Source organism: Budorcas taxicolor, chromosome 11 (assembly GCF_023091745.1).
Source record: "Budorcas taxicolor isolate Tak-1 chromosome 11, Takin1.1, whole genome shotgun sequence".
Lineage (NCBI taxonomy): Eukaryota > Metazoa > Chordata > Mammalia > Artiodactyla > Bovidae > Budorcas > Budorcas taxicolor.
Window position 1 is genome coordinate 116,950,251 of NC_068920.1, and position 72,089 is coordinate 117,022,339.

The window sequence follows — 72,089 nt, forward strand, 5'->3', positions numbered from 1 at the left end:
CTCCATAAAACATTTTGCAAAGTATGAGCTAAATCTTTTGAAACTGCTTAACTTCTGTTTCCAGTTGGGATCTTGAGAATACTTACTTTACATATGATGCAAAATTAAAACAATTATGATGTAGCAAAAGTGATTGTCAGAATAGAAACTATAGAAAGTATTTAAAAAAAAACTCAAAAATTTAAGACAAGTTGGAAATATTTTTTCAAGAAATCCTGTGACAAAAATGCAAAAAAAAAAAAAAAAAATGCACTGAAAATTTAACCTGAGAACAAGCAAATGTAAAACTGGGGCTAGAGGAGGAAACAGAACTACAGGTTCAGATGCTCATATTTGGATATAAAAATTTTAAATTAACATGTGAAGACTGAGAAGACAAGTAGATGATTAAGATCAAAACTGTAAGAGGAAAATACTGACCTTGAACTAATACGTGAAGTATGGGTAAAGGAAAAAAGAAAAGATTTTTATGTTCATACGCTTACACAAAAAATATATTGCACACTTAGACACATACTGATAAAATCTTAAATGTTCTTGCATGGGATAAGGAGTAAGATTAACAGTAAGGAAGATTATATGAAAATAAATGAAGCAGATTATCTAACCCCTTTCTTCTTATACTTCAACATCCCCCAAATTAAAGTCTGTGGGCAGCAGAATTTCTGCATTTCTAAACATTTTATAATTCATTTAGCCCATTTAGGTTACCACAGACAGGTTCTGATCCAAGACAGTGACATAGGAGTAATGGAACTCACCTCCTTTCATGGATACATCAAATCCAAACCTACACATAGAGCAATTCTCTTTGAAAGAAATCAAGGAACTAGCTGAAAAACTCCTACACATCAGGTAAACAAGTAAATATCCACATCAGCCATTTGAAATAGTGGAAAAGGCTGAGACACACTCTTGATATTAACCCCACTCCCAGCATTGTCTCAAAGAATCTGGAAGGAATTAAAAAATCTCAACCTCTCCCTGAGTAATGAAGTGTTTGAATTCAACAACTAGTGACCCAATGTTAAAGACGTCCCCCTAAACAATGGGATATTAAAACATCTGGATTTAAAAGTCAACAAGAACCATAAGACTATAGAAAACACGGAAGCATTTTAAGGGCTTCTGAGGGCTATCCTTGCAGGGTTTGACAAGGGAGGAGCAAGAAGAAAATGCCTACCTCTCAGTTTTACCCTGAAAGAGGCTTGTTTTTATTCTTTAAAAGCTGCCACCTGAGGGCTACGCTGATTTAGCAGGCATAAAGGGACTGACTCTGATTGACTGGAGAGTGAGGAAGCCAGCTGATAACCATGTTTATCTTCTCACAGGAGCCCTATAAAAATTGCCTAAAAGGAATTATTTATACGTATGGCAATCAATGCAAAGAAATAGAGGAAAAAACAGAATGGGAAAGACTAGAGATCTCTTCAAGAAAATTAGAGATACCGAGGGAATATTTCATGCAAAGATAGGCTTGATAAAGGACAGAAATGGTATGGACTTAAGAGAAGCAGAAGATATTAAGAAGAGGTGGCAAGAATACACAGAAGAACTGTACAAAAAAGATCTTCATGACCAAGATAATCACGATGGTGTGATCACTCATCTAGAGCCAGACATCCTGGAATGTGAAGTCAAGTGGGCCTTAGGAAGCATCGCTACAAACAAAGCTAGTGGCGGTGATGGAATTCCAGTTGAGCTATTTCAAACCCTGAAAGATGATGCTGTAAAAGTGCTACACTCAATATGCCATCAAATTTGGAAACGTCAGCAGTGGCCACAGGACTGGAAAAGGTCAGTTTTCATTCCAATCCCAAAGAAAGGCAATTCCAAAAAATGCTCAAACTACCGCACAGTGGCACTTCTCTCACACCCTAGTAAAATAATGCTCAAAATTCTCCAAGCCAGGCTTCAGCAATACATGAACCATGAACTTTCAGATGTTCAAGCTGGTTTTAGAAAAGGCAGAGGAACCAGAGATCAAATTGCCAACATCTGCTGGATCATCAGAAAAGCAAAAGAGTTTCAGAAAAACATCTATTTCTGCTTTATTGACTATGCCAAAGCCTTTGACTGGGTGGATCACAATAAACTATGGAGAATTCTGAAAGAGATGGGAATACCAGACCACCTGACTGCCTCTTGAGAAATCTGTATGCAGGACAGGAAGCAACAGTTAGAACTGGACATGGAACAACAGACTGGTTCCAAATAGGAAAAGGAGTATGTCAAGGCTGTATATTGTCACCCTGCTTATTAAACTTCTATGCAGAGTACATCATGAGAAACGCTGGACTGGAAGAAACACAAGCTGGAATCAAGATTACCAGGAGAAATATTAATAACCTCAGATATGCAGATGACACTACCCTTATGGCAGAGTACATCATGAGAAATGCTGGGCTGGAAGAAGCACAAGCTGGAATCAAGATTGACAGCAGAAATATCAATAACCTCAGATTTACAGATGATACCACCCTTATGGCAGAAAGTGAAGAAGAACTAAAGAGCCTCTTGATGAAAGTGAAAGAGGAGAGTGAAAAAATTGACTTAAAGCTCAACATTCAGAAAACTAAGATCATGGCATCTGGCCCCATCACTTCATGGGAAATAGATGTGGAAACTGTGGAAACAGTGTCAGACTTTATTTTTTGGGCTCCAAAATCACTGCAGATGGTGATTGCAGCTATGAAATTAAAAGACACTTACTGCTTGGAAGGAAAGTTATAACCAACCTAGATAGCATATTCAAAAGTAGAGACATTCCTTTGCCAACAAAGATCCGTCTAGTCAAGGCTGTTTTTTTTTTTTTTTTTTTTTTTTCCTGTAGTCATGTATGGCTGTGAGAGTTGGACTGTGAAGAAAGCTGAGTGCTGGAGAATTGATGCTTTTGAGCTGTGGTGTTGGAGAAGCCTCTTCAGAGTCCCTTGGACTGCAAGGAGATCCAACCAGTCCATCCTAAAAGAGATCAGTCCTGGGTGTTCTTTGAAAGGAATGATGTTAAGTTGAAACTCTAGTACTTTGGCCACCTCATAGGAAGAGTTGACTCATTGGAAAAGACTTTGATGCTGGGAGGGATTGGGGGCAGGAGGAGGGGGGGACGACAGAGGATGAGATGGCTAGATGGCATCACCGACTCCATGGACATGAGTTTGAGTGAACTCCTGGTGTTGGTGATGAAAAGAGAGGCCTGGCATGCTGCAATTGATAGGGTCACAAGGAGTCGGACACGACTGAGTGACTGAATGGAACTGAACTGATACCTGTGGCACTACACCATTTATGACTGGCAACCAAGGAGTGAGCCCCTGAATTGTTTGGCTATGATAGCTGAAGGGCCTTGTATTTATGATTCCCACAAGACTGTAACAGAAAAACAAACAGTTATTACTGAGTGCAGGAAGGCTGCTACACATCCAGCTGAAGCTATAGACATAGGCTCAGTACTTACTAAACTTATTAAAAATGAGCAGAACAAATTTCTTCTCTCAGTTTTCCTTGGATGAGCCCAAACCACATATTTTGACACCCAAGCAGCTGAAGCTGATCCTCCCTTTGGGGATATAGATAGGTCTTTGTACATCTTCTACTACTAGAAGTCACTGAGAACATAGAGGACAGGTTGGACAAATCCAAAGATTTGAAAGACAACCAAGAGTTTCAATAATGCTGGAAAATAAGTCTTATTGCCAACATGAAGCAATTTTATCAAGACTAGGAAACTTGGATCTTTTATCTAATGCATAGAAAAAGGAAGAGGCGTGGAAAATGAAGAAATAGAAGGGTATGTTCCAAACAAAAAAAAACAAGATAATACTCCAAAAACAAATTTTAGTGAAATGTAAGTGACTTACCTGTTTAACAACTTAAAATAATGGTGACAAAGATGCTCACTGAAGCCAAGAGAACAGTGCGTGAACCATGTAAAATCTTCAACAAAGAGAAAATATAAAAAAGTACCAAACAAATTATAGAGCTGAAGAATATAATAAGTGAAAGTAAAAATTCAATAGAGAGCATCAACAGACTAAATCAAGTGGAAGAAAGGATCAGCAAACTGAAGATCAAGAAAGTGGAATTCATTCACTTAGAGGAGCAAAAATAAAGAAAAAAAGAAAACAATGCAAGCAAGTGAAATTGTGGGATACACCAAGTCAGCCAACGTATATGTAAGTCATCTCTAGGAAGAGGAGAGAGAGAGAAAGGGATAGAAAGCTTATTCATAGAGATAGTGGTTGAAAGCTTCCCTGATGTGGAGAAAGATACAGACATTCAGACCCTGGAAACCCAGAATGTTCCAAAAAAGATCAATCCAAAGTGATCTACAACATGATACATTATGATTAAATTGTCAAAATTAAGACAAGAGATAATCTTAAGAAAATCATAAGTTGTAAGGAAAAAAAAAAAATTGTCATGTACAAGGGCCCCCTCTCCATAATATTAGTAGTGGATTTTTCAGAAGAAATTCTGCAGACCAGAAGGGAGTGACAATATATTCAAATACTGAAGGAAAACAAAGTAGTAACTAAAATACTCTATGGGGCAAAGCTGCCTTTCAGAATTGAATAAAAAATAGTTTTCCAGACAAGTAAAAGTAATGGAGTTCACCACCACTAGACAATTATTACATGTTAAAAGAAATTCTTCAAACTGAAATAAAAGGGCTCTAGTTAGTAACTGAAAAATATACAAAAGTAAAGATATATGCACAAAATTCAGAATGAAGCTACAATGATGGAAAGTAATTCAATTATAAATCCAGTATGAAGATTGAAAGATGAAAGTATTAAATATAATAATGATAATTTGCTAATTGATGCACAAGGTAAAAACAAATGTAAATTGTGAAATCAAAGACATTAAATGTGCAGAGAGAATACAAAAGTATTGCTTAGTATGTGTTAAAAGTATTTATTTAAAATAGACATAAATATAAGATTTTTTGTAAACTTCATGATAAAATAAAGCAAAAATTTATTATATATACACAAAGAATAAAGAAAAAGACATCTAAGAATACCACAACAACAAAAAAAATCATCTCATAAGAGAAAGAAAAAAAGAAAAGCATGAAAGAATTACAAAACACCCATAAACAGTTAACAAAACAGCAATAAAAGTCCATATCCATTCAGTTCAGTTCAGTTCAGTCACTCAGTTGTGTCTGACTCTTTGCGACTCCATGAATCACACCACGCCAGGCCTACCTATCCATCACCAACTCCCAGAGTTCAGTCAGACTCACGTCCATCGAGTCGGTGATGCCATCCAGCCATCTCATCCTCGATCGTCCCCTTCTCCTCCTGCCCTCAATCCCTCCCAGCATCAGAGTCTTTTCCAATGAGTCAACGCTTCACATGAGGTGGCCAAAGTACTGGAATTTCAGCTTTAGCATCATTCCTTCCAAAAAAATCCCAGGGTTGATCTCCTTCATAATGGACTGGTTGTATCTCCTTGCAGCCCAAGGGACTCTCAAGAGTCTTCTCCAACACCACAGTTCAAATGCGTCAATTCTTCGGTGCTCAGCCTTCTTCACAGTTCAACTCTCACATCCATACATGACTTCTGGAAAAACAATAGCCTTGACTAGACGGACCTTAGTTGGCAAAGAAATGTCTCTGCTTTTGAATATGTTATCTAGGTTGGTCATAACTTTTCTTCCAAGGAGTAATGTAAATGGACTATGTTCTCCAATCAAAAGACTTAGAATGGTTGAATGGATTAAAAAAAAAAAAAAATTAGGCCCAATTCTGTGCTGCCAAAGAAACTCACTTCAGCTTTAAGGACATACATAGACGGAAAGTGAATGTATGTAAAAAGATAGTGAAAATGGAAACCAAAAGAATGAAAGAGTAGTATACTTATATCTGCAAAAATTGAATTAAAACCAGTCACTAGGATAAGAGTTGAAGGTCATTACAAAATGATAAATGGGTCAGTCCAACAACAGGACATACCATTTGTAAGCATAAATAAACTTAAGCTGCTGCTGCTGCTGCTACTATGTTGCTTCAGTCATGTCCGACTCTGTGTGACCCCATAGACGGCAGCCCACCAGGCTCCCCTGTCCCTGGGATTCTCCAGGCAAGAACACTGGAGTGGGTTGCCATTTCCTTCCCCAAAACTTAAGCTAGGAGCACCAAAGTATACAAAGCACATATTGAACTATTTGAAGGGATAGAGATAGCAGTATAAAAACAGTTGGTGACTTCAATATCTCACTTTCAATAATGCATAGACTATTGAAAGACAAACTGAGTAAAGACGAATTGAGCTTAAACTTTATATCAAATCAGTTGCATATAACAGACATTTATAGAAAATTTCATCCAATAGCAGCAGAATATGCATTCTTCTGAAGTACACATGGATCATTCTCTGAGACAGATCAAATGCCAGGCCACAAAACAAGTATTAATAAATGTAAGAAGATTTGAATCTTGTCAAGCATATCCCCTGACCACAACCACATGGAACTAGAAATCAATTATAAGAAGAAAACTGGAAAATTGATAATTATGCAAATTAAACAACATGCACCTGAGCAAGAAAATGGTCATCAAAGAAATCAAAATGGAAATAAAAATGTATTTGAAATAAGAAAAATAGAAACACAACATACCAATTGTATGGAAGGCAGCAAATGCAACTGTAAAGCTGAAGATTATACTGACAATTGCATTAAAAAAAGACCTCAAATAACCTAACTTTACACCTCCATAGCAGAGAAGGCAATGGCACCCCACTCCAGTACTCTTGCCTGGAAAATCCCATGGTTGGACAAGCCTGGTAGTCTGCAGTCCATGAAGTCGCTGAGGGTCAGACACAACTGAGCAACTTCACTTTCACTTTTCACTTTCACTTATTGCAGAAGGAAATGGCAACGCACTCCAGTGTTCTTGCCTGGAGAATCCCAGGGATGGGGTAGCCTGGTGGGCTGCCGTCTATGGGGTCTCACAGAGTCAGACACAACTAAAGTGACTTAGCAGCAGTAGCACACCTCCATAAACTAGAAAAAAAAACAACAAAAAAACCAAAAAACAACTAAGCCTAAATTTAGAAGAAGGAAGAAAATAACAAAGGCCAGAGTAAAACTAGGTGAAATAGAGACTAAAGAAACAATAGAAAAAAAATGAATGAATCTAAGAACTGGTATTTTGAAAAAGAAAAATAAATAAACTTGACAAACATAACCAAGAGAAAAAGAGGATTCCAGTAAACAAAATTAAAAGTGAAAGGAGAGATATTACATCTGATAATACACAAATACAAAGGATCATAGGTGACTGCTACGAAGAATTATGTGCCAAAAAATTTAAAAACCTAGAAAAATGTGTAAATTGCTAAAACTAAAGCCGACCAAGACTGAACCTTGAAGAAATAGAAAATCTGAACAGATAAACTACAATTAAGGACATTGAATCATTGATTAAAACCTCCCAACAAATATGTTCAGGACCCAATGGCTTTGTTGGTAAATTGTATTAAACATTTAAGGAATTAATAGCAACTCTTTCAACTCTCCAAATAAAAGGAGAAGTAAACATGTCCAAAATTAATTTACAAGGTTAGCATGACTCTAATATAAAAAATGGACAGGGACACTACAAGAAAAGAAAATGCATGCTAATATATCTGTGAATATAGATGTAAATACATCAAAAATTGTAAAATATTTAGGAATGAATATGTTCAAGGAGGCTGAATATTTTACACTGAAAAGCTATAAGACACAGATGAAAGAAATTGAAAAAACACATAAATACATGAAAAAATATTTCATATTCATCAATCAGAATAATTAATATTGTTTTAATAAAATTCCAACCAAAGGTAACATATAGATTCAATGCAATCCCTATCAAAATGCCAATGACATGTTTTGCAGATATAGAAAGTAATCCTAAAATTTGTATGAAACCACAAAATACCCAGAATAGCCCAAACAATATTGAGGAAGAAAAACAAAACAGGAGGAATCACACTTTCTAATTTTCAATTGTATTACAATTCTATAGTAATCAGAATACCATGGTATTGACATAAAACAAACATATATGTTACTAGAACATAACAGAAAGTCCAGAAATAAAATCAATGCATATATGTTCAATTAATTCATGACAAGCCAAGAATATGCAACAGGAAAAGGACAGTCTCTTTGACAAATGGTATTCAGAAAATTGGACAGCCACATGCAAAATAAAAAAATGGGATTCCCCATCTTACACCACCCACAAAAGTTAACTGGAAAGAGATAACAGGCATCAGGTTAAGACTCAAAACAATAAAACTCCTGAAAGAAATCATAGGAAGCAAATTCCTAGACAATTATTTTTTGGACTTGACACCAAAAGCAAAGGCGAAAAAATAAACAAGTTGGACAACATCAAACTTAAAAGCTCCTGTGCAAGAAAGGAAACTAACAAAATGAAAAGACAACACACAGAGTGGAAGAAAGTATTTTCAAATTATATATCTGATAATGGACTAGTATCCAAAATATGAAAACATTCACAATTTAAGATAAGAAACAATCTGATATACAGGCAGAATAAATGAATATATATATATTTTCAAAGACATACAAATGGCTCACAGGCACATGAAAAGACACTCAACATCACTAATCATTAGGGAAATGCCAATCAATACCACAATCACTTCATGCCTATTACAATGACTATCATCAAAAATATATATATATATTGCAAGTATTGACATGGGTATGAACAAAAAGGAATTCTTGTGTATTGTTGTTACAAAGGTATATTTGTAGTGCTGCTATTGAAAACAATATGGAGTTATCTCAAAAATATTAAAAGCAGAACTACCATATGATCCAGGGATTCCACTCTGGGTATTCATATCCGAAGGAAATGAAAACAATATATCAAAGAGATATTTCTTCCATGTTCACTGCATTATTATTCACAAAAGCCGACTTATTGGAATGACTTAAGTGTCCACCGACCAATGAATGGATAAAGAAGGTATAGTATATCTATACAGTGGACTATTATCCAATCCTGCCATGTTCAGCAACATTGATGTTCTTTGACAGCATTATATTAAGTGAAATAATATAGAAAGGGAAATACAAATATTGATGGTATCATTTATAAGTGGAATCTAAAAAGAAAAGGTCACACTCATAGAAACAGAGAGTAAAATAGTGGTTTCTGGGGGCTGAGGTTTGGGAAAATAGAGGGATTTTGGAGACAGAGTACAAACTTCCAGCTGTAAGATAAATAAATTCTGAGTATCTAATGTATAATATGTTGACTATATTTGACAACACCATTTGTATAACTGAAATTGGCTGAAAGTCAAACCTAACATTTCATATACACAGAAAAAGAGATAAATATATGAGGTGATGGAGGTGCTAATAGACCAGTTGGGAGAAAACTTTTTACAATTAAGTAATCATATAAAAGTGAAAGTGAAAGTGAAAGTTGCTCAGTTGTTTCCAGCTCTTTGCAATCCCACAGACTATAGAGCCTATGGAATTCTCTAGGACAGAATACTGGAGTGGGTAGCCTTTCCCTTCTCCAGGGGATCTTCCCAGCCCAGGAACTGAACCCAAACATAGCCTATGCTTAAAAACATACAACTGTATTTATAATTATACCTCAGCAAAGTTGGAAAAAATAAATACCATAAGCTTAGTGGTTTATTAAAACCAGTTATAAAGTCTGGAAGTCCAGTTCAGGATACCAGTGTGTTTTGGCTCTGGTGAAAACTTTCTTCGAGGTTGCAAATTGCCAATTCCTTTCTGTGTTCTCAAATGGCAGAAACATTAGGGAGCTCTGTGGGGTCACTTTTACTGGTGTATGAATTCTATTCATTATTACTTTATCCCTATGACCTAACCGACTCTCTGAGTTCTACTGTCTAATACAGTTACCTAGAGCATTAGGATGTCAACCTACAAATTTTGGGCAGGCAAATTCAGACAGCAATAATGGCATGCATTCTGAATTTCCTCATTAGCGCAACATTGTAAATTTACTATGCTTGAATAAACAATTTTTTAAATTAAAGATTTGCTGTTACAGAATAGAAGACTGTAACTTTTACATATTAATGTTTATGTAAAATAAACCTGTTAAAGAAATGATAAATATGCCATTGATATACATATATTTTTAAATAATTTTGCCTTATAGAACATATAATAAAATTCAACAAAGCTCCATCATTTATCATAAAATTATTTATCCTCTATGAATATAGGAAATCTATATTGTCCACCTTCTTAAGCTTTCTTTCCACATCAACCTGATCACTGTCCTCTCTATTTTCATTGGAGAACAACAGCATTATAATTTTAAAAAAAATTAAGTAATTACTTCTTTTCTTTTAGAGTTTTACTACTTATGGTCATACTTCTTAAATGCATTTCAAAATGTAGTTTCCATTTTTCTTTTTTTTTCTGTTTTTGAACCCTATTTAAAGGAATCATGGAATAAATACCATTGTATTTACAAATATATATTAATATATGTTGTTTTGTTTGAGCATAATTTGTGTATTGTGTCCCAGTATTTCATATGAAAAAATTTACTTATTTGTTTGCCTGTCTATGAATATTTGAGTTACTTCCTTTTTGTAGCTATTGTGAGTAATATAATTCCACAGCCTCTCCCAGTGAGCTCAAGTAAATACTTCTATAAGGAAAATAACAAGTGGATGTCATGGGATACAATCATCTAAATTTCATTAGATGATTTTAAATTATTTCAGAGAGAGTTGAATGCCTTTTTATATTTTTCAAGGTCACTTAGATTTTTGCATTTTAAGAGCCTTTTCAAATCTTTTCTGCATATTTCCATTGCATTGCATGCATTTTACTTAAGGAGTTATAGTTGTTGTTGTTTTTAAGTCCATTCAAATTAAGAACATTAGTTGATTTCTTGTGTTATAAATGCTTTCTCCCACTCTATAGTTTGCTGGTTTTCTCCATTAATAGAGTTTATGATCATTGTTGTTCAGTTGTAAAGTCGTGTCCAAGTATTTGCAACTCCATGGATTATAGCACGCCAGACTTTCCTATCTTCACTACCTCCTGGAGTTTGGTCGAAGTCATTTTCATCAAGTCAGTGATGTCATCCAATCATCTTATCCTCTGTTGCCCTGTTCTCCTCCTGCCCTTAATCTTTTCCAGCATCATGTTCTTTTCCAATGAGCTGGTGCTTCACATCCTGTGGCCAAAGTATTGGAGCTTTAGCATCAGTCCTTTCAACGAATAGTCAGGGTTGATTTCCTTAAAAATTGACTGGCTTTATCTCCTTGCTGTCCAAGGGGCTCTCAAGAGTCTTCTCCAGAATCATAATTCAATAGCATCAGTTCTTCAGTGCTCAGCCTTCTTTACAGTCCAACTCTCACATCCATACATGACCACTGGAAAAAACATAACTTTGACTATGATCATTAGAAGTTGTTAATTTAATGTTATTTAATTTACCTGAAAGGTTGCTGCTACAAGCCGTGAACAATGCCAGAATTCTTGGCCTCCAGCGGAGAGGAATTCTATCCAGGGTGAGTAATGAGGCTTGATCACTCAGAGTTTTTTCTTGTGTGTGTAATAAAGTTTTATTAAGATATAAAAGAGATAGAGCCAGTATCTGACATAGACATCAGAAGGGGACAAAAAGAGTGCCCCCTTGCTAGTTTTTAGTAAGGAGTTATATACCTATTAGAAAGGAAGAAAAAAAGTTAACTTGCTCAGTCGTGTACAACTCTTTGTGACCTCATGGGCTGTAGCCTACCAGGTTCTTCTGCCCATGGAATTTTCCAGGCAAGACTACTGGAGTGGTTTGCCATTTCCTTCTCTGATAACTACAGAAAGGAAGTGCCTCCAAACTGAGAGAGTTGCACTAGGCCCTTCACCCACAACATGAATTTTGAGATAGCATTGGCACAAGTTGAGTCATCCTGGGCCATAAAAACAATTCACATGAATCTTGAAGAAAGGCAGATTTCCAAGCAAATATATAGTTCATTAACACAGCTTAAGGAAGTCACTTCCATGAGAAAAATACATTGGTTAGCTCAAGGTTTGAGATAAAGTCTGGTTCAGCTGGAACCAGGTGTCACCATGAAAACAAAGGATTAGCAAAGGGGGAAAAAAAAAGTCTGCCACTTGCAGTTTTACTTCCTCCTGCCACTTGGGCCAGAGAAGGCAATGGCACCCCCCTCCAGTACTCTTGCCTGGAAAATCCCATGGACAGAGGAGCCTGGTAGGCGGGGTCGCTAAGAGTCGGACATGACTGAGCGACTTCACTTTCACTTTTCACTTTCATGCATTGGAGAAGGAAATGGCAACTCACTCCAGTGTTCTTGCCTGGAAAATCCCAGGGACAGGGGAGCCTGATGGGCTGCCGTCTATGGAGTCGCACAGAGTCGGACACGATTGAAGCAACTTAGCAGCAGCAGCAGCCGCCACGTGGGGACTTCTGGCCTCCCTACTGAAGCTATTAACACCTTCATACCAATATTTACCAATATTTTCCTATAAGAATCTGTATTTCTTATGTTTCAATATTTTCCTGTATCCCAATTTCAAGAAGATATTATTGTATTAATGTCTGTAATTCAACTGGAATAGATTTGATATAGTATACTCCCAATTTTATTCTTTTCCATGGGTACACCAATTATCCAAATGCGATCTGTTGAAAACTGGTCCTTTAGCTGCTGATTCAGTGCCATCTTTTAAATTAATGAATATTTCTATATATGTTGATCTGTTTCTAGTATATACTGTTCATCTAGTTTTAATCTAAGCTTTCAAACTTATCACAATATTTCAGTAAATTTATCTTAAGAAATCATCTCTAAAAATCTATTTCTTAATCTTCAAGAATATATTGGATATTCCCTTCAGGTTCCTGAGTAGGAAGAATCAATACTGTGAAAATGAATATACTACCAAACACAGTCTACAGATTCAATGTGATCCCTATTAAATTACCAGTGACATTTTTCACTGAACTAGAACAAAAAAATTCACAATTCACATGGAAACACAAAAGACCCAGAATAGCCAAAGGAGTCTTGAGAAAGAAGAATGGAACTGGAAGAATCAATCTTCCTGACTTCAGATTATACTACAAAGCTACAGTCTTCAATACAATATGGTAGAGGCACAAAAAAAGGAATATAGACCAATGGAACAAGACAGAAAGGCCAGGAATAAACTCATGCACCTATGAGTACCTTATTTTTAACAAAGGAAGCAAGAATATACAATGCGGCAAAGACAGCCTCTTCAATAAATGGTGCTGGGAAAACTGAACAGCTACATACATGTAAAATAATGAAATTAGAACACTTCCTAACACCATATGCAAAGATAAACTAAAAATGGATTAAAGACCTAAATGCAAGACCAGAAACTATAAAACTCTTAGAGGAAAACATAGGCAGAACACTCAATGACATAAATCAAACAAATATCCTCTATGACCCACCTCCTAGAGTAATGGAAATAAAAACCAAAGTAAAGAAGTGGGGCCTGATTAAACTTAAAAACTTTTGCTCAGCAAAGGAAACTATAAGCAAGGTGAAAAGACAACCTTCAGAATGGGAGAAAACAATAGCAAATGAAACAACTAACAAAGGATTACTTTCCAAAATATACAGCAGCTTATACACTCAATACCAGAAAGCCAAACAACCCAATTAAAAAGTGGGAAAAATACCTAAACAGACATTTCTCCAAAAAAGACATAGAGATGGCTAACAAGTACATGAAAAGATGCTCAGCATCACTCATTATTAGAGAAATGCAAATTATAACTACAATGAGATCTCACTTCACATCATCAAAACGTCTACAAACAATAAATGCTGGGGACGGTGCTGGAGACCAACAATGCTTTTGCACTGTTGGTGGGAATGTAAATTGATACAGCCACTATGGAAAATGGTATGGGGATTCCTTAAAAAACTAGGAATAAAACAACTGCATGACCCAGCAATCCCACTCTTAGGTATATACCCTGAGGAAACCAAAATTGAAAAGGACATATGTATCCCATTGTTCATTGCAGCACTATTTACAAAGCAACATGGAAGCAACCTAGATGTCCATTGACAGATGAATGGATAAAGAAGTTGTGGTAAATGTACACAATAGAAATATTACTCAGCCATAAAAAGAACACATTTGAGTCAGTTCTAATGAGGTGGATGAAGCTAGAACCTATCACACAGAGTGATGTAAGTCAGAAAGAGAAAGATAAAAATCGTATTTTAATGCATATATATAGAATCAAGAAAAAATGATACTGAAGAATTTATTTACAAGGCAGCAAATTTGGAAAACTCAGCAGTGGCCACAGGACTGGAAAAGGTCCGTTTCTATTCCAATCCCAAAGAAAGGCAATGCCAAAGAATGCTCAAAATACCACACTATTGCACTCATCTCACACGATAGTAAAGTAATCCTCAACATTCTTCAAGCCAGGCTTCAGCAATTCATGAACCGTGAACTTCCTGATGTTCAAGCTGGTTTTAGAAAAGGCAGAGGAATCAGAGATCAAATTGCCAACATCCACTGAATCATCAAAAAAGCAAGAGAGTTCCAGAAAAACATCTATTTCTGCTTTATTGACTATGCCAAAGCCTTTGACTGTGTGGATCACAATCAACTGTGGAAGATTCTGAAAGAGATGGGAATACCAGACCACCTGACCTGCCTCTTGGGAAACCTATATGCAGGTCAGGAAGCAACAGTTAGAGCTGGACATGGAACAACAGACTGGTTCCAAATAGAAAAAGGAATATGTCAAGGCTGTATATTGTCACCCTGCTTATTTAATTTATATGCAGAGTACATCATGAGAAACACTGGACTGGAAGAAGCACAAGCTGGAATCAAGATTGTCGGGAGAAATATCAATAACCTCAGATATGCAGATGACACCACCTTTATGGCAGAAAGTGAAGAGGAACTTAATAGCCTCTTGATGAAAGTGAAAGAGGAGAGTAAAAAAGTTGGCTTAAAGCTCAACATTCAGAAAACGAAGATCATGGCATCTGGTTGTATTACTTCATGGGAAATAGATGGGGAAACAGTGGAAACAGTGTCACTCTATTTTTTTGGGCTCTAAGATCACTGCAGATGTTGATTGCAGCCATGAAATTAAAAGACACTTAATCCTTGGAAGGAAAGTTATGACCAACCTAGATAGCATATTCAAAAGCAGAGACATTATTTTGCCAACAAGGTCCATCTAGTAGAGGCTATGGTTTTTCCATTGGTCATGTATGGCTGTGAGAGTTGGACTATGAAGAGAGCTGAGCACCAATGAATTGATATTTTTGAACTGTGGTTTTGGAGAAGACTCTTCAGAGTACCTCTGACTGCAAGGAGATCCAACCAGTCCATCCTAAAGGAAATCAACCCTGGGATTTCTTTGGAAGGATGGATGCTAAAGCTGAAACTCCAATACTTTGTCGACCTCATGTGAAAATCTGACTCATTGGAAAAGACTCTGATGCTGGGAGAGATTGGGGGCAGGAAGAGAAGGGGACGACAGAGGATGAGATGGCTGGATGGTATCACTGACTCGATGGACACGAGTTTGGGTGAACTCCGGGTGTTGGTGATGGACAGGGAGGCCTTGCATGCTGCAATTAATGGGGTTGCAAAGAGTTGGACACGACTGAGAGACTGACCTGAACTGAACTGAATGGGGAAACAGACATAGAAATTAGACTTATGGACATGGGGAGAGAGGAGGAGAGGATGAGATGTATGGAAAGATTAACATGGAAATTTACATTACCATATATAAAATAGATAGCCAATGGGAATTTGCTGTGTGGCTCAGGAAACTCAAACAGGGTCTCTGTATCAACCTAGAGGGGTGCGATGGAGAGGGAGAAGGGAAATAGTTTCAAAAGGGAGGGGATATATGTATCAGTTCAGTTCAGTCACTCATTTGTGTCCGACTCCTTGTGAGCCCATGAATCACAGTACGCCAGGCCTCCCTGTCCATCACCAACTCCCGGAGTTCACTCAGACTCACGTCCATCGAGTCAGTGATGCCATCCAGCCATCTCATCCTCTGTTGTCCCCTTCTCCTCCTGCCCCCAATCCCTCCCAGCATCAGAGTCTTTTCCAAAGAGTCAACTCTTCTCATGAAGTGGCCAAAGTACTGGAGTTTCAGCTTCAGCATCATTCCCTCCAAAGAAATCCCAGGGTTGATCTCATTTAAAATGGACTGGTTGGATCTCCTTGTAGTCCAAGGGACTCTCAAGAGTCTTCTCCAATACCACAGCTCAAAAGCATCAATTCTTTGGTGCTCAGCTTTCTTCACAGTCCAACTCTCACATCCTTACATGACCACTGGAATAAAACAGCCTTGACTAGACAGACCTTTGTTGGCAAAGTAATGTCTCTGCTTTTGAATATGCTATCTAGGTTGATCATAACTTTTCTTCCAAGGAGTAAGCATCTTTTAATTTCATGGCTGCAGTCACTATCTGCAGTAATTTTGGAGCCCCCCCCCAAAATAAAGTCTGACACGGTTTCCCCATCTATTTCCCATGAAGTAATGGGACCAGATGCCATGCTCTTCATTTTCTGATTGTTCGGTTTTAAGGCAACTTTTTCACTCTCCACTTCCACTTTCATCTAGAGGCTTTTTACTTCCTCTTTTCTTTCTGCCATAAGGGTTAGTTCACGCTGAGGTTGACAGAAAACAAAATTCTTTAAAGCAATTATCCTTCAATTAAAAAAACAAATAATTAAAAAAGAATATATTGGATATTATTAACTCTATATATGGTTCAGATTCAATTGGTTATCTTTAAAGGAAGATTAAATTCAGCCTTTTGCTGAGTTTAAAATATGAAATACTATATGTTAGTGCTAAATAGCAGCAAGCATCAGCGTTAATTCAGTTTTCTTTTGTCTTTTCCTTTTTTCTTTTTTTGGCTGGGTCACTTTCTATAGGAACGCAGTTTGGTATAAGTATTTGAGTAATTTATTTTATTTTGTTATTTTTAAATGCAAGTGAGTTCAGTTCATTCGCTCAGTTGTGTCTGACTCTTTGCGACCCCATGAATTGCAGCATGCCAGGCCTCTCTGTCCATCACCAGCTCCAGGAGTTCACTCAAACTCACGTCCATCGAGTTGGTGATGCTATTCAGCCATCTCATCCTCTGTCGTCCCCTTTTCCTCCTGCCTCCAACCCCTCCCAGCATCAGAGTCTTTTCCAATGAGTCAACTCTTCGCATGAGGTGGCCAAAGTACTGGAGTTTCAGCTTTAGCATCATTCCTTCCAAAGAACAACCAGGACTGATCTCCTTTAGAATTTTATTTTGTTATTTTTAAAAGCAAGTGAGGAGTCAAAACTAAATATTTATAATATAGATTTTATAAGCCAAATCTTTTTACCTGCCTGTTTATCTTATCTTTTCATCCACCATCCATCCATGTACATATATATGCATACATTTATATGCCTTGTGTAAGTATGTAACATATTAACTATAATTATATCACATGTGTTTACATCCAGTTATAGCTTAGAGCTGCTGATGGGTTTTTTTAAGAAAGGATATGCCCTATAAATTTATTAACAACTCCAAATTGTAGTTGTATTCACATGTCAATTTATCCCGAACACTGTACACCCTTTTTGTATCATTTTTTCTATCCTTTCTTTCTCTTTCCTCTGTATTTGTTCTCTGCATCTTGTAGAATAATAAGAGTAAAATTTCTTCTCTATCATGTGCTTAGCATATTTCTTCCTCTATTCTGAAGCTAGGCATTAAGTGAAAGAATTGTGTGAATTTTAAATGCAGGCACACTTTTTAATCCCCAAAATTTTTGTAGCAGTTTTTCAAACAAAAGCAGTTCTAAGTTATCTGATAAATATAGTCGTTTCCACATAGTTATCATAGGAAAAAATATTATAATTCAAATATTAGCAAATGTCATCAGCTGTATAGGGAAAGAATTTGTAACATCATAGGGATGTTAAAGAAATGTTAAGACATTCAAACTATAAGTACATGTAATACTGTAATTTTTAAAATAGTATAACATTTTAAATACTTCAAGTTAAAAAATTTAAATACTAAAAGATAAAGGAAAAAACATGATTTTAACTGAACTGAAACAAATTTCATTAAATTTAAATATATTTAATACATAAGACAGATAGGGGTTCATATCTTATTAATTTGATTTTTAAAACCCTATCAAAATCAGTAGCCAGCATTTTGTTTTATATGCAAAACCAAAGTCCTTCCCATTAAATTGGAGCAAAACTGAAGTAACTGCTTTCATTGATATTATTTTAACTTTTCAAGAAATCTAGTCAATTTATTATGACAGTTTAGCAATATAAAGTTATAGATATTTAAATGGAGGTGTGAACTTATTATTTTGAAATAATTTATCTGTTAAATTCAAGAAAAACAGATAAATAACTAGCTTATTATCCAGTTCTAAAGAAATAGCAGTGATTTTTTTTTGCATATTAAATCATATTTTCCAGAATTCAAGGCTAATGTTGTTTATTTTTTCATAATGTGCACAAGTTTTATCCCTTTAGAGCAATGTAATACTTAACATTATTAAATATTTAGTATGTTAGGGATTATGCTAAATATTTCACAAATTATTTCATAAGTAGATACTGTTATCCACATTTTATGTATTAATTATTTTTCAGAAAGTTTAAGAAAATTATATGTCACACACATAGTTTTCTATCCATATTACAAGGATTCCAAATATTTTTTTCCTGATTCTCTTTTTCTCATCATGTCCAAATTGATAAGTAAAATTATTTCTACTATAAGTTAAATTTAGAGCCCTCAATTGATTAAATGACAGTAAAACTAAAGATAAATATGGAATTATTCTTAGCTTTGTTAAAATATGACTGGCTTAACAATTCTGCACATTTATTTCAGTTCTATTTCTTAGCATGGGTTTAACCAGGAAACTAAAGCTTTCAAGTTTTAGTTTTGATAATAGTCCAAACCATTTATTCAAGAAATAATAGAGTTGGCCTTAATTGTTTTAATCAAATGGATGGTAGTACCCTTGAGGCTAACTCCAACATTTTGCATAGATCAGTGTGATGTTATAATAAGATGATAATCTGATACTAATCCTCAAAGCTTCTGGCCACTTGTTGCATCCAGGATAGTTCCAAAGCCTTTAATTGCAGAATACAAAGACAATCACAGCTTGGAAGAAAGGAGGAATGAGCTTTATATGCAAGTTGAATTTTGATGATATTTACTGAATCTGTTATGCAAGGGCATTATTTTTTAACTCCAAAGTTATTCTCCACTTCAGAGCACTCTTTCAGTTGAGTGTAAATTTTCCCTTCTTCTTTCTATTTACTTTTTTCTTTGTAAGTGGTGACACGTGTGTGTGTGTGTCTGTGGGTATGTGTGTGTGAGAATCACTCAGTTGTGTCCTACTCTTTGCAACCCTATGGACTGTTGCCTGACAGGCTCCTCTGTCCCTGGAATTCGTCAGGCAAGAATACTGGAGTGGGTTGCCATTTCTGTCTCCAGGGGCTCTTCCCAAACCAGGGATTGAACCCAAGTCTCTTGCATTGCATGCAAATGCTTTACCATCTGAATTACAGGGAAACCCTAAATTAAAGTTGCTCAGTGATGTCCGACTCTTTGCAACCTCATGGACTATATATAGTCCATTAAATTCTTCAGGTGAAAATACTGGAGTGGGTAGCCTATCCCTTCTCCAGGGTATCTTCACAACCCAGGGATCAAACCCAGGTCTCCCATATTTCAGGTGGATTTTTCACCAGCTGAGCTACAAGGGAAGCCCAAATTTGTTGAAGTTCAGTGAGTGAAAGTTGCTCAGTGGTGTCTGACTCTTAGCAACCACATGGTCTATACAGTCAATGGAATTCTCTAGGCCAGAATACTGGAGTGGATAGCCTTTCCCTTCTCCAGGGGATCTTCACAACCCAGGAATTGAACCGGGGTCTCCTGCATTGCAGGTGGATTTTTTACAAACTGAGCTATCAGGAAAGCCTTATATTTTCTTAATTCATAAATTCCTACATTGATAATAGTAGTTCTATTGTAGACCAATAGTGCTAATGTAGATCAATAGTTCTATTGTAGACCAAAGGTCTCTGATGGGTTTTTCTATATACTGCAGAGTAATTCACATACAGTCTTCAAAGTACAGTTGGACTTTGAACAATATGAATATAGACTTTCCCTATAGGGAGAAATCTGCATACAACTTATAGTTAGCTCTCCGTGCACACAGTTTCTCCACAGTTCAGCATCTGCAGATAAAACCAAAGGAGAGTTGAGTTGTGCTGTAATATTTACTATTGAAAAAAATCTACGTATAAGTGGACAAATGAGGATGATTCAAGGGTCAGTTCTATTGTGTACTTTGAATTCAGTTCAAGTCACTCTGTGACATGCTGAATAAGGCCTGCTACTGAGGAAAATAATGTCATAATAATAATGGCATTGGTATTACATATACTACACAATACATACATGATACATAATATAGTACAGTATAGTAGTATAAGGTACTGTCAAAGGAAGTAATCAATAAACTAATGTAAAATAGAAATATAACAAAGTTTTTCTATGATCCAACCTGAGGGTTTTACCCTCGGAGAAACAGATTCAAGAATCAGTTGAATTGTGTCCCACTGAACTATGAAATGGGGGAGGCTTATGAAGGCAAATTCTGTAATTTGTCTGTCAAGAATTATACTTGGAGTTGGTAAGAAGCAAGGGTGCTGGTTAAGCAAGGATTGGTTGGATTCTGAAATGGTTGCATAGTTACAAGGGGAGAAATTGAGACTGTAAGTTTGTTGCTGGCAGCTATTAACATATAATTTTGAGAAAGGCTGGTGGTGTCCTTGCATCTTAAATATAGTTCACTAAATTCAGTTCAGTTCAGTTCAGTTCAGTTGCTCAGTCATGTCCTACTCTTCGCGACCCCATGAATCGCAGCACGCCAGGCCTCCCTGTCCATCACCAACTCCCGGAGTTCACTCAGACCCACGTCCATCGAGTCCGTGTTGCCATCCAGCCATCTCATCCTCGGTCATCCCCTTTTCCTCCTGCCCCCAATCCCTCCCAGCATCTGAGTCTTTTCCAATGAGTCAACTCTTCGCATGAGGTGGCCAAACTACTGGAGTTTCAGCTTTAGCATCATTCCTTCCAAAGAAATCCCAGGGTTGATTTCCTTCAGAATGGACTGGTTGGATCTCCTTGCAGTCCAAGGGATTCTCAAGAGTCTTCTCCAACACCACAGTTCAAAAGCATCAATTCTTTGGCACTCAGCTTTCTTCACAGTCCAAATCTCACATGTATACATGACCACAGGAAAAACCATACCCTTGACTAGACAGACCTTAGTCAGCAAAGTAATGTCTCTGCTTTTGAATACGCTATCTAGGATGGTCATAACTTTTCTTCCAAGGAGTAAGCGTCTTTTAATTTCATGGCTGCAGTCATCATCTGCAGTGATTTTGGAGCCCAAAAAAATAAAGTCTGATGCTTTTTCCCCTGTTTCCCCATCTATTTCCCATGAAGTGATGGGACCAGATGCCATGATCTTCGTTTTCTGAATGCTGAGCTTTAAGCCAACGTTTTCGCTCTCCTCTTTCACTTTCATCAAGAGGCTTTTTAGCTCCTCTTCACTTTCTGCCATAAGGGTGGTGTCATCTGTATATCTGAGGTTATTGATATTACTCCCAGCAATCTTGATTCCAGCTTGTGTTTTTTGCATTCCAGCGTTTCTCATGATGTACTCTGTGTATAAGTTAAATAAGCAGGGTGACAATATACAGCCTTGATGTACTCCTTTTCCTATTTGGAACCAGTCTATTGTTTCATGTCTAGTTCTAACTGTTGCTTCCTGACCTGCATACAGATTTCTCAAGAAGCAGGTCAGGTGGTCTGGTATTCCCATCTCTTTCAGAATTTTCCACTTTTGATTGTGATCCACACAGTCAAAGGCTTTGGCATAGTCAATAAAGCAGAAATAAATGTTTTTCTGGAACTCTCTTACTTTTTCCAGGATCCAGCGGATGTTGGCAATTTGATCTCTGGTTCCTCTGTGTTTTCTAAAACCAGCTTGAACATCAGGGAGTTCACGTTTCACGTTATTACTGAAGCCTGGCTTGGAGAATTTTGAGCATTACTTTACTAGCATGTGAGATGAGTGCAATTGTGTGGTAGTTTGAGCATTCTTTTGCATTTCCTTTCTTTGGAATTGGAATGAAAACGGACCTATTCCAGTCCTGTGGCCACTGCTGAGTTTTCCAGATTTGCTGGCATATTGAGTGCAGCACTTTCACTGCATCATCTTTCAGGATTTGAAATAGCTCAACTGGGATTCCATCACCTCCACTAGCTTTGTTCGTAGTTTTGCTTTCCAAGGCCCACTTGACTTCACATTCCATGGTGTCTGGCTCTAGATTAGTGATCACATCATCATGATTATCTGGGTCGTGAAGATCTTTTTGTACAGTTCTTCCGTGTATTCTTGCCACATTGCAAACTGACGCTTTACCATTTGAGCCACCAGGGAAGCCCTCACTAAATTCAGTTCTCTGAAATTCAGAAACATGTCTGAAACCATATCCACATTGGCCACCTAGCTCCATCCTTGAAGCCTGAATCAGTTACCCCATTTTAACTTTTAAATCCATTCTTTTCTTTAAAGCTTAATGTGGATGCATACTATATATTTGACATTGCACAAAATGGACTGTTCTGGTCAGCATAAATTAAAATCGTGTGTAAGCCAGAATGACGACCCCATATTTCAATATTTGACAGTTTCTTCCATCAAGGTGGTGTTATGTTAGTTACTCGCTATTTACAGAAATCAACACAAGTAATTGTTTGAAACATTTTAAGATTTCTGACTTCCACATGTCATAACAGTAATTTTTTAATGCTCTTGATACTTTTTTCAAGTGGCAATATTTACTTTAGCTGGAGCCCTTCTACTTTTTCTCAAATTGTTTGATGTTTCCAATTCAAATACTTTTCATTTTTTTCCCTCCTCTTTTTGAGTTTGTGCTAGTAATTGAAAGCACCAAGTGAACAAATACTATGTTTATTTTACCAACAGGTACCATTTCTCTGCATTGCAAATAGAAATTCTTTTTTGGAATATGTACTCATGTATGTTATGATAATTTCAATAATGCTTAATGAAAATCTCCATCTATAATCCAGAAATGATGAAATGCCTGGCAGAGTATCAACCGTATCTCTTCATGCACAGAGACTCAATGTTGTGTTTTTTATGTTATAATTGGCATTTTGGAATAAATTGGCAAACACAGGTGAAATATCTTCACCTGTATATTAAATCTGAATTAAGGCAGTACTTTGTAAGAAAAGACAATGAAAATACCTCAAGACATATAGAGTTTGAGCCAACAGGGTTTTAGCTGACCTAGTTACAAACAGTAAATTATTATTTTCAAGATTTATGTCAAAATGGGAAGAATTTTCAACTTCACTTTATCATGTCTCCTATTTGTTGATTTATCTGTTGTTATATTAATGTTTCTAAAACATTACCACGTGGCCTAATTCCAACATTTTTTGAAGATGTTAACATAAATTTATTTATTTATTTTATATTTTAGCCATAAGGTATGCAAGATCTTAGTTTGCCAATCAGGGATTGAACACCTGGTCAGCAGATTAAGATTGCGCCCACTGCAATGGAAGCAGGGATTCTTAACCACTAGATCACCAGGAAAGCTCTCTAGTTGCAACAATTTTAAGCAATTTTTAAAACTTGAACTCCTTGTCCTATTTCTAACAATTTATTAGTAACTGCTAATTTGGGAAGATCCCCTGGAGAAGGGAAAGGCAACCTACTCCAGTATACTTGCCTGGAGAATCCCATGGACAGAAAAGCCTGGCTGGCTAAAGTCCATAGGGTCTCAAAGAGTTGGACACAACTGAGCAACTAACACACACACACATACTCACAATTATATCTTGCTATCTTGGGTTAGCTGGGCCATTATTATATACTGTTTAGTAACAATTATACATAGTAATTAAAATTTCACTGATCGTTAAATTACTGATTGTCAACATGCTTGTCTGTGTGTGCATGTTAAGTCGCTTCATTCCTGTCTGACGCTTTGTGTCCCTATAGACGGTAACCCACCAGGTTCCTCTGTCCATGGGGATTCTCCAAGCAAGAACACTGGAGTGGGTTGCCATGTGCTCTTCCAGGGGAATCTTCCTGACCCAGGAATTGAACCCACATTTCTTACATCTCCTGCATTGGCTGGTGGGTTATTTACTACTAGTATCACCTGATCATCAAATTGCTGATTAACAACATACTTGCCTAATTAGTTTCAAATCACCCAATGTTTTTAAAGGAGTCTTTGACAGTAAGGAATCTGCCTGCAATTTGGAGACCTGGGTTCTATCCTTGGGTTGGGAAGATCTCCTGGAGGACATGGCAACCCACCAGAATTCTTGCCTGGAGAATCCTCATGGACAGAGGAGCCTGGTGGGCTACAGTCCATGAGTTCCCCAGAGTCGGACATGACTGAGAAAATAAGAACATTACTCTGTTATTCCCAATTAGTGTAAAATCACCGAAAGTTTTTAAAGGGGTCTTTGCAAAATTTGAGTTTCAAAGATCTCATAGGTTCCGACAATCTGTGAGGACATGAGGGAATGAGAGTGATATTGGTCACCTGCAGGTATAAAAATCTGCAGACTAGATATTTTGATAAGCCAGGATTAAGACTTTAGGTCCACACTAAGACAAGGAGGACAGGCCATCTTAACTTAATACTGAACCTTTGTTGGCTTGGGCTTAATTCTCTTCATACCTCACTTCCATTTTCCTGAGTATTCACCCCAGCTTTCCTACTCTCCCTGTTTTCAAACTGCCTCTGCCAAATATCTTGTAACGTTTTGAAGTTTAAAGATCCATCTAAGTATCAGTTTTCCCCTACATTTGTTCTGCTTATGCTTCAGGAAAACTCTTTCAATCTAAAAATTTGTGTTCTTTCTCTCTGAGAAATTCTCATATTATTTATTTAATAACTTTTTTCTATTGATTTTCCCCCTTCTTTTTTTCTGGATCATTGTTTTAGTTCATTTGAGCTTTTATAACAAAATGCCATAGAATGAATAGCTTATAAGCAATAAAAATTTATTTATCATAGTTCTAGAGCATAGGAATTCCAAGATAAAGGTGCTGACATGGGTGGTTTCTGGTGAGAGACCGTCCTGATTCACAGCGAGCATCTTCTTGCTGTGTCTTCACATGGCAGATGGTGAAGCTCACTATCTTTGCTCTTCTCTAAGGTCACTAACCTTATTCATAAGGGCTCCACCTTCAAGAGCTAAGTACCTCACAACAGCCGCACCTCATGATGTTGCCACTTTAGGGGCTTGATTCAACATATGAATCTGGAGGACACAGATACTTAAACCATAGAAATTGCCTCTAATTCCATGGAATAACCTTTATGTCTTATTTTTCCTCATATAAATTTTGGCTCCAAATTCTTCAAAGTATTGTCAAAAGAAACATCTGGCTCCTGTTATTGCTATTTTTAAAATTTTAAAAAGTATGTCTTTTCTCTCATGCCATTTTTCCTTGTTTCATACAAGCCATAATGTCAAGTATCTTAGAATGCATTGGTTGTTAAAATCAGTGTTTTGGCCATTCTTACATGTCTGTCAGTTCAGTTCAGTTCAGTTGCTCAGTCGTGTCCCACTATTTGCGACCCCATGAATCACAGCACGCCAGACCTCCCTGTCGATCACCAACTCCCGGATTCACTCAAACTCATGTCCATCAAGTCAATGATGCCATCCAGACATCTCATCCTCTCTCGTCCCCTTCTCCTCCTGCCCTCAATCCCTCTGATCATCACGGTCTTTTCCAATGAGTCGACTCTTTGCATAAGGTGGGCAAAGTATTGGAGTTTCAGCTTCAGCATCAGTCCTTCCAATGAACACCCAGGACTGATCTCCTTTAGAATGTACTGGTTGGATCTCCTTGCAGTCCAAGGGACTCTCAAGAGTCTTTTCCAACACCATAGTTCAAAAGCAGCAATTTGGCTCTCAGCCTTCTTCACAGCCCAACTCTCATATCCTTTCATGACCACTGGAAAAACGTTAGCCTTCACTAGACAGACCTTTGTTGGCAAAGTAATGTCTTTACTTTTGAATATGCTATCTAGTTTGGTCATAACTTTCCTTCCAAGGAGTAAGCGTCTTTTAATTTCATAGCTGCAATCACCATCTGCAGTGATTTTTGACCCAAAAAAATAAAGTCTGACACTTTTCCCACTGTTTCCCCATCTATTTCCCATGAAGTGATAGGACTAGACGCCATGACCTTTGTTTTCTGAATGTTGAGCTTTAAGCCAACTTTTTCACTTTCCTCTTTCACTTTCATCAAGAGGCTTTTTAGTTCCTCTTCACTTTCTGCCATAAGGGTGGTGTCATCTGCATATCTGAGGTTATTGATATTTCTCCTGACAATCTTGATTCCAGCTTGTGCTTCTTCCAGTCCAGTGTTTCTCATGATGTACTCTGCATATAAGTTAAATAAGCAGGGTGACAATATACAGCCTTGATGTACTCCTTTTCCTATTTGGAACCAGTCTGTTGTTCCATGTCCAGTTCTAACTGTTGCTTCCTAAGCTGCATATAGGTTTCCCAAGAGGTAGGTCAGGTGGTCTGGTATTCACATCTCTTGAAGAATTCTCCACAGTTTATTGTGATCCACACTGTCAAAGGATTTGGCATAGTCGATAAAGCAGAAATAGAAGTCTTTCTGGAATTCTCTTGATTTTTCGTTGATAAAGAGAATTTTGGCAATTTGATCTCTGGTTCCTCTGCCTTTTCTAAAACCAGCTTGAACATCTGGAAGTTCACGGTTTATGTACTGCTGAAGCCTGGCTTGGAGAATTTTGAGCATCACTTTACTAGTGTGTGAGATGAGTGCAATTGTGTGGTAGTTTGAGCATTATTTGGCATTGCCTTTCTTTGGGATTGGAATGAAAACTGACCTTCTTCAGTCTTGTGGCCACTGCAGAGTTTTCCAAATTTACTGGCAAATTGAGTGCAGCACTTTCACAGCATCATCTTTCAGGATTTGAAATAGCTCTACTGGAATCCATCTCCTCCACTAGCTTTGTTTGTAGTGATTCTTTCTAAGGCCCACTTGACTTCACATTCCAGGATGTCTGGCTCCAGGTGAGTGATCACACCATCATGATTATCTTGGTCGTGAAGCTCTTTTTTGTACAGTTTTCCTGTGTATTCTTGCCACCTTTTCTTAATATCTTCTGCTTTTGTTAGGTCCATACCATTTCTGTCCTTTATCGAGCCCATCTTTGCATGAAATATTCCCTTGGTAACTCGAATTTTCTTGAGGAGATCTCTAGTCTTTCCCATTCTGTTGTTTTCCTCTATTTCTTTGCATTGATCACTGAGGAAGGCTTTCTTATCTCTTCCTGCTGTTCTTTGGAACTCTACATTCAGATGCTTATATCTTTCCTTTACTTCCTTTGCTTGTCGTTTCTCTTCTTTTTACAGCTATTTGTATTCACGTCCAACGTAAGAGAAACCCAAGTAAGATGGTAGGTGTTATGAGAGGGCATCAGAAGGCAGACACACTGAAACCATACTGACAGAAAACTAGCCAATCTGACCACATGGACCACAGCCTTATCTAACTAAATAAAACTAAGCCATGCCATATGGGGCCACTTAGGACGGGTGGGTCATGGTGGAGAGGTCTGACAGAATGTGGTCCACTGGAGAAGGGAATGGCAAACCACTTCAGTATTCTTGTCTTGAGAAGCCCATGAACAGTATGAAAAGGCAATATGATAGGATACTTAAAGAGGAACTCCCTGTGTTGGTAGGTACCCAATATGCTACTGGAGATCAATGGAGAAAATACTCCAAAAAGAATGAAGGGATGGAGCCAAAGGAAAAACAATACCCAGTTGTGGATGTGACTGGTGATAGAAGCAAGGTCCAATGCTGTAAAGCATAATATTGCATAGGAACCTGGAATGTCAGGTCCATGAATCAAGGCAAATTGGAAGTGGTCAAACATGAGTTGGCAAGAGTAAACGTCAACATTCTAGGAATCAGCGAACTAAAATGGACTGGAATGGGTGAATTTAACTCAGATGACCATTATATCTACTACTCTGGGCTGGAATCCCTTAGAAGAAGTGGAGTAGCCATCATGGTCAACAAAAGAGTCCAAAACGCTGTACTTGGATGCAATCTCAAAAATGACAGAATTATCTCTTTTTGTTTCCATTCAATATTACAGTAATCCAAGTCTATGCCCCAACCAGTAATGCTGAAGAAGCTAAAGTTGAACGGTTCTATGAAGACCTACAAGACCTTTTAGAACTAACACCCAAAAAAGATGTCCTTTTCATTATACGGGACTGGAATGCAAAAGTAGGAACTCAAGAAACACCTGTAGTAACAGGCTAATTTGGCCTTGGAGTACAGAATGAAGTAGGGCAAAGACTAATAGAATTTTGCCAAGAGAACACACTGGTCATAGCAAAAACTCTCTTCCAACAACACAAGGGAAGGCTCTACATATGGACATCACCAGATGGTTCACACCAAAATCAGATTGATTCTATTCTTTGCAGCCAAACATGGAGAAGCTCTATACAGTCAGCAAAAACAAGACCAGGCACTGACTGTGGCTCAGATCATGAACTCCTTATTGCTGAATTCAGGCTTGAATTGAAGAAAGTAGGGAAAACCACTAGCCCATTCAGGTATGACCTAAATAAATCCCTTATAATTATACAGTGGAAGTGAGAAATAGACTTAAGGGACTGGATCTGATAGACAGAGTGCCTGATGAAGTATTGACAGAGGTTCATGACATTATACAGGAGACAGGGAGCAAGACCATCCTCATGGAAAAGAAATGCAAAAAAGCAAAATGGCTGTCTGAAGAGGCCTTACATGTCTGTACTTGAGTTCAATTTTTCAAATTTTACAAAGGTTTTAGATTTACAGAATTATTACAATGATAGAGATTTCTGTTATGCCCAAAGCCTGTTTCCCCATTTTTGATATTTTACATTAATATGCATTTATCACACTGAATCTATATTGATACATTATTATTTACGCAAGTATTTACATTATTTTTTATATCCTCAATACTTTCATAATGTTCTTTTTCCTTTCCAAAATCCCACTCAGGATACCAAATTACACTTAGTCCTTCTCTGTTTCCTAGGATCGCTAAAACAAATTAACAAAACCTCGCTGGCTTAGAAACAACCAAGACATTCTATCACCGTTCTAGAGGATAGAAGTCAGAAATCAAGGTTTTAGCAGTGCCAAGATCTCTCTAAAGTCTCTGAAGAAGAATCTGTTTCTTGTCTTCCTGTTTGCCTTGGGTGTTGCCAACAATTCTTGATATTCCTTGGCTGGTGAACACTCCAGTTTCTGCCTCCATTGTAATTTTCTTCTGTGTGTGTCTGTATCTGTCTCTTCTCTTAAAAGGATACTGTGCATGTGTACTAAGTTGCTTCAGTTTTTTTCCAAATCTTTGCAACACTGTGGAGTGTAGCACATCAGTCTCCTTTGTCCATGGGTTTCTCCAGGCAAGAATTCTGGAGTGGGTACCATTTCCTTCTCCAGGGGATCTTCCCGACCCAAGGATCTAACCCATATCTCTTACATTTCCTGCATTGTCAAGAGGATTCTTTACCACTAGTGTCACCTGAGAAGCCCATATAAAAACACAGATCTTATTGAATTTTTCTCTAGTATAGTAAGTTGGAAGCTTAGACTCTTTCATAACTTTGTTCTTTTTAAAGATATGACTTTAATGCTATAAGAATAACTCTAAGTACTGTGTTCTCTGCACCTCACCAATTCTGATAAGTTGTATTTTATTTTATTCATTTCAGACAATTTCAAATTTCTCTTGGGACTTTTCCTTGACCTATGTGCTGTTTATGTTGAATCTACAAATATTTGGGTATTTTATAGTTATCTATTATTGATAACTAGTTTAACTCTATTGTGATCTGAGAACATACCTTGAGTGATGTCTATCCTTTTAAATTTGTTCAGATGTGTATTATGACCCGAGGCTTCCCAGATGGCACTACTGGGAAAGAACCTACTTGCCAATGCAGGAAACTTAAGAGATGTGAGTTTGGTCCCTGAGTTGGGAAGATCTCCTGGAGGAGGGCATGGCAGCCTACTGCAGTATTCATGCCTGAAGAATCCCATGGGCCAGAGGAGCCTGGCAAGCTATAAACAAACAGTTGGACACAACTGAGGTGATTTGGCATGCATGGATGTATTATGACTGGAAACTGATCTTCATTTTGGAATGTGAATAATAAGCTTTATATGGTTGCATGCAGTAGTCTATAGGTGTCAATTATATGCAACAGATTAATGATTTTTTTCATGTCAAATATATGCTGCAGATTTTACTTGATTTAGTTTGTCAATTACTAAAAGAGGAGTGTTGAAGTTTCAACTATAACCATAGATTTTACTATTTATTTATTCAATTTTATATCATCTATTTGAGTCTCTTTTTAGATTCCTGAAGTGAAGTGAAGTGAAAGTTGTGCCTGACTCAGTCTGATACAGTAGTGTCTGACTCTTTGTGGTCCCTTGGACTATACGTTCAATGGAATTCTCTACAACAGAATACTGGAGAGCGTAGCCTTTCTCGTCTCCAGGGTATTTTCCCAACCCAGGGATTTTCAGATGTGTACACATTGGTGCTGGGCTTCCCTGGTGGCTCAGGAGTAAAGAATGCAGGAGATGAGGGTTTGATTCCTGGTTCAAGAAGATTCCTTGGAAAAGGAAATGAAAACCCACTCTAGTATTCTTTCCTGGGAAATCCCATGGACAGGGGAGCCTGTTGGACTACAGTCCATGGGGTCACAAAAAGTTGGACATGACTTAGGAACTAAAATAACAACACTTCTGTTCAGTACAGCCACTTAGTCATGTCCAACTCTTTGCAACCCTTTGGATTGCAGCACACTAGGCCTACCTGTCCTTCACTCTCTCCCTAAGTATGCTCAAACTCATGTCCATCGAGTCATTGATGCCATCCAACCATCTCATCCTCTGTTGTCCTCTTCTCCTCTTGCCTTCAGTCTTTTCCAGCATCAGGGTCTTTTCAAATGAGTCAGCTCTTTGGATCAGGTAGCCAAAGTATTGGAGTTTCAGCTTCAACATCAGTCCTTTCAATGAACATTCAGGACTGATTTCCTTTAGCATGGAGTAGTTGGATCTCCTTCCAGCCCAAGAGACTCTCAAGAGTCTTCTCCAACACCACAGTTCAAAAGCATCAATTCTTCAGCACTCAGCTTTTTTTATAATCCAACTCTCATATCCATACATGACTGCTGGAAAAACCATAGCCTTGACTAGACAGACATTTGTTGGCAAAGTAATGTCTCTACCTTTTAATATGCTATCTAGTTTGGTCATAACTTTTCTTCCAAGGAGTAAGCATCTTTTAATTTCATTGCTGCAGTCACCATCTGCAGTGATTTTGGAGCCCCCAAAAAATAAAGTCCGTCACTGTTTCTCCATCTATTTGCCATGAACTGATGGAAATGAATGTCATGATCTTTGTTTTCTTAATGTTGAGCTTTAAGCCAACTGTTTCACTCTCCTCTTTCACTTTCATCAAGAGGCTCTTCTTCACTTTCTGCCGTAAGGGTAATGTGATCTGTTTATCTGAGGTTATTGATATATCTCCTAGCAATCTTGATTCCAGCTTGTGCTTTTTCCAGCCCAGCGTTTCTCATGATGTACTCTGCATATAAGTTAAATAAGCAGAGTGACAATATACAGCCTTGACGTACTCTTTTTCCTCTTTGGAACCAGTCTGTGGTTCCATGTCCAGTTCTAACTGTTGCTCCCTGATCTGCAAATAGGTTTCTCAAGAGGCAGGTGAGGTGGTCTGGTATTCCCATCTCTTTCAGAATTTTCACAGTTTATTGTGATCCACACAGTCAAAGGCTTTGGCATAGTCAAGAAAGCAGAAATAGATGTTTTTCTGGAACTGTTTTGTTTTTTTGATGGTCCAGTGGATGTTGAAACAAGATGAAACAACAACAGCATTATAATTATTCCGTCTTATTGGAAAGTTGATCCTTTATTATTATAATACCAGTGTCCCTGATGATTTTTGTTGATAAGAATCTGCCTTGTCAAAATTTATCACAGATAACCGAACTTTTTTGATTAGTGGTTGCATCATACACTTTTCTCCATCATTTACATTTTCACTTTTATTATGTTTTAACATTTAAAGTGGGTTTGGTAGAAAACATAGTTTTTAAATTTTTTTTAAGTCCTTGTTTTTTAATGTTTTTCTTCTCTGTCAATCTCTATCTTTTAATTAATACATTTAGATTATTTACATTTAAAATAATTATATAGATTCATATATGTTTGTTTTAATTTCCTATTAGTTGATTGTGCTATTTTTCTCCATTGTCAAGTATTTCATGCTTTTAATTGAGCATTTTGTATGATTCTATTCTCTGTCTCATATCAATTATACTTTTAAGATAATTGTTCGTGATTATTCTTTGCAAGGTCTTCCCAGGCGGCTCAGTTGCAAAGAATCTGCCTGAATGCAGGAGACTCAAGAGATACAGGTTTGATCTCTGGGTCAGGAAGATCTCCTTGGGAAAGAAATGACAACCCACTCCAGTATTCTTGTCTGGAAAATTCCATGGACAGAGGAGACTGTCATGCTACAGTCCATGGTGTCAGAAAACTGACACGACTGTGCAGTGCAGGAGTCTGTGTGTAGGCATGTGCATGTGCACGCAAGCGTGTGCACATTCACACACTCTTTGCAATAAATATCCCCCGGTTCTATTGGAATATTATGAACATACATCACTATGTAAGTTTAAGGTGCACAGCATAATGGTTTGAATTACATATATCGTGAAATGATTATTGCCGTTAACTTTAGTTACTAAGTTCATCTTCAAATAACTCTATAGCATTTAGCAAAGTATAGTTACCTTATATAATTTCCAGTTTTTGCCACTTGCCTCATAATTCACTATTAATCATTTCACGTACCCATTTTTTACTTATCCTAATACATCAATGCTATTATTACCTTAATAAATAATACTCTGTTTCTGTCACAACTTCCTAACTTAAAAAACTGTTATCTTTATTAAATGTTAATAAAATGTTGTTAAATGTTAATTAAAACAATTTTACTTTACTTTTCAGTTTATTTGACTTTACTCCATTTTATTATTTTTTATTTTGTTCCAGTTATTTAATATTACTCCTTCCCCTATGTTCTTCCTTCCTTTATTTAAATCTAAGTTTCTTATCTATGTCAGTTTCCTTCTATTAAAAATAAATGTCCTTACCATTTCTCACAAGACAGATAAGATCAGAGTATACTTTTGTTTGTTGCAAGCTTTTTCCACATTGAAGCTGAAATAGAAATGAGTACATTAATTTTTAAGCAGATTATTTCAGGCATTTCTTTTGTTTCCTTCAGAGGCTATTTTTCTAGCTTGCTTCAGTGCTTCTCTGTCTTGGCATATGTGTTTCCTATGTGATCCTTTAATATTTATATATCTGATTTTATTTAAGAAGCTATAACTCTACTGGTTACTTTATCTATTAATGTGCATTTTGTCTACCATTGTATATGTAGTTTGTTTCCCGAGAAAGTTTTCTCCTTAAATTAAAATACTTCACTGGCACTCCATGGATGGGGTCAGTGTCACGGTGCCTCACATGCTTTCATTTCATGAGAAGGCTGGCCCTTACAGGGATTACTTTCAAGAGCTAGAATAAAAAGATAAATATTCTAGTGGTTCCAATACCATATCAACAGTATTATTTTTGAAGGTGGTTTTCTTTATGTAAAGAAATGCTTTTTGATATTTCTCTAGTGATGAATGACATGTGGTAAAATTCTTTTGACAGACTCTCAATTAGTGGAACAATTTTCACAACCTTTTTTCACTCTATGCTTTTATATATCCAGTCAAAATTTCCCTGAGGTTTCCCCTTCTCCAATATTATATCTTGGCTTTGAATAAAACACACACACACACACACTATTTTCTTACTTACTTAAAATAGCTTATCTTAGCTAAAATATTTTCTATGAATGAAAGAGTATAAATATATGTTTATATGATTATAGTTCTCCTCTTGGGCTTCCCAGGCAGTGATAGTGGTAAAGAATTTGACTAGCAATGCAGGAGGTGCTAGAGACATGGGTTAGCTCCCTAGGTTGGGAAGATCCCCTGGAGGAGGAAATGGCAACTCATTCCAATCTTCTTATGAACAAAATCCCATAGATAGAGGAACCCTGTGGGTTACAGTCCATAGAATTGCAAAGTTGTACATGACTGAGCACAGACACAATTATTCAATTTCCTCTTGACAGTTATCAGAGACAATGTTAATTAAAATGTCTCATATTCTTTCAGGTGAACAGTGAAGGGATTCAGCCATACATATACATGTATCCATTCTCCTCCAAACTCACCTCCCATCCAGGCTTGCACATAACATTGAGCAGAATTCCATGTGTTATACAGTAGGATTTTGTTGGCTATCCATTTTAAATATAATAGTGTGTACATGAGCTTTTCAGTCAACTATCACAGCACTGTTAATTGGCTATACCCCAATGTGAAATGTTTTTGGTATTAAAAAATCAAATAATAATAAAATTTTAAAAATAAATAAATAAAAAGGCACACAACATAACATGTAAAAAAGAAAAGGTCTCAATTCTTATAGTCATTAATAAAAGTTAATAAATCAGAAATGATTTTTAAATACTTTTGTGTACACAGAGCAGCGTCTAAGAAAAGCCTGATTACACACACACAAACACATACCTTTCAAAACAAGCCAAGGACAGAAAATTGAGTCATGGTGCTCAGGAGCTAATAAAAGATAAAAATGATAAGCATTGTTGCATGCATAAGGAAGATTTTTGTTTTTTCTTCTTTCCTCTTTCAGGTATAGTGATTTCAATCTCTTGGAAATATTTGTATGACTGGAATGACTGTTAAAACATTGATGTATGCTTTGGATGAAGTCAGTGCCATTGTGGATCTGTAGTTTTGATGAAAAGAGCCTTCCAGAGCCTGTATTTCCCAGTCCAGTTCTCCAGGGGGAGGCTATCAGAGGATTAAAGGCAAATAAGGAAGTCTGTAATGATCTCTCAGCAACATTATATTCTCAGGAATATGTAGCAAAGTGATTTTTTCTATTACTGTGTAACAAATTACTACAAATGAATTAGTGTAAGATATTATCCATTTATTATTTCACACAGTTTCTATGAGTGATGTGTCTGGGCACAACTTATCTGGGTCCTCAGCTCAGATGTCTGTCATAGGACTGCAGTCAAGGTTTTGATTGGGCAGTTTTCTCATCTGGAGACTTGATTAGGGAAGAATCCTATTCCAAGCTTAAGTAGGTTGTTGGCAGAATGCTCTTAACAGCCACATAACTGTGGTATCCAGTGTTTTTCTGATTTGCTGAAGAGTGCATGGAAGTCCTAGGAGCCACCCCCAGTTCCTAGAGGCTTCCTTCAGTTCCTTGTCATGAGGGCTTCCTTAACATAATACATATTTTTTCAAGCCAACAAAGAGATTCTTCTCTTTAGTCAGCTTTAGAGTCTTATAAACATAATACAGTCAATGACCTCTAAGGACCTTTGCCATATAAGCTAATCATGAAGATGACATTCCATCACCTGTGCAATATTCAGTAGATTGGAAGCAAAATACAGGTACCACCTGCACTCAGAGGGAAGGATTATACACAGCGGAACAGTGACTTGCCAAACATCTGTCCATCACAGCTTGGTTGGGTTGTAGTCATTAATCTTTCATTCTGACCATCTCCATCTTTCCATCAGAGCTATAGCTAACTTTGGTTGTATGCTATCAATTTGTGAAAAGTATACACACAAATCATTATAATTTATGGGACTGAGATCTCCAAGAGCAAGAAAAATTACTTTGGCAAAGTCAAACTTGAAATTTGCAAACTGATTTGCTTTTTAAAATATTCAAAAATTTCAGATTTTAAAACTAGGGCAAAACCAGTGATTGGGATAAATCACTGGAAGGGAATCCACACTGAACACTAGTAAGAATCCTGTTTGGGAGAGAATTGAACTGATTTAACTACCAGAGCATGAAGACTTTATATGTACAAGCATATAAATGATGAGTGATATATCATTTATCAGTCAGACTGTATTTGATTTCTTCTTCTTTTACATAGTGACAGCAAGGAAGCTGGAATGACACCAAATCTTCAGTATGTTCATGAAAATTAGAATTCAAAATATGACTTCAAACATAATGTATATTAGAAGGAATATATTTAATGAATAAACAAGTAAAATAAGTGTGAAAAAATAATGTGCATTCCCCTGATATTGAGAAGAAGATAAAAACTGGAATTATCACAAAGAAAAGCACCAAGGAAGAAGCTTGAAAATCTGTTTTTGGAACACTTTTCCTCAAAGAATTAGATTTGTCAGAGGCAAAAGGAAAACCACAGTTAGCAAGTTAAAAAAAGTCAGAATTTGGTACGTGAACAAAAAGTAAAACTCAGACTTTGAAATAAGAACATCAGAAACTCAGGAAGATATAGGATCAACTTAAAAACAAATTTTGATCTTGTGGTCAAGAAAAAAATTCTGGGCTAGACAGAGAAAAGAGGATCCAACAAATTCTTTTAACCTACATGTGGTAAAAGAAGAAAGGGACCAAGTTAAGCAAGAGGTAAAATTTTTAAAACAGATAAACTTTCATAAAGAAGGTAGATACACACCATGCAGAAATAAAATGTAAGAGAAAGCTTTTGCTTTTATTTGAAAAGAGAGTGTGCCTAGGAGTGTTTATGCAGTTTCATTGTGAAGAATTTTTAACAAGGTCTTGGATATTCATGTTCAGAAATGTGTATCGAAGTACAGGGTAAGCATGCTATTCCTTACAGCTTTAGGTTGCATATCCTCAATTCAATAATTTATTATTGTGAATTCTAGACAGGAAGAGTTGGAGATTAAAAGTTGGGGATCTGTCTCTCATAGATCAAATTTAAAGGCTGAAGGAACTTAGAACCAAAGAAGGAAGGCTTGCAAAAGTGTTAGTGGATGAAATAAACTCAGATTTAAAGAAAACTTATTTTAAAAGTTGATAAAATAAGTTGCAGATGACTACTATGGGAAAATTCAAGACAGTGACAGACAAAGACAATCTCTGGGCAGAAACTATATCCAAAATTCAGTTTTGAAAGTTGAAAATGTAAAGAAGAAAATAGGCAAAGAAAGGGAAATAAGAAGTTTTTATATTTAAGATAATACTGAAGAAAATGTTGGGAAATAACCTCAACATCAAATACAGTTACATTCTGTCAAAGAAATAATCTATATCGATGGTAAATTTCATCTTTGGATACAGAAAACATAGTGTCACATTTTTAAGTATTTGATGATAAATTGCTCCAAATGAAAATTGGGTAAATAAAGAAGCTAAACTTCTGACCTCTTTCTTGGTCTGCCTTCTCTATATATTTCTCCTCGCTTATCTTCTTTTTTTCTTTTGTTTTTCTTCTCTTCATTGCATATCCCATTTATCTGAAAGAACATTTATGGTATGTGATTGACAGATACAAATTTAATAGCAACATGTACTAAATTATAATAAACATATTTTGCCTGGAAATGATATTTTACATATACTATCAGGTCAGTTCAGTTCAGTCACTCAGTCGTGTTCAACTCTTTGCGACCCCATGAACCGTAGCACACCAGGCCTCCCTGTCCATCACCAACTCCCAGAGATTACCTAAACTCATGTCCATCGAGTTGGTGATGCCATCCAGCCATCTCATCCTCTGTCATCCCCTTCTCCTCCTGCCTTCAATCTTTCCCAGCATCAGGGTCTTTTCAAATGAGTCAGCTCTTCTCATCAGATGGCCAAAGTACTGGAGTTTCAGCTTCAACGTCAGTCCTTCCAATGAACACCAAGGACTGATCTCCTTTAGGATGGACTGGTTGGATTTCCTTGTAGTCCAAGGGACTCTCAAGAGTCTTCTCCAATAGCACAGTTCAAAAGCACCAATTCTTTGGTTCTCAGGTCTCTTCATAAGCATATGAAATTGTTTGATTGACTCTTGGATATTTCCAATATAATATTTTTGATTTATTAGTCAGTCAGTCATGTCATACTCTTCGGGACTGCATGGACTATAGCTCACCAGGTTCCTCTGGCATGGAATTCTCAAGGCAAGAAATCTGGAATAGGTAGCTATTCCCTTCTCAGGAGATATTTCTAATCCAGAGATTGACATGGGTCTCCTTTATTACAGATGAACTCTTTACTGTTGGAGCCATCAGGGAAGCTCACATTTTTAAACAGATTAATTAATTAATTAATTAATTTTAAAAGTTATTTCTCGCCATCTACAATGGGACTTTTATATAGACACTGATATGATTAAATTCCATACAAACATTGATTTTTGTCACTTCTTCACTAGGAAGAAATCTGGTTAAATTATTAATCCAAATCTGTGCTGATTTTTCTAATAGTATGGTAGAGAACTATGAATGGTAGTATATTATATTATTTGGATTCCCTTATAAATTTCATTGAATATGTTTTAAAGTGCAGATTTACATTTTGGTCCCTGTTGCAAGAGAACTGTCAAAAGAAGAAAACCAAAAAAATAAATAAATAAATAAAAGACAATTAAGCATTAGCAAAACAAGATGTCATTTTCATTATAGGGGACTGGAATACCAAGGGAACATTTCATGCAAAGATGGGCAAAATAAAGGACAGAAATCGTATGGACCTAACAGAAGCAGAAGATATTAAGACAAGGTGGCAGTAATACATAGAACTATACAGAAAAGATCTTCATGACCCAGATAATCTCGATGGTGTGATCACTCAAGAGCCAGCTATTCTGGAATGCAAAGTCATGTCGCCTTAAGCATCACTACTAACAAAGCTAGTGGAGGTGATGGAATTCCAATTGAGCTATTTCAAATCCTAAAAGATGATGCTGTGAAAGTGCTGCACTCTATATGCCAGCAAATTTGGAAAACTCAGCAGTGGCCACAGGACTGAAAAAGGTCAGTTTTCATACCAATCCCAAAGAAAGGCAATGCCAAAGAATGCTCAGACTATCACACAGTTGCACTCATCTCGACACTAGTAAAGTAATGTTCAAAATTCTCCAAGCCAGGCTTCAATAGTACATGAACAGTGAACTTCCAGATGTCAAGCTGAATTTAGAAAAGGCAAGGAACCAGAGATCCAATTGCCAATATCTGTTGAATCATCGAAAAACCAAGAGTTCCAGATAAACATCTACTTCTGTTTTATTCACTATGCCAAAGTCTTTGACTCTGTGGATCAGAGAAACTTGTGGAAAATTCTTAAAAAGATGGGAATACCAGACCACCTGACCTGACTCCTGAAAAATCTGTATGCAAGTCAGGAAGCAACAGTTAGAACTGGACATGGAACAACAGAATGGTTTCAAATCAGGAAAGGAGTACATCAAGACTGTTTATTGTCACCCTCCTTACTTAACTTATATGCAGAGTACATCATGAGAAATGCTGGGCTGGATGAAGCACAAGCCAGCCAGCATTAAGGTTGCCGGAAGAAATATCAATAGCTTCAGATATGTGGATGACAGCACCCTTATGGCAGAAAGTGAAGAACAAAAGAGCCTCTTGATGAAAGTGAAAGAGGAGAGTGAAAAGTTGGCTTAAAGCTCAACATTCAGAAAACTAACGTCATGGCATTTGGTCCCATCACTTCATGGCAAATAGATGGGGAAACAATGGAAACAGTGACAGACTTGATTTTCTTTTGCTGCAAAGTCACTACAGATGGTGACTGCAGCCATGAAATTAAAAGATGCTTACTGCTTGGAAGAAAAGCTATGACCAATATAGCATATTAAAAAACAGAGACATTTCCAACGAAGGTCCATCTTGTCAAAGCTATGAGTTTTACAGTAGTCATGTATGGATTTCAGAGTTAGACTGTAAAGAAGGTTGAGTGCCGAAGAATCGATGCTTTTGAACTGTGGTGTTGGAGAAGACTCTTGAGAGTCCCTTGGACTGAAGGAGGTCGAACCAGTCTATTCTAGAGCAATTCAGTCCTGAATATTCATTGGAAGGACTGATTTTGAAGCTGAAACTCCAATACTTTGGCCGCCTGATGCGAAGAGCTGACTCAGTAGAAAGGACCCTGATGCTGGCAAAGATTGAAGGCATAGGAGAAGGTGACAACAGAGGGTGAGATGGTTGGATGGCATCACCAACTTGATGAACTTGAGTTTGAGGAAGCTCCAGGAATTAGAGAAGGATAGGAAAGCCTTAGTCTGATATGACTTAAGCAACTGAACTGAACTGAATCAACCAACCTTTCCTTTAGTTCCTAGTAGATCTTATCATCATGTATTTGAGTGAATTTCTGTTAATTTTTACATAAAACATTGGCCATATTTTATTTTACTAGCATAGTACTCTTGCCTGGAAAATCCCATGGACAGAGGAGCCTGGTAGGCTGCAGTCCATGGGGTCGCAAAGAGTCGGACACGACTGAGAGACTTCACTTTTACTTTTCATTTTCATACATTGGAGAAGGAAATGGCAGCCCACTCCAGTGTTCTTGCTTGGAGAATCCCAGGGACGGGGGAACCTGGTGGGCTGCCATCTATGGAGTCGCACAGAGTCAGACACGACTGAAGTGACTTAGCAGCAGCAGCAGCAGTGCTACTTCACATGCATAATCATCTATGGAAAATATTTGTGTCCCTTGTTCTATGCAAAGAACAATAAGTAAAAATATCATACTGGAATTTTATTTCCTGTTAATATTTGGTGGAAAAAAACAGTTATAGCTAATTATAATTAGGTACAAGTATAATTAAGCCCATTGTATAGTGTGTGTATTCATTTTTTAAGAGCTTCTGTCAACCTCTACCCTATTGACATTTTGGATTAAATAATTCTTTCTGTGGAGGACTGCTCTGTGCATTGAGAAAGATCATCCCCATACTGGACTCTGTTATTGATGCAAATAACACTTCAGTGTATGACGACAACAACAACAACAACAAATAATGTCTCTAGAAATTTAAATGTTCCCTTGGGTACAGGATAACCCCTTTGCATTGATAACTACTGCTTTAAATTGACTGTGCAAATATCAGTTTTAAGTTTATAACATATTTGAAATAATAATGTGAGATTTTCATTAAAAAGTTATTTGATTTAGAATAAATATGTCTGAAGTCTATAAGTCTAAATTACTCTTCTAAAATTCTAATGAAAGAAGAAATCAAAAAATAAAAAAATTCATGTCAGCTCTTAAAAAACAGGGAATATCATTATCTGTTAGAATCTTTGGTTGTTGTTTTGTTTGCTAGTTTTTGCTTTTATTTAGTAGAGGTTATGGGGCTCTCCCAGTACTCTTGTCTGGAAAATCCCATGGACCGAGGAGCCTAGTAGGCTGCAGTCCATGGGGTCACGAAAAGTCGGACACGACTGAGAGACTTCACTTTCACTTTTTACTTTCATGCCCTGGAGAGGGAAATGGCAACCCACTCCAGTATGCTTGCCTGGAGAATCCCAGGGATGGCGGAGGCTGGTGGGCTGCCGTCTATGGGGTTGCACAGAGTCAGACACGACTGAAGCTACTTTGCAGCAGCAGTAGCATGAGGCTCTCAGTGGTGCTAGTGGTAAAGAATCCACCTGCCAATGCAGGAGAGTCAAGAGACACAGGTTCGATTTCTGAGTTGGGAATATCCCCTGGAGTAGAAAGTGGCAATCCACTGTAACATTATGGCCTGGAAAATTCCAAGGACAGAGGAGCCTCACGACTAAAGTCCATGGAGCCACAAATAGTCAGGCATGACTGAGTGACAGAGGACACACGCACACACACACACACACACACACACACACACACACACACACTGGGTTCTTGTCTATTCTGAAAGTAGATTAAAGAAATCTTTTATGTGATATCTATTTGAGGTAAAAGTGAAAGTGATACCTAGCAGAATTTCACCAATACTATTTAGAATAGAAGACCAGGAAATAAAAGCTGTCATAAACTAGCTGGTGGTCATAAAAAAGACAGATATTGATATATGAGGGATTTCAAATTACATGACAAGTTTCACCCTGCAGGAGTTTATTCTTAGTTTGTGTTCCACAAAAAGAGCAAGAGAAATAAGCAGATAACTTTATTATATGGCATGTATCAAATTGAGCAGGGTGTCAAATAGGGAGATAACATGTATCATCACATACACACACACACACACACACACACACACAAGTCAAACTTAGACAAAGATGAACTTACCTGAGTAATAGACTTTTGTCCTACTCTTCCATTAGCCACTTGACCTCTTTTCTTGGAGTGAATTATGCTAATTCCATACTTCTCTTAATCCTTATATGAGATTTGTGTGTTTAAATAGAGAATGAAAAATATCACACAAGCTGTACATTAGTTCTTGACATCGTACAAGCTTAGATCCTCATTGTAGGAAATTCAAAAAGAGAAAAATGACCATAAAAGAAAAGATGAAGTTACTTAAATTGATATGAGGAACTGGAGAAAACATTCCTTGCAAAACAGACATACTATAAGAAAGAGTTCCAAAATCTGAATAATAATTTTAAAACTTCCAATCTTCATTTGCTAATGAGATTTGAATGACATATTACTTATGAAATGAGAAAAATCTGGAATCAGAAAAGATGGTATTTTTGCTAAAACTCATGACTTCAGTATCAGAAGGCATATTAGAGAAAACAGCACACTATGCTTCAGAAATTCACATCCTATAAATCCAGTGGAATTGTAGCATATTAAAGTATAGTCTAGTCTAACGTTTCTCATTTGTCTCCATTCTCATATGCCTACCTTCCAGGGTAAGATCACCTTGTAGGTGAGCAGGTGTGTATTGATAGACTACAATCCAACTTTATCTCATTGGTTATTTACTTAAGTTGTTTAAAAGGGATTGGTACTAAGAGCTCACTTTCAGGATAAAAGTTTTCACAAACTGTTTGATTTTACTGCTTTTATATTGAGAAACTACTATATTTCATATATGTTGCTAGGAAGTGAGGATAGAAGAGCAAACAGCATATAAAATCTCTGTTCTTTTGCATTAATGTGTCATTGGGGGCAACAGAAAATAAAATTAATATAGACTACAGTAAGTCCCCTACATATGGAAAAGTTCCATTCCAAGAGTGCATTTGTTAAGTCTACTTGGTTCAAAAATCCAACAGAGTTAGCCTAGGTATCTGACTAACACATTTGGCTATGTACTACAGTACTCTATTGTAATAGGTATAATATTTTTCACATTTAATAATATATAAAAACAGAAAAATAAAGATAACATTTTTAGTCTTATAGGACAGCAGCTGGCATTAAGTGAACAGGAAAGAAGAGTTTTTGACTGGAGGGAGGAGAGGAGATGGGAAATGGTAGAGCGGAAGGATTATCAGCAATAGATGGAAGGCAAGTGCAGTTTCACTCACACCTGACATTGATGGCACAGGTTCTTTTCCTTGCTGGATTCAGTTCTATCTTTCCTCTTGCTAAAACAATCCAAAGATGGCTGGGTAGTGGCTCTCTTTTGCTCATCATAGATGACTCAGTGGCACTGGATTGCACTTGGAATGGCTGTTGTAACCTTCGTGTACCATTCTAAGCTTTGGGTCTTGTGCCTCAAAAACAAACAGTGCCTCCTCAATAAAAAACATTCCTTTGCCATTTCATGCACTGTGAATCTCCTTGGTTCTTCAGTTACTTCTTCTTCCCTTTTTCTCCCTTGGTCTTTTCCCTGGGCATGTTCACATATTTGAAAGTTTGAAACTTAAAAGGTTTTTATGTAGGGGACTTACTGTATATTTATACCAATGTGGAAGGCTGAATAACATTTCCCTTCCCATCAAAAAAGATGTCCTTATGCTAATCTCTGGAACTTGTGAGTATGCTATCTTAAATCATAAAAGGAAATTTTCACGTATGACTAAATAAAGGATTTGAGATTGTGATATTAACCTAGATTATACAGACGGTCCCAGTTAAACCACTGAGATCTTTAGAGAAGGAAGCAGGAAGGTCAGATATACAGAAACAGAAGCAAGCAGTTTGAGATAAAGAAGATGCTATATAAGTGGCTTTGGAAATGGAAGAAAAAAGTCCATGAGACAAGAACTGTAGTCAACCTCTATTAGCTGGCGTGAAAGGTGTGGAATGGCTTCTCTCCTAGAGTCCCAGAAGGAATACAGACCTGACCATGACTAGCTTTCAACCCAGGAATACTAGTTTAGGTATCTGACTTCTGGAGCTGTAAGATAATAAATTTATGTTGTTTTAATCCACTAAGTTTTTGGTGATTCATTATAGCAATAACAGGAAAGAGCAAAATTGCTTTAAATGTTGTTAAGAAAAAGTAAACATAAAAAGGGAAGAGTGATAACTATTTAATTAAAATGAGTAAGCAAAAAATAACTTCCTGATGAGGTATTATTTGTAAACAGGCAAGAGTGTAGTGAAATAAGTAAATAAATAGCTAAGACAGTACAAGGCCAAGAAAGTGTAAAGTCTGTGACCAGAGTATGTATTGGTTGAATTCAAAGAAGAGTAACAGTACTGTGAACAGCAAGGAATCTAGAAGAGGTACAATGGAAAAGGTGAGTGATCTGGATTGTTCAGGAAATCTGTGGACCAGAGCAAACTTATGGCTTTTATTTTATGGATGATAAGAAAAGTTGGGAAATTTTGAGAAAAGCAGTAACATATTACAAAAAGGCTACAGCAACTTCTCTGTAAAGAGGAAACCATTATGTCCAAGAAGCCTATTACTCTTGTCTAGACCGAGATTATAGAACATGGTTGTAACATATGTAAAAGCACCTTTATTATGCTTTTAACCATATCCTGATTTAACAGCAAACTGAAATCTTGCATTAATAAAGGAAATATTTAATTTAGTAAGTAGAGTACAAAGTAAAATTCTGCTCTGCATATTTTTGTTGAGTTGTGTTTGAAAATATATCTCCCACATAGAGCAGAAATTTCATCAGTACATTAGATTTAGTGAAAGAGTTGATACATAAACAGAAACAAAAGAGAATAAACAGATCTCACACAAAACACCCACTTCATGTACAGTAATTATTTTAGTGTGTAGTGAAGTATTCTTACTTTTAAAAGACAGAAATAAAAAGAAACATTAAAAGATACTAAAATACTTATTTTTCTAAAATGCTGAAATGTTATAATCCTCTGAAAAATTATTTTACTCTGCATGCTTAATTTTTGAAATAATGTTCAAAGATCTCTCATTCAAGATGAATATGCAAAAAAAATTTTTCCAAATTTCATGAATAATTCCTTTACATTCTTTTTAAAATATATGGATATGGAAATAACTATACAAGTAGAGAAAAAGATTTCTCCTCAAAAGAGGATAACAGATTAGAAATGAAAATAGTTTGTACTCCAGGTAGATAAGCATAAACTTTTACCCATTGCTGTGGAGAATGGGCTGCCCAGGTGGTGCTAGTGGTTAAGAACCCGCCTGCTGATGCAGGACCATAAGAGACACAGATTCGATACCCAGGTCGGGAAGATCCCCTGGAGGAGGGCATGGCAACCCACTCTAATATTCTTGCCTGCAAAATCCCCATGGACTACAGTCCATAGGTCACAAAGAGTTGGACAGGACTGAAGCAATTTAGTAAGCATGCACAGATAATGGGACGTCTAATGAGATGGATACAGTATAAAGGATTATATTTGGAAAAAAAAAAAAAAAGAAAAAAAGGTAGGGCTCACCTAGCTTGCACTGATTAGGATGACTATGGTAATTAAAGAATAATATTTTGTTCCAGTTGTGTTCTAGTTTCTAATATTAACCCAGAAATCAGAAAATATGCATAAGGGAGGTAAAACTCTCTGCAAAAGCTATTTAGCCATTTCTCTAATATATATGCCTCCAAGACCTCCAGATGTATATAACACAACTGTTTCTGGATATCTCATAGGCTTCTAAAAACTTGGTATCATCAAAAGAGGTATCTTGAATTCCCTCACAGCCTAAATATGCTCCAGCACTCCACCCCTGGGAGTTGGTACCAGTATTCCTTTTAAGTGCTAGTTGCTCAGTCGTGTCTGACTCTTTGAGACCCTGTGGACTGTAGCCTGACTCCTCAGTCCATGGAATTCTCCAGGCAAGAATATTTGAGTGGTTAGCCATCTCCTTCTCCAGGGGATCTTCCTGACCCAGGGATCAAACCCAGGTCTCTTGCACTGCAGGCAGAATTTTTTACCATCTAAGTATCCCTTTTAAATACCCCCATTACTGTGTATGTGTGTGTGTATGCGTGTGTGTGTGAGAGAGAGATTATTGTCCCCTTCTTCCAACAGAGCAGTGAGTCAATCTTTCAACTTGGAACCCTAATGGGATCCATAGAGGTAAGACTCACAAAAATGTGGGAGACACTTATGACTATGACTCCCGAGAGTTTCTCACTGCTAAGTAAGTTGTCATTCAGTCTGCAGCCATTCCCTAAAATTACCATTTATTTTTTTCCTACTCAGCTCTCAGCTGTGTCTCTCTGGATATGACTGCTTCTACAAATTTCTGCAAACTTACTTCTCAGTGACGGTTCCAAGAAAAATATATTAATTTCTATTATGTTTAGTTTTTTCTTGTTGTAAAGACAAGAGTGATAATTTCACAGTTTCTTCATATTTCCAGCTTTAAAATAGAAGTTTCTCATGTATTTTTTTAAACATCATTTCCCTGATGTTAAAGATATAGAGCACATTTTGTATGGTTAGACAATTGGCAATGATTGTGTACATGTTTGTGTGTGAAGAAAAAAAGGCCAAAGGAAGATAAATAATATTTACTATACATATTAATAATTTGTATATAGAAAAAAGAAACTTTATAACTCCATGAGAATAAGAAAAATCCAATAAAGAATATGCTCTGATGTCATTCCTCTATCAATATTATTGACCATATATACAAAAGATCCCCTAAATCTATCCGGTTATCTTATTCTATACCCTTACCATCATAATCCAAAATACCATCATCCTTTACTTGAACATGGTAATTACATTTGTATTTAGTGTTTCTTCCAAAATCTGATATTCAGTGGTCATCCATAATTAAAGTGATTTTAAAGCATAAATATTTCACTTTCCTGCTTAGGACTTCCCAGTAGCTTCTAATTGCACACAGGATAATATCCATGTCCCTATCATAGTCTCTGAAGTCCAGAATGTTGTCACTCATCACTTCAACTTCTTATCTCATATCCTCATGTATTATGCTCAATCAGTTCTGACCTTCACTTTCTTTCTTATTGAGAGTGTGTCTGCCTTACATCATTTCCTCTGCCTGAAATTATCTCTGCACTGTGAGCACCTGCTTGTCTTTGAGGTTTCACTCTAAATGTCATCTACTAAAAGAAGTCTCTTTTTAACCATCAAATTTAATATAAGCTTCTATATCAATATAAATGTTTATAGCTATAAGAGAAAGGCTTATGAATGGCTTAAATCATAAAAAGATGTGTAACTTCACTTGATAGCAAATTCTGAGTTAGGGTTAGCCCTGGATGTGATTTCTGAAATGACTCTGTGCCCAGTTTTTCATAGTAAAATAAGAATTACTATAATAATATGTATATCACGGAAATATTGTATTTACTGAATTAGTTATATTTAAAACACTCAGAAGAGTACAGGGAATATATTAAGTACTGTATCAGAATTTACAACATTTTTAATTTAATTGAATGTTTCTTTTGCTTCATCCTCCGCACCCATACATATATTTACCAGAAAATAAATCCCAATAGAACAAGGATTTTATGTGCTTTTGTGTGGAGAAAGCATAGCAGGCCTGGAACTACTACACCCAGAAAGTCTGTTTGCAATTAAGATCTTCTCTAGTATTAGTAAACTTGGATATCAGGAGGGTTCCAATGATTTCCTAACTGATAAGAATAACTCAGGCATCCTAAACTGTGTGAACAATATGGCTTATGCTGGACACCAGCTTTCTTACATGGAATCTGAAATTTTTGTACAAGTTAGATATTGCTTTAGTGAGCAACATTCATTCATTAACATCTTTGTTATTGAATCTTTAATGAGCTTCCCTGTTGGACAAAATTTCACACATATTGTAAAAGCTAATCACGTGGAAGCAGTGTGTACTGTGTGACTCTGTTCTGAGAGTGTGACTCTCAGACTCACTCTGTGCCTTAGACTCCTCTATCTGAGATTTTCCAGGCAAGAATATTGGAGTGGGTTGCTATGCCTTCCTCCAGGGGATCTTCTCCATCCAGGGATCAAACCCATATCTCTTATGTCTCCTGCATTGGCAGGCATAATCTTTACCACTAGTGCCACAAAATCTAGACTGGTGTCATACTCAGAGTGGATTCTCAAAGAAAGTCGAATAAATGGATTCAGTAATAAATGAATAATCATAATTTTCTATACATTAAAGAAAAGAGAAACTTCAGCACAGAGAAGAGGCTTCTTTCCAACTGAAGAGACTATGTTCTTTGATGTCTTTGTACCTAACACAATTTGTCATAGATAACTCAAATGTCAGAATGATGGGTCATAAGAAAACTATGGGAAGGCATGACCAGTAAACCTACAAAATGTGCCATTTTGCCCACCAGCTGTGTGGCTTAGTACCGCAGGCATTAGCCTAAAATTGGTGTAGATATAAAGGCTGGAATGTTATAAGAGAAGGCTACTAATAAAGACATGAGACATTATGGTTCAATTTGAACCTTATTTCAACTCCAGGAGAGTGGGGTGAGATAAGTAAGATAAATGGGAAAGTTTAGATAGTTTTGAATGTACAGAGTGAAGGAACAGAAAAAGAAAACCTGTATATTTTTCACATGCAAACAGCAGGGATTCTAGGAAGACCCATTGGAGCAGTATCAATGCTTCATGCCTGAGTCCTGCACACTCTCTCCTTTCCTTTCCACTTTGGAACAATCAGACTGTGCTGAATTTATATTTTATGTTTGTTTTTTTTGGGGGGGAGGGTCTGGACTTGTAAACTTTTGAGGGCTACCCATGAAATACTGTTTTATAATAATTAATTTGTTTTTCATTTCCATTCTTATTCCCTAACAAAATGCTTGACATCTAGTAAGTGTTCACTAGAAGAGCATTCAGAATTGTGTTGGCCATCTTGGAGGTTAGGTGTCTTTACAGAAAATTTCCAGGGCAAAGAACACAAGCAGAAGAAATAGAAGTATTTCTGGAGACTTACCATCATCTTTCTATTACTTTGTATCCCAAGCACCTACTGTAGTGTCTTGAACAAGTCAGAAAAGAAGTATACCCTGTAAAAATTTTAGATTGTCTAGTTTGGAAAACATAGAGACAGTAATGCATTGCGTGCTAAAAAAACGTTATTAGGCTGGGGTCAGAAGATGTCAATTCAGGTCTTGACACATTTGTGTGGTATTAATGAATAATTTATTTTCTCTTTATCTGTAAATTAGAACAAATAGAGTATTTAAAAGGATTAAATGAAATAGTCTAACTTAAGAAAGCAATTTTACAAGCATTTTAGAAATGCTAGGCATTATTATTATAATCTAAAAAAGTGATAAAAGTTGAAAAGTAATACTTTGTCAGATTTTGCAAGGCCTCAAATGTTTATATGGCAGTAATGAAATTTTTAGCAGAATAGTGTGATAATTATTTTTTGTGACTGAACTGTAGAAGATTCTATTTTCTGTGACTAAATATTATCTAAGCCACTATAGTCTAGAAAAAAGCTACAAGTTTATGGCAGAAATTTAAATTAAAGGAAATAAACATTGTTGATGATTATGAGTGGAAACAGAAAATTATGAGCAGAGAGCTTTAACTGGTCTATGTTTCTTCATAATTCTTACTAAGTTAGCCTTTCATTTTCAACTAAATGGGGCCTCACAAATTTATCAATGGTCAATAACCTACCTGCAATGCAGGAGACCCAGGAGACACAAGTTCAATCCCTGGGTCAGAAAGATCCCCTGTAGTAGGAAATGGCAACCTGCTCCAGTATTCTTGCCTCAAAATTCCATGGACAGAGGGGTCTGGTGGGCTATAGTCCATGGGACTGCAAAGAGTCGGACGTGACTGAGCACATGCATTTCAACTAAATAGTCTGATAATTAGTGTGTAGCCTACATTGCCTAGCATAATTGTATGATTTTTAAAATATTTTAAATTTGCAATTTAGGCAATTTCATCTACCATGTTTCAAGAATCTCTGGTAATGATAGCTATCAGGTTGTATACCATTTGCTTCTTTAAATAATCTAGAGTTTTCCAGACTTTTCAGAGAATCACATACAATAAAGTATTGTTAAAAGCAGTTAGAAAATGAATAAATGAAAAACTGAATCACTGATGTTCTAACATTACCTAAGGGAGACAATCGATAACAATCACATTTTACCACTCCAGTAGATTTTTGTCTAAGTGATTTTTAACTCCTTTTTTCCCCCCCTAGGGAAAAGCTATATTAAAAAGTCTTGAGAAAAAATATGTGAATGATTTTTATAAAGGACTTTTATTTAAAATGTTATTTGAACTTTGATTATGTGTCACTATTGTTGTTGATTTTTCTGCATGTTCAACTGCTTGAAAAAACATTTCTTTCACTTAATTCAAATGGCCTCTGAAAAGTAATGAGATTTATTTGTGAATTACTTTATAATTGTCTTTTAACTACAGTATAATATTTGATAATGTCAGAATGATTTTGCTTTAGGGAAAGTGAGGTTTTAGCACCTGAAGAAAATGTATTACCTTTTCCTAAACAGCATTTTATATATTTTATATTAACTAAGAAAATATTTTTAAGGTTAAATAATTTGTATTCTGACAACTGCAGAAATTTTTGAAGAAGAAAATTGCTTATGTATTCAGGACAGTTTGCTTATGCTAATATAGACACACAAGGAAAATATCAGATTCTTTAAATTGTACTTGAAGAAAAAGACTTATGATTATTTTTGAATCTAAAATATCAGAGTGGAGTGATATCAGCTCTATTTTGTGACCCAATATTTAATTTGCTTTCTTCAAAACCTTGTGCCAGGAATTGTGTTAGTCAATTTATCAGATGCTTAATTCACTCTCAAAAATAATAAATCTATTTCTTCCTATGTTTTTATTTTCTAATAATCTTTTTCACATTAAACTCTCCAAGTTCTTGTAGATATAGGCATTAATAGATTTGTAGTCAGTAGGAAAAAATTAAGAGGAGTGATACAAACCTGTTCATGGTGGTTTAGTTACATTTTGGGGAAAGCAATGAAATGCAGGATGAGTAAGGTGAATATATATAAGCTTCTATTTTTTTTACATTATTTTTACACTTAAATTACTTATCTCTCATTTCTCAGTAATTCATGTTATTCTAAGTAATTTGAGGATTTGAAAAATCATTTTGCATTTATGATTTATTTACAGTCTTTGAACAATGAAAACAAGAAAAGTCCTTCTTTCCCAGGTCCTCCAAAAAAAGCTACCCATGGCAAACAAAAGTCATAACGTAAGTACATAAATAATTATGGAATAATTAAATATATAATTCTAGATTTACAGTGCATTCATGACATTCATGAAACACTATGATTACTTATCTAATTTAAGGTTTGGTATCTATGTTTTCAACAAATAATTGTTGAGTGTATTTATGTGCCACGTACCATGCTAAATACCCAAGATGCCACAGTGAAGAGAACAGAACAGACACTTCAGGTTGGAGTTTCTTTTGTTAGTGGAGGAGGACCTTAGAGAAAAAAAATGTATGAATAAATCATTGAACAATATAATTGCAGACAATGATGAATTTCATGCAGGAAATAAAACAGTGATGAGAGGGATAGTGACAGACAGATTTAGATCATAGGATAAGGAGAGTCCTTTGAAGAAATAACTCATGTGAATCTTGAATGACAAGATAAAAATGCTAAAGAGTTAGAGGCCAATCATTTTGGCCTGAGGAAATAACCAAGTGCATTTGTTGTGAGACATAGTTCTAGGACATAGATATAAATAAACTGTAAATCAACTTGACTGTTCTGGAAATGGACTGAAGACCTCAGAATATGAGGAGGCAGAGGAGAAGCTGTAAGAGAAGAGACTGAAGTGAGAAAAGCTCATGAAAAATCTGGAATCCATGATAAAACTTTGAATTTTATTCTGCTCACTACCAACCTACATAGCATATTCAAAAGCAGAGACTTTGCCGACTAAGGTCCATCTAGTAAAGGCTATGGTTTTTCCAGTAGTCATGTATGGATGTGAGAGTTGGACTGTGAAGAAGGCTAAGAGCTGAAGAATTGATGCTTTTGAAATGTGGTGCTGGAGAAGACTCTTGAGAGTCCCTTAGACTGCAAGGAGATGCAACCAGTCCATCCTGAAGGAGATCAACCCTGGGATTTCTTTGGAAGGAATGATGCTTAAGCTAAAACTCCAGTACTTTGGCCACCTCATGCAAAGAGTTGACCCACTGGAAAAGACTTTGATGCTGCGAGGGATTGGGGGCAGGAGGAGAAGGGGACGACAGAGAATGAGATGGCTGGATGGCATCACTGACTTGATGGACATGAGTCTGAGTGAACTCCGGGAGTTGGGGATGGACAGGGAGGCCTGGCGTGCTGCAATTCATGGGGTTGCAAAGAGTCGGACATGACTGAGCGACTGAACTGAACTGAACTGATTGGGATGGGATGTGGAGACACTAGTGGTTTTTAAATTAAGACAGTGACATAAGAAGTTTACATTAAACAATTAATTTGAGATTCTCCGAAGAAGAGAGAAGAGCTGGGAAATCGTGGACACAGGGATGCCAGTTATGTGGTCATTGTAATCATCCAGATAAAAGATAATGATGGTAGCTGAGAGCAAAAAATCAGATGGATTTGAAGTATTAGGTTTACTCAAATGAAATTGTCACTTTTCAACTTCAAAAAACATTGACCATCAGTTGCTTTACTGTAGTTCAGACTGATATATTTAATGATCTGCTGCTGTTGCTGCTGCTGCTAAGTCATATCAGTCGTGTCCGACTCTGTGCGACCCCATAGACAGAAGCCCACCAGACTCCTCCGTCCCTGGGATTCTCCAGGCAAGAACACTGGAGTGGGTTGCCATTTCCTTCTCCAGTGCATGAAAGTGAAAAGTGAAAGTGAAGTCGTTCAGTCGAGTCTGACTCTTCAGCCACCCCATGGACTGCACAGCCTACCAGGCTCCTCTGTCCATGGGATTTTCCAGGCAAGAGTATTGGAGTGGGTTGCTATTGCTTTCTCCGATTTAATGATCTAGCAAAGGTAATTATGGACAGAGATGGTAGGTAAGGCATATTAAAAGAGAGCGATGGTGCTAAACTAAAAAGAATTTGGGTTCAATGGATTGGAGTGTGAAAGACCAGGGGCTCTATTTGGACACAATAATTGGGAATTATTCATTCAACTGAGATGTCAGGTAGGCCATTAGAAAATGTTATGTAGTACAGTAAAGAATGGAAACTGCAGAATGATGTCATCTCAGGGCTTTTCACCTTGTGTGATAATGGAAAATTCTTGTTTAATTTCACAATTTTTACCAGGTTATTCCCCCTTGCTTCAGTAGTGGAAGTTGATCATAATTTATTTACATTTTATGTTATTTTTCACTCCTTAAAAAATAAAGCCAAAATTATATTTTCTTAAGTTATTTCCTTTAAAAACATGAAATATCAAAACCAGGTTCACTATCAGGTTAATTCATGTTTACATTTGTGCTTCTTAACAGATGCCCATATTTATTTCTCACTGTTACTCTTCTAGGTAACAGAATTGTCTATAGTGTTATTCAACCAACTACAACAACATACTATAGTATTACAAATTAAATAGCAAATATTTCAGATATTCATAATTTTAAGTCACAAAATTATGTTTAAAATTCTAACCATGAAGTCTTCCACTGTAAAAAAGCAGGAAAAATATTGAATTTGGATAGTTTAAAAGATAGTTTTTTGTTTATGTGCTTATTTTCTTTAAATGTAAGACAATCAGAATAAAATTCTAGTTGAACTGCTAGAATTTTTAAATTATTGTTCATTGAAAATTATTAAAGTTCTTTTAGAAGCATTAAATATTTGAGATAGCCAGGAGATTTATTTGTTTTTTAATGAGAGGATACTAGTTCTTTTAGCATGTTACATTTACAATTTTTAGAATGCTTCAGTTATTAAATCAGAATGGTATTGTGATAGAAATAAAAACATTAATGAAAAAAGAAGTGTGTAGACAAATTTTATGATAAAGCTGAGATTTCAAATCATTAAAGGAAAAAGATGAATTATTCATTAAATTGTTTTCGGTAAGAAATGAATCTCAACCTCATGCTTTGTTTAAAGCATGTAAATTACATGTAGAAGAAAGCTTTAATGTTTAAGAAAGTAATTATAGAATTTGTTGTCAGATTGTCTCACAGATTAAGCCTGATAATCTCCCAAATACTCACTCTGCATTTATTCCAAACATATAGCTATCCTGGTTGGGTTGCAGCAAAAACATCAAAAAGCAGATAACTCCATAGATCTATCTCCCCACTGGGGTGAGGGAGTGGGGGTGGAAATATATACAACAATTAGATTTGAATCTGGGACAAATTGAATTAGAGTTATGTTGAGGCAGTCCTGAGTTATTTTTATCCTAGGCCCTTTGTGGAGAGGACATGAGTCAGATTCCGTATAAACTCGGAACTTGGGTGAAGCTCTGTGTCCTGTGACAGAAAACAAGGGGGGAAAAAACACACACAGTACATTCTCTCTGTCAAATATCATAATTGGTGCTCTCACATCATTCTGAAGGCTGAAACCCTGAATCACTAATGTAAGATCTGTTTGTGAACTAATAAGAACAAGAATTAGATTAGAAGAATTTAAAAACACAGCAGCAAAAAATAAAAAATCCCTGTAGCATTGACAATTAGTTATGCATTTTAAAGTAAGGTTTCACTTTTAAATATGTAGCCCTAACATTGGTGTGTATTCCCTTTTTGTTCTATTTACTAAAATCTGTGCTGTCTTCTCCCAGTCTTTCATGAACCCTCATGCTTCAGTTTACTGATTCATCCAGGTAGAGTTTATGTATGTTAAGTTGCTTCAGTGTGTCTGACTCTTTGGAACCCTAGGGACCATAACCCTCAAGGCCTTCTGTCCATGGGATTCTCCAGTCAAGAATACTGGAGTGGGTTGCCATTCCCTTCTCCAGGGGATCTTCCTGACCCAGGAATAAACCCACATCTCATGTCTCCTGCATGGCAGTCGAGTTCTTTACCACTTGGGCCACCTGGGAAGTGGAGTCAAAACAGACTATTTTGAGGCAGAATAAAATAACAAGCTATGGTTTTTCCAGTATTCATGTATGAGTGTGAAAGTTAGACATAAAGAAGACTGAGCACAGAAGAACTGATGCTTTTGAACTGTGGTGTTGGAGAATATTCTTGAATAATATTAGTCCAAGGGACTAAACAGAGATTAAACTAGTCAATTCTAAAGGAAATCAGTCCTAAATATTCATTTGAAGAAGAAGCGAAAAGCAAAGGAGAAGAGTAAAGATATAAGCATCTGAATACAGAGTTCCAAAGAATAGAAGGAGATATAAGAAAGCCTTCCTCAGTGATCAATGCAAAGAAGTAGAGGAAATCAGCAGAATAGAGAAGCCTAGAGATCTCTTCAAGAAAATTAGAATACAAAGGGACTATTTCATGCAAAGATGGGCATGATAAAGGACAGAAATGGTACGAACCTAACAGGAGTAGAAGATATTAAAAAAAGGTGGCAAGAATACACAGAAAAAGATCTTCATGACCCAGATAATCATGATGGTGTGATGACTCACATAGAGCCAGATATCCTGGAATGTGAAGTCAAGTGGGCCTTAGAAAGCATCACTATGAACAAAGCTAGTGGAGGTGATGGAATTCCAGTGGAGCTATTTCAAATCCTAAAAGATGATGCTGTGAAAGTGCTGCACTCTATATGCCAGTGTATTTGAAAAACTCAGCAGTGGCCACAGGACTGGAAAAGGCCAGTTTTCATTCCAATCTCAAAGTAAGGCAATGTCAAAGAATGCTCAAACTACCAACAATTGCACTCATCTCACACGATAGCAAAGTAATGCTCAAAATTCTCCAAGCCAGGCTTCAGCAATATGTGAACTGTGAACTTCCAGATGTTCAAGCTGGTTTTAGAAAAGGCAGAGGAACCAGAGATCAAATTGCCAACATCTGCTGGATCATGGAAAAAGCAAGAGAGTTCCAGAAAGACTTCAATTTCTGCTTTATTGACTATGCCAAAGCCTTTGGCTGAGTGGATCACAATAAACTGAAGATTCTGAAAGAGATGGGAATATCATAATCCCTGACCTGCCTCTTGAGAAACCTGTGTGCAGGCCAGGAAGCAGCAGTTAGAACTGGACATGGAACAACAGACTGGTTCCAAATAGGAAAAGGAGTATGTCAAGGCTGTATAATGTCACTCTGCTTATTTAACTTCTATGCAGAGTACATCATGAGAAACGCTGGGCTGGATGAAGTACAAGCTGGAATCAAGATTGCCAGGAGAAATACCAATAATGTCAGATATGCAGATGACACCACCCATATGGCAAAAGTTAACAAGGAACTAAAAAGCCTCTTGATGAAAGTGAAAGAGGAGAGTGAAAAATTTGGCTTAAAGCTCAACATTCAGAAAACGAAGATCATGGCATCTGGTCCCATCACTTCATGGGAAATAAATGGGGAAACAGTGGAAACAGTGTCAGACTTTATTTTTTTGGGCTTCAAAATCACTGCAGATGGTGATTGCAGCTATGAAATTAAAAGATGCTTACTCCTTGGAAGGAAAGCTATGACTGACCTAGACAGCATATTAAAAAGCAGAGATTTACCTTGCCAACAAAGGTCTGTCTAGTCAAGGCTATGGTTTTTCCAGTGGTAATGTATGGATGTGAGAGTTGAGACTGTGAAGAAAGCTGAGCACCAAAGAATTGATGCTTTTGAACTGTGGTGCTGGAGAAAACTCTTGAGAGTCTCTTGAACTGCAAAGAGATCCAACCAGTCCATCCTAAAGGAGATCAGTCCTGCGTGTTCATTGGAAAGACTGATGTTGAAGCTGAAACTCCAATACTTTGGCCACCTCATGCAAAGAGTTGACTCATTGGAAAAATCCCTGATGCTGGGAGGGATTGAAGGCAGGAGAAGGGGACGACAGAGGATTAGATGGCTGGATGGCATCACCAACTCAATGGACATGAGTTTGAGTGAACTCTGGGAGTTGGTAATGGACAGGGAGGCCTGGCGTGCTGCAATCATGGGGTCACAAAGAGTCGGGCACAACTGAGTGGCTGAACTGGTCTGAACTGAAAAGAAATCAGTCCTGAATATTCATTGGAAGAACTGATGTTGAAGCTGAAACTCCAATAATTTGGCCACATGATATGAAGAACTGACTCATCTGAAAAGACTCTGATGCTGGGAAAAATTGAAGGCAGAAGAAGGAGACAACAGAGGATGAGATTGTTGGATGGCATCACCAACTCAATGGACATGAGTTTGAGCAAGCTCCAGGAGTTGGTGATAGACAGGGAAGCCAGGCGTGCTGCAGTCCATGGGGTCACAAAGAATTGGACATGGCTGAGCGACTGAACTGAACTGAAAATAATAAGAATCTTTCACCATTTGGAAAAGTTTGAGTGTAATGAATTTCTCAAAGCTTCCTACCTATATCATCCTTAGAAAGCAGAAATTACTGTTTACAAGTATATATATTTTTATTACTTTTTAATTGAAGTTGCTAATTATGATGTGTTAGTTTCTGGTATACAGCAAGGTGATTCAGATCTATTTATCTATCTATATAGATAGATAATATATATGCTAATACTTTTTAATGTATTTGCTAATACTTTTACAGTTTTTGTAATTGTTGACCCTAAACTCTTAATTTATCCTACCTCCCGTGAATAACTTTTAATGAATGTTCCATTGTGTTGTACTCAAATAACATAATCATGTACCTGGAAAAAAAAAAGACACATCTCATTCAAGATAACTTATAAATACCTTCCACAGCAGAGGTAAAAAATAAATTACAGGAAAATAGCATAAAATTTCAGTAAGTTAAAAACACTATGCCAATGCATAGAAATAAAAGAGAAATCTAAAACTGACTTTGTAATAATTATTTTTCAAATTCCTCAAAGAGATAAATGACAAAATTGCTGTTAGAAAACAAGACCAATAGATTATCATAAAAAAAAAAAAAAAGCAAATGTGAAGATAAAATAGTACAAACTATAAAGTACAAGTACAATAGCATAAGCTTCATTCTCCATGCCCTGGTCCTGCTCTGGGAGAGTGTACTCCAGCCACCACTTGGCCAGTTCCCACCTGAATAGGCTCCTGTGCTTAAGCTGCAGTGTAGGTGGGCTCTCACACCAAATGCTGCCTCAGTAGGCCCTTGGAGCAGATGTCAGTGGAATGCCCATGTGCACAGGTAGGGCTAAAACCACAACTGAGTCCCAGGGACTGCATGACTTAGAAAGCAGGGCTGAAATCTTTCTCTGCTGCTGCATGAGCCTTGGATTTACACCTCTAACACAGACTTTATAAATTCACTGCCTGTGGGACATCTGAATAGACAACAGCCTATTCAGGACAGACCTGCCTTAGCAGCTGTGGGCTTTGTAGGTGTGTGCATGTAGGGACTAAGCTGGGCCAGGGTCTGAGATGCCTTCGCAGCTCCCACAAAAATTCTGCAGATGTGATTACTGCAGTCCTGGGACCTGACTTCAGTGGATCTGTGCTAGTGATCTTGTGAAAATAACACTTGAAGAGATGCCAGGGCCAATTGCTGACATTCCCAAGATTGAACAAGAGGGTTGAGTCAGTACCAGCAACAGTTTACTTCATGAGCCCACACAGTGGATGAAAGGTGACATAGCAGAGCACTTTTATTGGTGAATAGCTCTGAAAGAGGAATACTCAGTGGCTACTCTCGCAATGGGAGCACTCCAATCTTGTCTACCTCTCACACCACAGCTCAGAAACACAGCTCAGAAACAGATCTGGGGGCTTCTACTCCAAAAACTAGGGAGGAGACCCTGCCCCAGATAGGACAGTGACAACCACAGAGCATAGAGGAGGCACTGCACACCATCCAGCGATGACTCTGATAACCACAACATCAGTCACACCTTCTAATAAGGGAATAATGTTCAGCAAACATTGAGGAAAAAGGTGGCAGACATCCATACTAAAAACTTCCCTTTTACCAAAAGAATTAAACCCACGAAGGCTACATAGGGATGCTACATAGGGATGAACCCACATAAAAATAGCTCTCCCAAACCAAAGTGGTAATTGCTTCTTCTACTCATGGGGCAACAGAAATATAAGTTAAATGAAGAAGAAGAGGAACCACTCTTAATTAAATGATCAAGAGAGTTCCCACAAATGAACAATGAAACAGACCTCTTCAGTCCTATAGACAAAAAGTTCAAAAAAGGAGATAATGAAAAAAAACTGAAAGATTAAGCAGACTATTGACAGAAGTGTGGATTACTGTGAAAAGGAACCAGAAAGTATATGGAGGAACCAAGAAAATTTTAAAAATTCATTTGCAGAAATAAAGTGGAAGTAAAGGCAATGAATAGCAAAAATGAAGTATTTGGGAAAATAAATGACCTAGAAGAAAGAATAATGTAAATCATCCAAGCAGAACTCCAGACAGAAATTTAGTTCAGTTCAATCACTAAGTTGTGTCTGACTCTTTGCGACCCCATGAACCACAGCACAACAGGCCTCCCTGTCCATCACCAACTCCTGGAGTCCACTCAAACCCATGTCCATTGAGTTGGTGATGTTATCCAACCATTTATTCTCTGTTGTCCCCTTCTCCTCCTGCCCTCAATCTTTCCCAGCATCAGGGTCTTTTCCAATGAGTCAGCTCTTTGCATCAGGTGGCCAAACTATGGGAGTTTCAGCTTCAACACCAGAGAGAAAACCAAATGGAAAAAAAAAAAGAAAGAAAGAAAGTGAAAACAATATAAAAGACCTATTGGGTTACATAAACTATGAAAATATGCACATAATGGGAATCCTGAAAGAAGAAGAAAGAGAAAAGGGGACTGAAAAGGTATTTGAAGAAATTATGGCTGAAAACTTGCCAAACCTAAAGAAGGAAACAGAGATCTAGGTAGAGGGAACACTGAGGGTCCCAAAGAATATAGACCCAAACAGAATTACACCAAGATATAAAAAATGGCAGAAGTTAAAGACAAAGAGAGAATTCTAAAGGTAGCAAGAGAAAAACAAAAAATGTTATACAAGGGAACACTCATCAGTTCAGCTCAGTCCAGTCACTCAGTCATGTCCGACTCTTTGTAACCTCATGGACTGCAGCACGCCTGGCTTCCCTGTCCATCACCAGCTCCCGGCCTACTCAAACTCAAGTCAGTCGAGTCGATGATACCACCCATCCATCTCATCCTCTATCATCCCCTTCTCCTCCCACCTTCAATCTTTCCCAGCATCAGGGTCTTTACCAATGAGTCAGTTCTTCACATCAGGTGGCCAAAGTATTGGAGCATCAGCTTTCAGCATGCAGTCCAAGGGACTCTCAAGAGTCTTCTCCAGCAACACAATTCAAAAGCATCAATTCTCGGGGACTCAGTTTTCTTTATGGTACAACTCTCAAACCCATACATGACTACTGGATAAACCATAGCTTTCACTAGACAGATCTTTGTCGGCAAAGTAACGTCTCTTCTTTTTAATATACTGTCAATGTTGGTCATAGCTTTCCTTCCAAGGAGCAAGCCTCTTTTAATTTCATGGCTGCAGTCAGCATCTGCAGTGATTTTGGAGCACAAGAAAATAAAGTCTGTCACTGCTTCCATTGTTCCCCCATCTATTTGCCATTAAGTGATGGGACCAGATGCCATGATCTTCATTTTTTGAATATTGAGTTTTACCATTTTTTCCCTCTCCTCTTTCACTTTCATCAAGAGTCTCTTCAGTTCCTCTTCATTTTCTGCCATTAGGGTGGTGTTATCTGTATATCTGAGGTTATTGGTATTTCTCCCAGCAATCTTGATTCCAGCTTGTGCTTCATCCAGTCCAGCATTTCGCATGATGTACTCTGCATATAAGTTAAATAAGCAGGCTGACAATATACATGTTTGATGTACTCCTTTCTCAATTTGGAATGAGTCCATTGTTCCATCTGTGGTTCTAACTATTGTTTCTTGACCTGCATACAGATTTCTCAGGAGGCAGATCAAGTGGTCTGGTATTTCCATCTCTTTAAGGATTTTCCACAGTTTGTTGTGATCCACATGGGTCAAAGGCTTCAGTGCAGTCAATGAAGCAGAAGTGTATACTTTTCTGGAATCCCCTTGCTTTTACTATGATCCAATGGATGTTGTCATTTTGATATCTGGTTCTTCTGCCTTTTCTAAATCCAGCTTGTACATCTGGATGTCCTCATTTTATGTACTGTTGAAGCCTAGCCTAAAGGATTTTGAATGTTACTTTGCTAGCATGTGAAATGAGGGTAATAGTGTGGTAGCTTGAACATTCTTTGTCATTGCCTTTCTTTGATATAGGAAAGAAAACTAACCTTTTCCTGTCTTATAGCCGCTGCTGAGTTTTCTAAATCTGTTGGTATATCAAGTGCAGCACTTTAACAGTATCATCTTTTAGGGTTTGAAATAGTTCAGCTGGAATTCCATCACCTCCTCTAGCTTTGGTTGTAGTAATTATTGCTAAGAACCATTTGACTGCACACTCCAGAATGTCTGACTCTAGGTGAGTGACCACAACATCATGGTTATCTGGGTCACTGAGACTTTTTTTGTACAGTTCTTTCATGTATTCTTGTCACCTCTTATTCTCTTTTGCTTCTGTTGCATCCTTGCCCTTTCTATCCTTTATTGTGACCATCTTTGCATGAAATGTTCCCTTGATATCTCTCATTTCTTGAAGAAATCTCTAATCTTTCGCATTCTATTGTTTGCCTCTATTTCTTTGCATTGATCACTTAGGAAGGCTATCTTATCTCTCTTTGCTCTTCTCTGGAACTCTGCATTCAGATGGGTATATCTTTCCCTTTCTCCTTTGCCATTCACTTCTTTTCTCAGCCATTTGTAAGGCCTCCTCAGATATTCACTTTGCCTTCTTGGATTTCTCTTTCTTGGGAATTGTTTTGGTCACCACTTCCTATAGAGTGTTATGAATCTCCAGACATAGTTCTTCAGGCATTCTATCTGCCAGATCTCATCCCTTGAATATATCCATCACCTACACTGTATAATCATAAGGGATTTTATTTAGGTCATGTCTGAATGACCCAATGGTTCCCCTTACCTTCTTCAATTTGAACCTGGATTTTGCAATAAGGGGGTTTCCCTTTTGGCTGGTAAAGAATCTGCCTGCAATGCAGGAGACCTCCAAGATACCCTGAAGAAGGGAAAGGCTACCGACTCCAGTATTTTGGCCTGGAGAATTCCATGGACTGTATAGTCCAAGCAGTCGCAAAAAGTCGGACACAACTGAATGACTTGCATTCACTTTGCAACAAGGAGCTGATGATCTGAGCCACAGTCAGCTCCAGATCTTGCTTTTTCTGATTGATTAGAGCATCTCCATCTTTGGCTTCAAAGATTATAGTCAAACTGATTTTGGTATTGACCATCTGGTGATATCCATCTGTAGAGTTGTCTCTTGTGTTATTGGAAGAGGGTGTTTGCTATGATCAGTGCATTCTCTTGTCAAAACTATAGCCTTTGCCCTACTTCATTTTATACTCCAAGGCCAAACTTGCTAGTTACTCCAGGTACCTCTTGACTTTTTCTTTTGTATTCCAATCCCCTATGATGAAAAATACATCTGTTTCTGGTGTTAGTTCCAGAAGTTCTTTTAGGTCTCCCTAGAACTATTCAACTTCAGCTTCTTCAGCATTAATGGTTATGGCATAGATATTGATTACTGCAATGTTAAATGGCTTGCCTTGGAAATGAACCAAGATACTCTGTCATTTTTGAAATTGCACCCAATTACTTCATTTCACACTCTTTTCTGGACTATGAGGGCTGTTCCATTCCTTCTAAGGGATTCTTGCCACACGGGTAGATATAACAGCCAACTGAATTAAATTCACCCATTCCCATGCATTTTATTTCACTGTTTCTTAAAATGTCGATGTCACTCTTGCCATATCCTATTTGACCACTTCCAATTTATGCCTTGATTCATGAACTTAACATTCCAGATTCCTATGCAATATTATTCTTTACAGCATCAAACTTTACTTTCATCACCAGACATATCCACAACTGGGCATCATTCCCACTTTTGTGCAGCCTCTTTATTATTTATGGAGTTATTTCTCCACTCTTCCACAGTAGCATATTGAACAGATACTGAGCTAGAGGCCATATTTTCCAGTTTCATATTTTGTAATGTTTTCATACTGTTCATGGGGTTCTCAAAGCAAGAATTTTGAAGTGGTTTGCAATTCCCTTCTCTAGTGGACCACATTTTGTCTCGCCCAGACTAGCAGAGAGGTGCCCTTCAGCTGCTCCATGTAGCCAAAAGGACATGGCCAGTGCCCTGGTTGTGCCACTGCTGGTTCTCTTGAGTGTGTAAACCTTCACTGCCTGCTGGGTGCTGGTCAACATGCCACCTGGGGGCCTGGACAAAGGCCCTGCTGTAATTGTTGGCTGTAGCTGATAGATGTTGGAGAATGCCCAGGAGCAGAAGGTTCCCTGGTCTCTCTGCTGCCACTGGCTGTCCTGGGGTCTTATGCATCACCCTAGGGTCTCGAGGAGCAGAGGGTTCTCCAGCCTCACTGTTGCCTCTAGCCACTCTGGGGCCATACTTCAATGAAATTTAAATATAAATTAGTGCACAATCAGAAACTTGGTAGCATTGCTGTACAATATAAAGGTATGAGGGAAAACCTACTAAGTATTCAGAGGACAAATACTATGAATGAAAGAAATGAAGATGACTGCAGGCTTCTTGCAGTAACTACTGATGTCAGGTGTTAATAAAAATTTCTATACTTGACACCCAAAAAGTCCATTGAATTTCTACAACAGTACATCAGCATTTATGGGAGGAGTGAATTTACTATTAAAAATTGCTACCCAATGACACCATCAGAAATGAATTCAAAGAATATCAAGATAATGGAAAAAAAAATAACAAGACAAAATGGTGGGAAGAAAGGACAATAATGAGCTATCTAATTAGGAAATTAGGTTGGTAAATCCAACTTTATAAGGCAACTAAGAAATTTGTTCTGTCTGAAAATGAAATCAATATTCTAACTTACAATAACATGAAAGATAGGATAGACAAGAAAGGGGAGAGACTCTAAAAGATGTTGGCATGTTAATTTGGGTGATCTGGCAAGAGGAAAAATGTGCTGAATAAAATTATAATGCATTTGCAAAAAGATAAGCAAGCATTTTCAAAATTTATGGTTAAATTCTCAGGAAATATATGCTTTCTTTAATTTCTAAAACATCAGCTGTAAAAAACAGAAAAAATAACTCTTTTGAATTGGGTATATTAAATATGTGTGTTTATAATACATCAATAAAACATTTTTAAAGGTAATTAGACAGAAAAAGCTAATGGAGGACAAAATAATTGTGGGTGTGTGCGCATGTGTGTGTAACATTTATAACATCAGAAAGGATTAAAAGATGTGTAACCAAATGTAAGAACAGCAATTAATAATAAAATGTGAATAATTTTCAAAATGATAAAATATGCATCAACAAGATTAAGGGATATTAAACAGTAACAAAGAAAATACTATACTAAACTCTCATTAGATTGGCAAAAATTTAAATATTGATAATAGGAAGTGCTAGCAGGGAACCCAGGAAAGGAAAGCATCTTAAATATTGATGGGTGGAATATAACTTTGTGAAGTATTTTCAAAAAATCCTGTGTCATTATCTAATGAAGCTAACAGGCAATCAATAATTACTGAATCTGTTATAAAACATGGTTGTTAAATACTGGAGTTAAGTGAAATCAAGGGAAGAGTGAAGGACGGGAGGTGCAGTCTCCTTGCTTTGTTTCACTGGTGGGGTTAGAATGAGGACAGAAGTGACTTTAAGTGTGGCTAAATTTCCAAGTTTCTCATATTTTCTATCAACCAGGCTAATAAGGAGCATAAATCAAAAGGTCAGAGATGCACCTCGAATCATGGACTGAGAAGGAGCCCCACTTTTGCAGATATACTAGAAAAGAATGACCTGTGAAAAGATGGCATTTAGACAATTAATTTACATGTGTAATCCTTCGAATTTTATTCCATAAAGCACTGAAAACATGTATTTCTACTGCTATTCTCCTCCCACTTTCTTTATTGAATATTTGGCAGTTTTATTTATTTATTTTTCTTGAGTATGAGTGCTTTTATTTCCAAGTATAATAATGTTTGATAGTCTAAATATTGCATTGTTAGCTCCCCCAGTCTTGCTTAATTTGAGAGTTATAATTAGCCTCAATTTTCTTGAACAGAGTGAATGCAAGTGCATTGGATTTTAATTTAAAATGCTATTTCATAGTTGATTTAAGTACTAAAATGTAATACACAAATTGCACTTTTAGTCAAATGACTCTGAAGTATTTTTTGAAGTGTATAATTAAAATATTCAAATGTGTACTGATAAGCCACTTTCAGAAGCTCTGAAGTACTCTTGAAGGTGACTTGGAAGAAACCCAAAACCAAACTTCATCTGTTCCTGTTTTCCACACCACCTGATAGACACTTTGAATAATTTGTTTTGGAAGTGTTTTTCAATAAGATGCTTTTCACTTGTTGTTAACATAACTCAGTAGAGTTAGTTTAGTTTGCATTTTATAGGCATTAGAAGTAGGACACATTTTTAAATGACTGCACCTCATTACCTATAATAAGAGCAGCCTCATGTTACTGCTATGGAAGCTATTCACAACTTCATTGGCATGTGTGATCTAAGAAATGTGTTTATCTTATGCATATGATCATTGCCATCTCATCATAATGAAACCTTTTAAGCCCTTGACTTCTCTTCAGTACAGCCTATTCTTAAATATATATATATGTAAAATTCTTAAATATATATATAAATAACTTGGATAACTTGGACAATTTGCTGTGTTTACTTTCTGCAAGTTCTTAAAGAACTCAAATTGCCTGGAAGATACTCTTTTTTTCATCTAAACTACATACCCAGAGCTGAAAAAGGGAAACAGACATTTCACTTTGTCACATGATAACAGTAAGTTTGAAAAATAGTGGTGACATTTCCTTTCCTCTCTAAGGAAAGTAGTTTGCTACGTTATATGCTATATGTTATATGCTGTGTTGGATCAGTGACTTCTTTTACAATATATACTAACTGCAATATTTCACTCTGTGGATTGAAGTTTCTCATACATCTGTAGAAGCTCATAAATCATATCCTGTTTCCCTGATGCCAACACAGTTTGAACATCCAAATTATATTTATTAATGTGAAAGCATTAATCTCTTTACTGTGAAATGCAGTGTAAACATTTTTCTCTTTTAGAACAGATAAGAGCACACTTGGCATACTATGAGACTTTATTCCACAGGCACGCTATGCACACCAGTCTTAACTCTGACTCTCACTGTTGCTTCCAAACGTACTACCAAGATCCAGAACAAAATTGAAATTTATAAAACAATGCCCCCTTCCCTACCAAAGGAAAATCCTTGTTTATAAATGAAGTTTAGATCAAGCATAATAATATTTAGAGGAAAAAATTAATTATACAATTGGCAAAATGAGTTTAAAAATTGTAAGTTATGGACATTCTGTATGGTTTCACCAAAATATAAAATGGTCAGTGTTAGATGTCAATGAAGCATCACCTATGAGTCCTTACAGCTTTGTGCAAACTTCAGAAATAGGCAGCTAATACTCAAAAGTGATGATTTTTCAAATTGTGATCACTGGTCACTTTGAATCAGGATCTCCTGGGAAATTCAATAAAAATGCCAGTGCGAGTTTGATGTATGGTGCAGGGAACCCAAAGCCAGTGCTCTATAACAACCTACAAGTGCAGGATGGGGAGGAAACCAGGAAGGGGGTTAGAGAGAGGGGACATATGTATATGTATGAAAGTGAGAGTTGGAACTTAAAAAAGGCTGAAAGCCAAAGATTTGATGCTTTCAAATGGTGGTGTTGAAGAAAACTCTTGAGAGTCCCTTGGGCATCAAGAAGATCAAACCAGTCAATCCTAAAGGAAATCAACCCAGAATATTCTTTGAAAGGACTGATGCTGAAACTGAAGCTCCAAAACTTTGGCCACCTGATGCAAAGAGACAAGTCGTTAGAAAAGACCCTGATACTGGAAAGGATTGAAGGCAGCAGAAGGGAGTGACAGAGGATGAGATGGTTGGATGGTATCACCAACTCAATGGACATGAGTTTGAGCAAGCTCTGGGAGATGGTGAAGGACAGGGAATTCTGGAGTGCTGCAGTCCATGGGGTCACAAAGAGTCGGACACACCTGAGCAACTGAGAAACAAGAGCAAAATGCCAATTCATGTTGATGTGTGGAAGAAACCATCGTAATATTTTAATTATCCTCCAACTAAGAAAAATAAATGCAAACTAGTTGGATACTCTTCAGGGCTATGAAGTCAAATATCTGTAAGGAAAACTCTTTTAGCTAACTAGCTTGGTGATATCGATGTGCAGTGAGGTCTGAAGATGACTCTGTTCTGTTGACTCTGCTTTGTGAGTGGTTTTCTTTCTTTCATTGCTGTCTCCCTTACTCTGCTTTCTGAAAAACATCTGGTAGGATGTGGGTGATTGACGATGAATGAGAAGCTTGAATCCTGAAAGAATGAGGCCATAGACAGGGCAGAGGGAGAAAGACACAGCAACCAGGGCATTCTAGTGAGTGATTTTTCATGGACTCCATCTGCCAGAAGTGTCAGAGAGCCAGATTGCAGGGCTTAGATAAGAATTTCTCTTGGACCAGCAGTCTTCACTGTGTGAAAGCTGCAGCATCTGAATAAGAGCTTTGTACATTAATCTGCCACCCAGCAGCAGGTTTGTGAAGATTTGCACATCATTTAAGTGAATAGAAAGTAAGGTAGAAAAACACACACACACACACACACACACACCTATCAAGAAACACAAGGTGAAGGCCTTTTCTATTTCTAATACATTTGAAGATATGTTAGAAACATCACTGCAAGTAAGTAAGTAAATAATTATATAGGACAGGCTTGAAAACTAAAATACTGCAGAGCAAAGAAAGGAGCACCATGCTGAAAACTGCCAGGACAGTCAGGCTTTGGAAAATCACTTCTATAGAAATTGAATCATCTGACATCCTCTCTGAGATAGGAATCCACCACTGCCAGGTAGGGAGAAGAACGGCTTGGAGGACACACATGTAACACTCCTTGCCTTCAGTGAGTCTCTTGGACATGCTCCCCTAATTATGGGTGCTAGGGTTTAAGAAGGAAGCCAACCAGACATAAATGCTGACTCTAATGCTTCAGTAACAATTGGCATTCTTGGGGGCAGGTTGGACTTGATGAAACCCCACAGCATGAAGCATCTCGTGCAGGCAAGCATATCTTTATTGGGTTCCTCAACACTAAAGCAGGCACAACAAATAAAACAGGTTTTGAGAGGTTTCTAAATTAGGTAACTATGAAACACACTGTATCTCAATAAATAGAACCACTCTGAAACATCATTAGAAATAAATATCTATTTCTGTTACATAAAGAGATGCATTGTGCTGTGTTAGTCACATCAGACTCTTTGTGACCCAATGAACTTTAGCCCACCAGGTTCCTCTGTCCTTAGGATTTTCCAGAGAAGAATACTTCAGCAAGTTGCCATGCCCTTCTCCAGGGGATCTTTCTGACTCAGGGATCAAACCAAGGTCTCCTGCATCAGCTTTATCAGCTGTGCTACCAGGGAAGCCCACATAGAAAAGGAGAGCCTTTCAGAAGTGTACAATTTCTGTTTTACAAGATTTATAAGCCCTTTTATTTATTAAACTACAACAATTTCCAGGAAGAAAAGACTCAAATTGGAAAATGTGTGATTTGAAGATATAGCTACAGATCTCAAATTTTGTATCATGATAGAATGACTTTCAAGTGTGATATAGAATTTGATAAGCAAAAAAAAAAACAACAGAAAGAGTATAAGATAAGCAGATAAGTGAATAGATTTTTGTTAATAAGAATGATGTGCATTTGTGTACTTATTGGTAATTTTATTTTCTGTTTAAATTTTCATTTCCTCAGTCTATATATGTTTACATTCACCTTTTAAATGTGTTCATTTTATTTGTAAAATAAATAAATCTTTTATTTATAAAGGATCCAGTGGAAAATGTTTCTCTCCTGTGTTTCCCAGTGATCCAGTTCCGTTTCTCAGAGCAAACACTGTTGCCAAATTCTTAAGTAACTTGACAGGAAAGTAATATGTTTATATAATAAATCCTATGAGTTAATGTGTATATATGTATATGTGTATCCATATCTATGTCTATGTCTACTTTTGATTTTCCCAACACAGATTGCACCATTCAGCAGCAATTGCTTTATAAAATTTGTTTATATTTATTGGATTTGTTCCATATCAACAAGTCAATATATTTTAAGATCAACATAATATTTCCCTAAATAAATACATCAGAACTCATTTAACTAACTTCCTACTAGAAGACATTGAAGCCGTTACCCATATTTTGATATTACAAACAATTACTGCAATAATATCTGTGTACATAAGGCATTTTGCATATTTATGAGTGCATCAATAGTATATGTTTGTTAATTCGTTTATAATGTCAATTCCTAGAAGTGAAGGTTTTGTTATTTTATAACCCCAATAGCAAAAATATTTATGCCCTCATCCTTTGATGTATATTTATTTTTTTTGATGTACAATATATTTAAAAACTTGAATTCTGCTAATATGACAGAGAAATAATTTCTAAGTGTATGTTAGTCTTTTGTTCTTATTTTAAGTTTGCTTAAGCATATTTTCACATGTGTAAGAGCTATTTTTTTTTCTTTTCTTCTTTTCTTTGTGCAAATTGTTAAAATTAAACAAAAGTTCACAAGTATTTTTATAGTTTATAATTTATAGTTTGCCTTTGGTTATTATTTATTCTATTTTATTCTGTGTAATCTTTCCTTTGTACTTCTAATGTTAAACCAAACAAGTGGTTGGTTGCTGCTCTAGCCAAAGTGTACGCTACAAAACAACTTTGGTTTCCCCTCAATCCCTCCTCCTTACATAGTAATGTTGTCTTAGCCATTTTCATAGCTCTATAATCAGTAATCTATCTGATACACAGGATGTGTAAAGTAAGAGGTTCATAAAAGTGTGTTAGTCTAATCATTAAGATTCTTAGTAATTGAATGATTTGATAATTTTCAAGCTCATGGTGAAGTTGATGGAGTAATACACCAAATATTTAAATACTCTTACTCCATATGGTGGAGAAGGCAATGGCACCCCACTCCAGTACTCTTGCCTGGAAAATCCCATGGATGGAGGAGACTGTTGGGCTGCAGAACGTGGGGTCGCTAAGAGTCAGACACGACTGAACGACTTCACTTTCACTTTTCACTTTCATGTATTGGAGAAGGAAATGGCAACTCACTCCAGAATCCCAGGGACGGGGGAGCCTGGTAGGCTGCCGTCTCTGGGGTCGCACAGAGTCGGACACGACTGAAGCGACTTAGCAGCAGCAGCAGCACTCCATAAGGACAGGGAGGCCTGGCATGCTGTGATTCACGGGGTTGCAAAGAGTCCACTGACTCCATATTCACTAACTTTAACATTTTGCCACATTCTTTCCATTTCTATGACAGTGAAAAAAACAGAAAGTGTTAGTTACTCAGCTGTGTCTGACTCTTTGTGACGCCATGCACTGTAGGCTGCCAGGCTCCTCCATATTTCGTTATCTATATGTACTTTGATGTTTATCACTGTAGTCATACACAGACACGTCCCTTTTATTAATTTATCTTAAGGTAATGTGAACATAACATAACAATTTAGCTCTGTTTCCCAAAATAATGACATTCTTCCTTAAAACCAACATCATCATTCATCGTCTAAGAGAATCAATATTATTTCAATGCCCTGATCTAAGAAAATGCTTATATTCTGGCTTGCCAAATAATTTCAATATAATCCCCAGTTGTTTTTTTTTTTTTTTTAAATCTAGAATCCATTTAATATTCACACATTTCTTTTAGTGTAATGCCTTATCTCTCAAGATCGAGAACACTCTCATTTCTATTTTTGAGAAGTTCAGACCAGATTTCTTCAGAATATGTACTTTTGGATTCAATGGACTGCTTCTACTTGATTGTTGTTCTTGTTCAGTCTCTCAGTCCCGTCTGACTCTTTGTGACCCCAAGGAATGCAGCATGCCAGGCTTCCCTGTCCTTCACCATTTCCCTGAGCTTGCTCAAACTCATATCCATTGAGTCAGTGATGCCATCCAACGATTTCATCCCGTCGTTCCCTTTTCCTCCTTCCTTCGATGTTTCCCAGCATCAGGGTCTTTTCTAATGAGTCAGTTCTTTGCATAAGTTGGCCAAATTATTGGAGCCTCAGCTTCAACATCAGTCTTTCCATTGAACATTCAGAGTTGATTTCCTTTAGGATTGACTGGTTGATCACCTTGACATCCAGGGGATTCTCAAGAGTTTTCTCCAACACCGCAGTTCAAAATCAATTCTTCTGCACTCAGCCTTCTTTATGATCTAAATCTCACATCTAT